The sequence below is a fragment of the Ochlerotatus camptorhynchus genome, unplaced genomic scaffold (genome assembly GCF_037179485.1).
Source record: "Ochlerotatus camptorhynchus isolate MF236.1 unplaced genomic scaffold, CSIRO-AGI_Acam_v1.1 ptg000229l, whole genome shotgun sequence".
NCBI lineage: Eukaryota > Metazoa > Arthropoda > Insecta > Diptera > Culicidae > Ochlerotatus > Ochlerotatus camptorhynchus.
Window position 1 is genome coordinate 7,031 of NW_027040719.1, and position 72,089 is coordinate 79,119.

At 36.5% G+C, this 72,089-nt stretch overlaps 6 protein-coding genes and 1 pseudogene across 6 annotated transcripts; 2 read left to right on the forward strand and 5 right to left on the reverse strand.

Moving 5' to 3' along the window:
* The first annotated feature begins 30,557 nt into the window (after positions 1-30,557).
* Positions 30,558-32,231, forward strand: LOC135704031 (NADH-ubiquinone oxidoreductase chain 5-like; annotated as a pseudogene).
* Positions 32,232-33,863: 1,632 nt separating this feature from the next.
* LOC135704028 (ATP synthase subunit a-like) lies at positions 33,864-34,686 on the reverse strand. The gene is given in 1 exon segment (XM_065225391.1): positions 33,864-34,686. A coding segment is annotated over 1 exon segment (681 nt). The 5' UTR covers positions 34,549-34,686; the 3' UTR covers positions 33,864-33,867.
* A 170-nt stretch (positions 34,687-34,856) lies between these two features.
* On the reverse strand, positions 34,857-35,541 carry LOC135704029 (cytochrome c oxidase subunit 2-like). Its single transcript, XM_065225392.1, is given in 1 exon segment — positions 34,857-35,541. A coding segment is annotated over 1 exon segment (666 nt). The 3' UTR covers positions 34,857-34,875.
* LOC135704047 (cytochrome c oxidase subunit 1-like) lies at positions 34,857-37,143 on the reverse strand (the record flags this gene model as incomplete). Its single annotated transcript, XM_065225466.1, is given in 1 exon segment — positions 34,857-37,143. A coding segment is annotated over 1 exon segment (1,539 nt), but the record flags the coding sequence as incomplete, so codon positions are not given.
* On the reverse strand, positions 35,610-37,972 carry LOC135704030 (NADH-ubiquinone oxidoreductase chain 2-like; the record flags this gene model as incomplete). Its single annotated transcript, XM_065225393.1, is given in 2 exon segments — positions 35,610-37,792; positions 37,795-37,972. Coding segments are annotated over 2 exon segments (624 nt in total), but the record flags the coding sequence as incomplete, so codon positions are not given.
* Positions 37,973-43,988: 6,016 nt separating this feature from the next.
* Positions 43,989-45,682, reverse strand: LOC135704048 (NADH-ubiquinone oxidoreductase chain 6-like; the record flags this gene model as incomplete). The annotated part of the gene is given in 1 exon segment (XM_065225467.1): positions 43,989-45,682. A coding segment is annotated over 1 exon segment (558 nt), but the record flags the coding sequence as incomplete, so codon positions are not given.
* Positions 45,683-46,281: 599 nt separating this feature from the next.
* On the forward strand, positions 46,282-47,116 carry LOC135704049 (NADH-ubiquinone oxidoreductase chain 4-like; the record flags this gene model as incomplete). The annotated part of the gene is given in 2 exon segments (XM_065225468.1): positions 46,282-46,537; positions 46,540-47,116. Coding segments are annotated over 2 exon segments (828 nt in total), but the record flags the coding sequence as incomplete, so codon positions are not given.
* Between the last annotated feature and the right edge of the window lie 24,973 nt (positions 47,117-72,089).

The window sequence follows — 72,089 nt, forward strand, 5'->3', positions numbered from 1 at the left end:
GAAAGAGCGATCCATCCCTGGAAAAAGCAGAAGAAGAAAATCTTGAATCATCCATATCCCAACTTCTTCACATATCCGAGCAAGCACCTGTGAATCGATTTTGCTCCTATTGAAATCATCATTCCTTTGACTTTCTCACTTGCATACCTTATAGCAGCAAGAAGAAGTTCCAAGGAACAAATTTTGTATGAACACCCTCGAGAGTCCTCAATTGCCATGTGGCACCTTCATGTGCAGTGTTCACTTAGCGAAACCTATCCTACATTTCCCTCCTCTCCAACAAGGCAAAGGGCAGCACCAAAGCCGTAGATACGAGGCACAGTCGGTGTGAGAATGTACGGGATGAACGGTTTTGATATTAAATTGCATTTTCCCGGTGGTGACAGAACATAAAAAGGATCAAAATAAGAAGAATTGCTACCGATGATTGCACTCCTGCTGCTCCCGCTGCTACCAACCAAGATACTGGTCCTCTGGCTTCTTCTGGCGACGACAACCACATCATCATATTGCGCAGCTTCCTACAACACACTAACAGCCTCCGACCGGAAGGAGCAATCGGTGGTGTCACGCTCCGTTTGCGGGGCAGTTTAATTTCGATCTTGGGGTGACAGTTTGCACCACGACGACGACGACGGCTGTACACACAATATTCGTGGGAAATGATTAATGACCGAGTTGCTGCTGGCAGAGGCTGGCTTGTAGGCACACTTTTTGTGTCGAAGATTTCTATAAATATGACTTATGGCAAAGATGTGTCAATATTACATTGCTTTCCTATAAATTTGCTAAGTTTTAACGATGTTACCGTTAAAGCCTCTTGAGAGAATTCATAACTCTTTTTGAATCTTTAAATTGAGTAGTTCGTTTCTTTAAAAAGGCTCAATCACATTAGCTTTACGGAGCCGATAATTCATTGTTCATTGTTTGTAGAAAAATTCACTTAATTCTATGTTTACTATGAGTTGGAGTTGGAGGAGTTGGTACATTGTCGAAGTATGGAGAGCTGGAAAATCTAGTCAAAGAAAGGAAATTCCCCTGTTTTTCCTCATTTATGATATTCGAATACCCGTGAATACCGAAAATAAATATTTACCTTCCATTATTCTCCAACGGCCGTGTGATGTTCCATTTTTGTTCTGTACAACAAAAACCATTTTACAAGATCATTCTCACGACGAACCCGTTTCTATTTGGTTACTGTTTTCAATTCCACTCGTTTCCCTTGGCAAACGTCAGTGCATTCAAAATGTGCGAAAATGCATTTTCATTAAAATTTATGTGCCCACCACAACCAGAAACAACATTGTTTTCCCGGAGCAAAAAAATAACTATCCCCAATGGTGAGTACGGTACTGCTAGAGCTGTAGACTTACTCTTTGTTCAAGTTGGCACGTTGTTTTCGAGCAGTTGCTGAAGTGGAATGGGTCCAGGCAGGGTCCCTGAAGCGAACAGAACTAGTGGGCTGTTAAATTGTATCTCAGAAAACGGACGGTAGTGTGGAAGAATTTGTACCAGTTTGTTGTGCTGAATTAAGCAGAATATCTATTACCGGATTTTCCAAACTCCAGTGTCGCTTTGGACCGCATCGTCCAAATAACTATGCTTTGAACACGGTCAAAACTGCCGAGCTGTACACACCTTCCACCTTCTCCATCTCCATATCCCCCGGAGTAAATGAGCTGTGAGAGTTTTCGAATGTAGAACGAAATTTTTCCAACCGAGTGCTGTGCATTTTAGCGAAAATAGAAAGCAGCAGATGAACCACCAGGCGGCGGGCGTCTCGTCCCACACCGTGCAGTGTTCGTTGGCTTAAAATAAAAAATCGTTGACTTTTGGGAAATAGGGCGAGAAATAAGAAAAGTTGAAAACAGCTGGGAGCCCCCGGATTCGTTTTTTTTTCTTCCCTCCACCGAGTCGGATTTAAATCATTCGCAGCATTAAAAGTTGACGGCCAGAGCCATTTTACTAGCAGTATTCGGTGGCAATGGTGTGACTGTATAGAGTATGGAAAACTTTCCTCTCGTCTTCCATTATTATGTGGGCGTGCTTCGGTTGAGTGCAATTTCAGCCAGCTGTGGTAAAATGTGGAGATTTACTATGTAAATGCCTGCCGTCACCCGTGCTGAAGTGCACCAATTTTCGAAATGGGCTCGATTGGATAGCACTATTGTATTTCGATCGTCACAGATGTCGCTTCGAGCGCAGTCTGGGTATAGAAGTGAATGTCACTCACTCCGAGCGTTTTGCACGTACAAACTTACTTCAACGGCCATAAAATGTCTTAGCATTAGTCATGAAAACAAATGGCACCGACCGGAGTAGGAAGGTACGTGCTAAAGAAAACAGAAATACGTCTTTCTCTAAACTCGTTCATCTTCATAAAATAAATCTTTATTCGGGTCGGTTCCTTCTTGCCCGGGTTTCACTCCGCTGCTTTCCTTCCTGTTTTATGTACCTACAGCAAATGTTTGCCGGCATCTTTTTAATTCGCCTTTTCACTCATTGTGCCGCCAGACAGCACCATTTTCCTAAGGTCGAAAGCTTACCTTGTTTGATCCGGACATAGGTGTCAGCAGCACCTTCTTGGCTCATTTATAAATTAATTTTAACAGACCGAAATAAAATCATCAAAATTACCTTAAAAGCGCTGGAATTAATCAATAAAATGGTCAAAAATAGGGAAGTAGTCTGAAAACTACACATTCATAACAAAAATACTAAGCGTTAATTTCCAGAACGGCCTTAAATTTCCAAAATTATCTATCAATGTGAAAATCTTTGAAAACCTCTGATTTCTCGCGTCACTTTGCAAATGGACCAATCTACATTGATCGATTCTCTTCGTGGACTCTCTGTTTCGTTAATAACTTGGCTGCATTTATATTTCGGGCTAATTTTTTACGCAGTCTATTAACCCTCCGTGGTACCGGCCGGGAACTGTGAGCAACCTTAGGGAAGATCGCGTAACCAACCCCGGTGGGAACTTTGGTCATAGGCTGAAAGGGAAGGGGGGGGGGGGTTTGTTTCGGCAAGCCTGAGCGTCTGTTCTCCAGGAGGAGCGGCTCACAACAGCGTCTGTTCCCCATGCTAGGGGCGGCTGATCTACGTCCGAGTGTCAGTGAAGGACTCTAAGCACAACTGTGCACCTTGGTCCTCCGGAAAGTTAGGGGGTTAGTGTCAGGCCCTGCGAGCCAGCGGTAAAAAAGAATTGCAACGGAAAATCAGCAACAGAGGAATACGAACCGAGACCAACGGCAACGACCCCAGCAACGAAATAGGACTTGCGATCGGAAACTCGGCACGTGGAACTGTCGATCTCTCAATTTCATTGGGAGCACCCGAATACTCGCCAATCTACTGAAGGACCGCGAATTAGGCATCGTAGCGCTGCAGGAGGTGTGTTGGACAGGGTCCATGGTACGAACGTTTAGAGGTAATCATTACATCTACCAGAGTTGCGGCAACACACGCGAGCATGGATCGGTTGGTTGCAGGTTGAGGATCAAGGGCCCATTCTTCAACTTTATCATAATCAACGTGCACAGCCCTCACTCCGGAAGCACTGATGACGACAAGGGCGCATTTTACGCGCAGCTCGACCGCGAGTACGATCGTTGCCCAAGCCACGACGTCAAGATCATCATAGGAGACCAAAATGCTCAGGTAGGCCAGGAGGAGGAATTCAGACCGACGAATGGAAAGTTCAGCGCCCACCAGCTGACGAACGGGAACGGCCTACGACTCATCGATTTCGCCACCTCCAAGAACATGGCCATACTAAGCATCTTTTTCCAACACAGCCTCCCTTATCGTTACACCTGGAGATCACCACAGCAGATGGAATCGCAAATCGACCACGTTCTGGTTAATGGACGGCACTTCTCCGACATTATCGACGTCAGGACCTACCGTGGAGCTAACATCGACTCTGACCACTACCTGGTGATGGTTAAACTGCGTCCAAAACTTTCCGTCAACAACAATGTGCGGTACCGACGTCCGCCACGGTACAACCTAGAGCGACTGAAGCAACCAGATGTCGCCTTAGCATACGCGCAGAATTTCGAGGCAGCGTTGCCAGAGGAGGGCGAGCTCGATGTGCCCCCTCTAGAGGACTGCAGGAGTACAGTAAAAGCAGCCATCACCGACGCAGCCGAGAGCACCATCGGGTACGTGGAAAGAAGTCGACGGAATGAATGGTTCGACGAGGAGTGCAGAGCGATTTTGGAGGAGAAGAACGCAGCGCGGACGGTAATGCTGCAGCATGGAACCCGACAGAACGTGGAAACAGCAGACCCGCATCTTTCGGGAGAAAAAACGCCGCCTGGAAGAAACGGAGTGCGAGGAAACGGAACTGCTGTGCCGTTCCCAAGAAACACGGAAGTTCTACCAGAAGCTCAACGCATCCCGCAACGGATTCGTGCCGCGAGCCGAAATGTGCAAGGATAAGGACGGGAGCCTTTTGACGGACGGACGTGAATGGCGAGGAGAACGTAGGCACGGGAGACCAGCGCAATGGAGGAAGTGACTACGTCAGTGTAGCAGAGGACGGAACTGACCCAACTCCCACGCTGAGAGAAGTTAAGGATGCCATTCAGCAGCTCAAAAACAACAAAGCAGCTGATAAGGATGGTATCGCAGCCGAACTCATCAAGATGGGCCCAGAAAAGTTCGCCACTAGAACAGCTACCGGAGGAGTGGAAGGAGGGGGTAATCTGCCCCATTCACAAGAAAGGCGACCATTTGGAATGTGAGAACTTCAGAGCGATCACCATTTTGAATGCCGCTTACAAAGTGCTATCCCAGATCATCTTTCTTCGTCTATCACCTAAAATGACCGAGTTCGTGGGAAGTTATCAAACCGGCTTCATCGACGGCCGATCGACAACGGACCAGATCTTTACCGTACGGCAAATCTTCCAGAAATGCCGTGAACACCAGGTCCCAACGCATCATTTGTTCATCGACTTTAAGGCGGCATACGACAGTATCGACCGCACAGAGCTATGGAAAATCATGGACGAGAACGGCTTTCCTGGGAAGCTGATCAGACTGATCAAAGCAACGATGGACGGTGTGCAAAACTGCGTAAGGGTTTCGGGTGAACTATCCAGTTCATTTGAATCCCGCCGGGGACTGTGACAAGGTGACGGACTCTCATGCCTACTCTTCAACATCGCTCTAGAAGGTGTAATGCGACGAGCCGGGCGCAACAGCCGGGGTACGATTTTCACGAAATCCGGTCAACGTGTGTGCTTTGCGGACGACATGGACATTATCGCAAGAACATTTGGAACGGTGGCAGAACTATACACCCGCCTGAAACACGAATCAACAAATGTCAGACTGGTGTTGAGTGCGTCAAAAACAAAGTAATTAATTAATTTAACTTTATTAGGGAGGCTTTCAGCCTTGGGCTGGTTCGCCTCCAATAAAAAACAAAGTACATGCTAGTAGGCGGAACCGAACAAGACAGGATTCGTCTAGGAAGTAATGTCACGATAGACAGGGATACTTTCGAGGTAGTGGATGAATTCGTTGTGAGTCGGCTGACAACAATGTGAGTCGTGAAATACGATGGCGCATCATCAGTGGAAGTCGTGCCTACTACGGGCTCCAGAAGAATCTACGGTCAAAAAAGATTCACCCCCGCACCAAATGTACCATGTACAGAACGCTAATAAGACCGACCCAGACAACCAGAAGTCGTATAACAATGTACACACAGTATCGTAAATTGCTACAGTTTAAGTCAAAATCGCATAAAAGAATGGCATACATCGCATTATGTTTAAGTAAAATCGTATAGAATGCAAATTTCCGACCTATATGCGATGACTCATTTTTCTGTCGTACTGTATCACAAAATTAATCGGATTACATCGTAAGACTTTTCAAAATGAATTTGTTATTACAGATAAAATCGTATATGATGTTAAATCAAATCGTTTAAAATTAAATTAAAATATGCACGTATATGGCCTCCATTTTTGTACGTATAAGCCACTTATTTGCATTTTATACGAATTGTTTGTTTGTATATATGTTTGTATATCATGAAATCAACATTGAATAAACGTGTTTTCTGGTTGTCTGGGGATGGTCCTCTATGGACACGAGACATGGATTATGATCGAGGAGGACCTGCAAGCACTCGGAGTTTTCAAGTGACGTGTGCTAAGGACGATCTTCGGCGGTGTGCAGGAGAACGGTGAGTGGCGGCGAAGAATGAACCACGAGCTCGCTGCACTCTACGGCGAACCCAGCATCCAGAAGGTGGCCAAAGCTGGAAGGATGCGGTGGGCAGGGCATGTTGCAAGAATGCCGGACAACAACCCTGCAAAGTTGGTGTTCGCTACTGATCCGGTTGGCACAAGAAGGCGTGGAGCGCAGAGTACCATGTAGATCGTGATCTAGGGAGCATTGGGCATGATCGAGGATGAAGAGCGGCAGCCGCAAACCGAGTATTGCGGCGTACTATCTTGGATTATGTCTTATCTTAAATGTGATGTTGTACAAATAAATGTATGTATGTATGTAACTCTGTCAATAGCGGATGGATTTTAATTCTAAAACAAGCCAATCGATTAGAAATTTTGCTACGAATCTGCTAAATTGAACACTTTATTAATTCTTAATAGGTCACTACCAAAAATTACACAAATGTCCAATTATTGCAATGGGGATCAAAATTGTCACCAATTGCCTGCAAACAGCGCTTTCCCTAACACAGATTTCAAAATCGAATTCGATCCTGTTTCCCTGAACGGTGCTTATTGAATCACCGTGTGTGGTGTCCGGTCGGCCATCAGCAGCAGCAGCAGCAGCAACATAAGTGCTTCCGGCGCGTGGCGTTGAACATAGTACACAACGAAAAGCTGCCCGCAAACAGCGAGCTGCACCCAGCGTTGCCAGGTAATTTTCAGAAAAATCTGTACCAGTTAAAATATAAAATCTGGAAAAATCTGGAATGCTCCTAAAAATCCTGTTTTTAACATAATGCTATTGAAATCAAAGTGATGTGCCAATCTCATTACATGAGATTGTTATATTGTTAAATTACATGGTTAAATAAATTATATAAAGCAAATATTTAAACAGTGTGTACCAGAATATAAAGATTTTATTAGTTCTAAATATTTCTAATATTACCCTGAAATTCATCAGATTTACAACACCCAATAGACCAGTAGGCAATTTTATTTTGAAGCAAAATTCACCTGGCCGAATTGGGAATCAAAGCCTAATATCGAGGTACCCCCACAAAGTTTACCTAAACTACGAGTAACTCCACTATTCGCATGACCATTACGAATAATTTTATGCCAAAGAATTACTAGCGTCATTTTTGAAGTCTCAGGATCTTGAAATGATTATAAATTCCGGAATTTCGATTTATCCTGGGTCCCAGATCATGAAATTTTTTGTTTGTCTGAATTTTCTTGGAACTCTTCACAGGATATCTTCGCCTTTTTTTCGAGTTCCATTGGAATGCTCCTAGAATTTCGTCATACTTATTTTCTGGATTCCCCTAAACTAATCTTGATAATATCCAAACTTTTACATAACATTCTAAGAGTTCATAGCATTACCTCTAGTCATCTCTTATAAATTACTCTCCAATCCCACAATTCTCTCAATCTGGTAATAATTTCCAAGAATTGGCATACATTTGTGCCCATTTTTCCCTATGAAATTCTTAAAATATTCTTAATAATTTCCTTGCTGCACTCTTCAGAATGACCGTCTACTCTTCTCATACATATCCGATAATTACCTTTAAACTGCCTTGTAGGTAAGTTCAGAATTATTTCGAAATCTTCTTCAGAATTTCCTAAGTAGCCTAAATGGCCTTGAAAGTCTCCCAGAAATTTCGCATAATTCCGTTAAAATATCTTAAAATTTTATTACAATGAATTTCCATAGAAACATTGGACAGGATTCCATTGAAATTATTCTCACAATTCGCATACTACTTAAGTTTCATCATAAATTTTTTTTCTATGATTTCTCTTTCGGATTGTATTTCCTACATTTACAAAATCTCCAAGCAATTGTCATCAGAGTTGACAAGACAATTGGCGTCGTCTTCAACCAGAGGTTGCACAGACTGAATATTTAACACTAGACAACGGACAACACACCACACCTATTAGAACAGTAGGGAAATTTTTAGATTGCCAATATTTGCACCGGCTGGAGTGGGAATCGAACCCTCACTTCGTGGCACTCACAGTACGCCTGAACAACGGATGACGCCCACAAAGATGGATGGAGCTCTACTCAGAATTGGCTTGAAGTTCTCCTTTGATTTCCCAAGGAATTCACCTCACACTTCACTGTGAACTATTTTCAGAAATATCTTAAAATTCCAATAATGTCAAACGTTGATGGCCTTTAATAATAAGAGTAGCAAGTTTGGATTTTTATTTTTTTTTTACTTGAGGGTAAATCATTTGCAGTGATATTTTTAAACAACATGTTTAAAAAATCTGGGAAAATCTGGAACATATTTAAAAAATCTGGAAACATACGTGGTATAATCCTTTAAATTTGTCGAACCTCTTAACGGAATCCCTTTATGAAGAGCTTTGAGTGGGTTGGTTTATTTCATTTTAATTCCGTTATAATTGCTTATCTTTTGACAGCAATTTGCTGTCGCGTATTTCGTCTACTACTTGCAGACTTCATCAGTGCCAAGTACTCAACACCACTGAAGAATCCATCTTTAATCTACGAGTTATATACTAATCAATAGGTACTAAAAATCAGCAGGTTTCAGCACTGCCATGTCAAAATTTACCTAAGCAGGTACCTAAATTCAGTCTCCAACAGGTAGAGGCATGCTACGATGTGTTGTTTTAGGTAGCATGCTAAAGAGTCTCGAGTATCCGTTTCCTTGATCTCTATTAAGCAATGTTGATGGATTATGTTTAAATATTTCTAGACTTTCGGCTACGTCTAGTTTCCAAGGTGAAGATACAGTCCGCAGGATATTAATGTTTTCCTTAGTCAAATTGTGCCCCTTTTTAACGATATGTTCTGCAACCTTGGATTTAAATTCATAATGAAGCCCTTTATCCATCTCTTTGTTAGCCTTTTTTACCTCTGCGATGTGTTCCTTAAACCTTGTTTCCTAAGTCAATAAATGTCTTAGGGAAAGCCGGAGTCTACAAAATCTCTTGTCCAGATTGCAATAAAATCTACATTGGTCAGATATAATAGCTCAGCATTACTGTACCACCACGACAAAACGATCCTTTTCAGGATCACTATGAATTTGAAAAAAGAGTATTTTTGGACATTTGTCAAGGTCATCAATCGGATGTCAGTTCCCATATGTTTAAATCTATCATACCATATTTAAGGCAACTTTGGGGGTGCAATTTCAAAAAACCAAAATCGGTCGTGGCATGAATGTGGTCTGATTTTGATCTAGAGATGATGGATTTTAATTCTGAATACGTAAATCGATAGGAAGTTTTTCGACGAATCTGTTAAAATGGAGGATTTATCATTTTTCAAAATGTCACTACTGAAAATTGCACGGATATGCAAGTGTTGCTATGATCATAAAATGGTCAGCCTGCGAAAAGCGCTTTCCCTAACACAGATTTCAAAATTGAATTCCACCCGGTATCAACGAGCGCTGTTCATTTAATCACCACGTGTGGTGAGTGGTGGTGTTCTCCAGTACACAACGAAAGGCTCTCCGCAAGCAGCTAGCTATCAAGGCTGCCCTCAACCGCTGATCGGATTCAGTTGCTTGTCGTGATCTACTGTGGGCCATGTATGCCGAGCGCGTCATCCTCGTTCCAAATAACATGCAGCTCGTTAGGCTCATCCGTGTTGAAACCCGTAATAGCTCAGCATTACTCAACCATAACGACAAAACGGTTCTTTTCAGTAGGACCACCATAAATTTTTGCTTATCAAGAGTTAATTTTCATTGAACGTTCACTTGCCTTGCAGCCAGCCACATCACCCCCAAAGGTCTTTGATAATGTACCCAGCAACCAAACGTTTTTGGTCAAATGCGTCAAATATTGAAGTGGTACATAAAAATTCTCGCATTCTCTTGACATCTGAAAACGAGGCGTTTCCGTGATGGGAAAAGTGGTTTCCCTAACACAGTAGCCGAATATTGATTCCAAGCACTGAGCATGCCAGACCGTACCTATGTGTATGCCTTTTGTGGCAAATTTTAAGCCCCTCCTATTAAGAGAATTGCCGAATTCTAAGAGGCTAATCGACTTTTTCAAGTTGTTGACCCTGTTCTTCGTCCAGGATCCATTTTTTTAATACAGATGTTTTAAGATTGAACAATCAAGTGGGAGCAGGAGTAACTGGCCCAGGGATAGAAATATCGATTCCTATGGGCAGATGGCCAACTGTGTTCCAAGCTGAAATCCAAGCAATTTCAGAATGTTCCAATATATGTTTGCGTAGAAACTATAAGAGTTCAAATATATGCGTCATGTCCGACAGTCAAGCTGCTCTAAATGCTTTAAAGTCGGCAACATGTACATCAAAACTTGTCTGGGAGTGTGTTCAATCACTTAAAAAATTGTCTTGTCATAATCAAGTCAACTTATATTGGGTTCCTGGTCATTGCGGAATTGAGGGAAATGAAAGAGCTGATGCACCTAGCAAGACTCGGATCTTCTCATAAGTTCGTCGGGCTAGAGCCTTTTTGTGGCTTATCGGCTGCATCTCTTAGAATGGAGCTAAAAGCGTGGAAATCTTCAAAAGTGGAGGAAAACTGGAAGAACACTTCCATTTCTAGGCAGTCGAAGCGATTCATTAATCCAAACATTTCTGTGACCCACAAAATCCTGGAACTTTCTAAGAAAGATCTTAGTACAGCAATTCCATAGAAAAAAGTTATAGTGGGTCTCAGAATTTCATGAAAATTGGTATAGTTCTTCCTTATCAAAAAATATTAGACTCGTATTTTTTTTATTGCGCCATTAGGGTGACCATTTCCGTGTTAGGGTGGTCCAAAAAATAATTTTTTTTCAAAAACCTTTTTTTTTCAAAAATTTATATCTTCTGAACCTCTTGACCGATGTTTACGATTGACCCTTCAAATGAAAGATGTTTTAATGTAATTTTAAGAAAAAATACGAAACACGAGATATTTGATTTTGTAGGAAAAAAATATGTTACAAATGCTTTTTCTTGATTTTCACTGCGAGGGTCTTCAACAACTTCTTATTTTAGTATTTTTAATTCCATAGGGCCTTTTCCATGACAAGTTGCGAAAAAATGCCACACGGCAGCAATGCCAAATTTTTTTTGCATGTTGCATCAGTACCTAAGAGTCCAAGCTGTACCTCATAGGTATATCACTCGTTCGTAGGCAATGACTTTTACATAAGCTCCAGCCCAATAGGCTTCGCGGTGTTAGTGACATTTGGAAATTTTTGGTGGTGTTTGTATTTATTCGCAATATTCATCTATTTACCTGAAACAGCTGTTTGAAGTGACGTCATTGCTTACGAACAGGTGATATACCTATGAGTTACAGCTTAGACTCGTAGGTATATCACTCACTCGTAGGTACGATATAATGCTTCACATAAAACAACGAATGTTATGAAAGAAATGATCAGTTAGAAATCAAAGTTTCCTACTAGAACAGTTGAATTGAAGAATATCTAAAAATGAAACGTAATTGTTCAATGTGTGATGTTTGGATGTTGAGTTCATGTGCCAGAAAAATCACCAATAAATTGTACGATTATGCAGTGGAAAAAAAGATTAAAATAGATGAGAGTAGCTCCTTCATTTGTCAACGATGCTACCACAAACTATATGAACCCAATGATGCCGTGACCGAAGAAGTCGTTGCAAGACCATCCAGAATCGCTGCTGCAGGTACGTTATTTGAAAATTCATGTGATTCTTCTTTAAATTTCAATTCTTTTCTTCTAACTACTAACTTAAACTCTTCTTTTTTGCAATCATTTTTCAGAGTCCATCGAAGCAACCAGCATTGAATCAATTTCCGTTGCGAGACCGTCAAGAATGGTTCCTTTTCCCTGCCAAGGTAAATAATAAAAAATAAATCATTTGTATGTTTTTTTTCTAATAATCAATCATTTTTTATATTTATTTTCAGAATCAGTGGAAACAACCAGTTCTGAATCGATCGTTACAACTTAAGGATAAATATAAAGAAACAAGAGACAGCAATGAGCGATACAGGATTTTAACCACACTTCCCAAAAGTTGGTCTACATATAGGCCAACCAAGCAAAAGCACTGCAGCAAGAGAAAGGAATAATGTCGGTGCCTGTTAAGAGGTTAAGCAGAGCTTCATTAGGAGAACCAACGATAATGCTTGTTCGTGATTTTTACAATAGTGACGATATAAGTCGTGTTTGTCCGGGGAAAAGAGATTATTTAATATCTAAAAATGATGAAGGCGAAATCTACGTACAAAGAAGATTAGTTTTGTGTAACTTGCAGGAGGCGTACTCCATCTTTAAAAATACATATCCTGATATTAAAATAGGATTTTCCATGTTCGCCAGTAACCGTCCGAAACACTACAAAGCAGACAATCACTCCCAGATGGTGTTGATTCCTATCACGATTTGTTTAAAAAAATAATTTGTCAAAATCCAAGTGAATAATGCTGGCGGCAGTGTTGCAAAAATTGTTCAGGAACGCAAATTTTGGCCACAGAACTAATGACTATTTTTAGTAACGGACATGTTGAATCAATACAATTCAAACAATGGCGTCAAGTAGAGAGATGCATTATGGACTTAGTTGAAATGGACACACAGGAATTTATTGATACTTTTTTAGAAAAAATATTCAATTTATTGCCGCATAACTTTATAGCTGAGCAACAGGCAAATTACATGAAACACGTCAAAAGCAATTTGAAAGCTACAGAATGCATCATAATCTGTGATTTTTCGGAGAATTATTCTTTCGTTGTGCAGGATGCAGTTCAAGGCTTTCATTGGGCGAACGCCCAATGTACTATTCACCCTTGTGCTATTTATTTTAAAGACGAAGAATCTAACGATTTGAAATTTACTAGTTTTATTGCAATTGCTGATTTCACTAAACATAATCATGTCGCAGTTCGTTTATTTCTTACGCATTGTCTAGCGTTCATAAAAAGTAAATTGCCAAGCTTACAACAGATTTACTTTTTCTCAGATGGATCAGGAAGCCAATATAAAAATAAGATGACCGCTTTTAATTTATGCAACATGCAAAAAGATTTTGGCATTGCTGCCGAGTGGAATTTTTTGGCAACTTGTCATGGAAAGGGCCCTTGTGATGCTTAGGGAGGAGTATTAAAACGAAACGCTGCGAAAGCGAGTTTGCAAGGCCACCATATAACAACGGCCCAAGAACTTTACTCATGGGCTATTTCTAAGCCAGATTCAAAAATACACTATCAGTTTTTTTTCGGAATCCGATTACAAGAAAATGGAAAGAAAATTGAAAAACCGTTATATACATGTGAACCAAATTTCGGGGACACAGTCATTCCATAGTTTTAAGCCTCAAAACGAAAAGTATATTATTGTCAAACGGTATTCATTTTCAACGGAAGAAAAATGTGTGAAATTGTAATTAAAGAAAATAAATGCTTCATGTTTTACTTATTTTTCTTCGACCTCGTCATTATTTGTAGCAATAATGCCAAACTGGGGCCTGTTTTAAAGCCACGAAGACTTCAATGGGGGAGGGGAGTCCAGCCACAGTATACGCTCGGTAAAAATATTTTAAAATTTTAGTAAAGTATACGAGGGGGGAGGTAGGATCTGCAATGTTTAAAAATTGGTCTACGTGGTTTATGGACAGCCTCCAGGCTGAACTGAATGTTGCACCCAGCTTGTAAGTTACTCATAGATTTCATTAGTCACAGCTGCTGTGACTCGATGGAGATGGAGACGCATTGTGAACTACCTTGAGTCTCCATCGTTTCCATGCACGTGTGGTGCATATATTGCGGAACAATAATTTTTTATTAAAAAAAAACTGTATCTCCAAAACTGCTTCTCCGACATCGCTAATTTTTTGTTAGGTAATGTAAAATTAAATGATCTTTCAATTAAAAATACTAAAAAAAGAAGTTGTTGAAGACCCTCGCAGTGAAAATCAAGAAAAAGCATTTGTAACATATTTTTTTCCTACAAAATCAAATATCTCTGAGTGTTTCATAATTTTTCTTAACACTAAATTAAAACATCTTTCGTTTGAAGGGTCAATCGTAAAAATCGGTCAAGAGGTTCAGAAGTTATAAATTTTTGAAAAAAGACATTTTTGAAAAAAAAATGATTTTTTGGACCACCCTAACACGGAAATGGTCACCCTAATGGCGCAATAAAAAAATACCAGTCAAATATTTTTTGATAAGGAAGAACTATACCAATTTTCATGAAATTCTGAGACCCACTATAACTTTTTTCTATGGAGTTGAGTAAACGCTCTCCAAAACTATTTTGCTAGCTTTTGCTTGAAGCTGTATCTGCAGCTTCTTTTCAGCTACTTTACAGCACAACGCTGGAAAAGTTGGCTTACAAAGCTAAAAATGTTAGTTGGGTATCTCACGATGTATGCAATCTTTCTCGAAAGAAAAGAGAACAAAGAATAATGGAGGTTGTTTAAATGGGGTTTAATCCATTCTATTGGGTATTTTATATGCTTCAATGAAACAATCAAGTTGACATTCCATTTATTCAATTACAACGTTTGCTATTTTATATGTTTATTCCACGGGTAAAGATAAACTGAATTTAAGTTAACTTAAATAAGTTTTAGTTGAAAGCCACTTGTCTGTCATAGTTTTGCAACATAAAGATTTGTGATGTCAGGTGCACCTTGTTTTCTAAAGTTGTTTTGAAATGACTAACATTAGTAAGTTTCCGAAACTTGAGGGAACATGTCTAGAACCAAATTATGAATAATAAAGGAACTGATTTTCTAATTTTAAAAATTGAATCTCAAGTTTAGGATTCGTTCAACAACCGTCAAATTTCAGAAAAATATATTAATGAATTGTTAATTTTGGAGTTAAATACAGTTTATCTCAGCTGTCCGTACATTTCAGTAAAAAAAAACAGCTGTACGAACACAACTTAAAGCATAGATTTCTAAATTTTTTGCTGCTTGCTCATGAACCATTTATTGGTTATCGGTATAGTATTGGGCTTATCTGGATGAGTGTGTAAGAAGTTAGAGCTATTTAAGTAAATCTAGATTTCCTAAAAAAACACATTTTCATGAAATACAATTAGCCAAACATATTGAAATTTTGCTCATCTGTAGTCATAATAAAGATCTTTAAAATGTCGCTAATTTTACTAGAATCCACCTACTAAGATAAAAGTTAAAATCGACCGTTTTACTGAAATTACTAAAACTTCATACATACTCTGCCAATAAAGTCCAAAGCTAAAAGCAATAAACAGTTATTCAACCATTAGCCAAGATTTCAAAAATCTATCTACTTACAGTCTTTCAAAAAATTGTTTAGATACATTGTATATAAACCATTTATTTTGTTAATAATTAATAATATATTTATATTATTGAATGGAGCAGCAAAAATAATCTCGTAGATACACGTCAAAAATGCGGTCGTGCTATGGACACAACCCTTAACTTTTTTTTACAACACTCGCTTCGTTTGTCGTGCGCGACAGTCTGTTTGTATTCGTACTTTCATGCTCTACTGTCGTATCTCTTACACAACACAAACGTTAGAACAACATTCGAGCAAAAAGAAAATTTTCAAATAACTATCATATGACATGTGCACACTTAATCTAGCTTTGTAAAATCTCCAACAGCCGATTACCTCGGCATTTATTTTTGCTGACATCTCTGTAAAATATCTGTTTGTTGCCTGATATTTCAGCAAAAAGTTATTTGTTTGCTGAGTCCCGGCAATTATTTGACTGAATCTCAGCAAAGTAAATTGCAGAACTACTCGGCTGATGGAATCTCGGCGAAGTGTGTGTGATTCCGTTCTAATTCTTCAATATGGTGTACTGCCTATAAACGCATATCAGTCCCATATGGATTTTCGTTAATTTTGAGATAACAACGCTATCCACTATCAATTGGCATCTACTTTCATATAATGTGATAAAACTATGGACTTTGATAATGAAAAATGTGAAAACCAACATCAAGTCAGTTTGTCCCATCAAGCAAAATAATCACATATCAGTCCCATCCTGAAATTCAATCGCCCATAGTTCAAGTTAAAGGTCTGCTTTTTGAATTGCCATATTTTTCGCTGATATAACAAATAATGCAAGCTTAATTGCAATAGATTTTAACTTAAAAATACTATCAATTAATTTACTATTATTTATCAAATATTTACATTTTCCATATGGGACTGATATGGGATTACAGGCAGTGTAGATTAGTCCATTTCTGATCAGAAATGTTATTACTAAGACATCGTTGCATGCCATTTTCAGAATTCACACAAGCAAGACATCAGCAGCTCTTTTTATGAGAAAAACTAAAATACATACATTCGCGACGGTCTTCGGCAACAGTGTTGTATGACAGAAAATGTGTCAACTACGGTGACCGCTTACAAGACTGATTGTAGCATATCCCGTGTCCTTAGTTTAGTGCATGTCGCATTACTCCATCACTATTGAGAAATGATGAAGTATTCGGTTTTGATACAGTTGTCATTCTTGCCTTCATCGCAAGCAATCGATTCTAATAGAAAGGTCCCGCTATTTATACCCTTCGAAGAGTGACAGTACCCTCCAAAGGCGCTTCCCTTTGTCAGTCAAAAGTGGATTCCGTAACAACAAAATTAAGTGGTCACATACTGCTACCTCCCTCGCTACGCCAATGGTTGCAGATTCAGTTTCCGAGCGGGTCTAAATGCTATCTACCTATACACATGATACTCAAAAGAGCAAAACCTCTTTTTTGCGAGATAGGGTTGCACGATGGAATTTGGTTCTATGCTTCATTGTTGGTCCTACCACTCAATGCGAGGATTGAAGCACATTGTTTTTAATTTATCATAAAATTAATACAGCCCCGTTTGTGTCGAAAAATCTAACTGAGCTTCAGAGATAGGCCCAAAATAGGAGCATAGAAATAAATAACGTCTCGTTACCGTTCCTTCCGAAAGACCATGAAGTGGCTAAATATATGTACCAACAACCGTATACACTAATAAGAAACGCTGTTATTGTTGATGTTGATGTTGTTGTTGTTGTTGAGCGAGACACAGGAAAAATCGAAACAGATGAAGAAGGATTACGAGTTCCTAAGACGTTTCGCTTGTCGTATTTTGCAGCCTTATCGGAGCATTTTGTTTTTCTTGGTTTCGTTTTGTTTTCCCTAGCCAGCAGAGTGAGTGTTTTGCTACTTAGAGGAATTATCATCATTTTCCTGTGCATACTTTTGCTCGAGGGGGCATCTTGATGACAGTTGTGGGGGTTGGATTTCGTTTTTCTTGCTTCGAATTTATTTTTTGTGACAATCCTATTTCCATCAACAAGGCCTGGATATTATGTTACAGTTGCTGAGTACGAGTTCGAGAAAAATCATAATATTTGCTATCGAAACACAAACCGAAGGCTCGTTTGCTTTCCATTTAAAGGAGAAAGTAATGTTTCCCAAATTTGCTATCGAATGGTGATCATTTTTCGATCCTATGCTTGTTAAGAACGATACGTCCAATCTTATCAGTAGCCTGCCAGTTGGTCAGAAAATTGTTTTCGCATCTATTGGATCGATCAATCTCTCCTCTGGGTGATTTATAGTAAAGGAAAAAAACATCGCAATATTTTTTGACAAAGAAAGTGATTAACATAATCGCATCGAGGGCCGGAAGGAAAAGAGGGAAAATTTCTCAAGCGAAATAATGATCACCGATCCCGAGAAAATGAAAATCCGTGAGCTAAAATATCTCAGTGATGATTGCATCCTTGTGGATAGAGAAAACAGAAAAAGGAACTCGGCAAGAGTGTGGTCGCTTGGATGAAAGAGAACTGCAAATGATGCCATTTGTTCAGCTTACGGTTTTAAATTGTATACATTTTTCTTCTGGTGTGGTTATCAGTCTTCTCGGCACTCGTCCTTTTAACTTTGATATTTAAACTATTTGGTTGAAGAGGAAGCATCCAGTTGCTTAATTTTTCATTGGAGAAGCGGGTCACGTTTGCCGTCTGATTCGGCTGCTTTTCAAGCAATATTTCAATTTTGTTTTTTTCTCCATTCAATCGAAAACACAAGCTCGTCTGACAGCGTATTGAAATTTAATTAAAATTATATAAAGTAGAAAATCTCCTTCTGGTGGTAATGATGCCGCTGTGGCTGCTGTTGCCACTGAAAAACAAAAAAAGATGAGACACCCCAGGAGGGAAAGTTCCCATCGAAACGACCCAGAGCTTGGCTTGATGGCCATGCAGCACACATATAACTATATTCGCCCTCACCATATCCAGCCTGAAGTCCTTCTGTATGATAACGAGAAAAACGCCAGACCCAGAACGAACCACATCAGGATAATCAATTTATGTTTAAAGTTGGAAAAACAATTTCCAACATGGTAAAGTTAAAAGTTTTCCTTGCTAGTAGCTGACTTTGTCGGCTGGTTTGCCTCCGTTACTTCTTTGCCGGGAGTTCCTTGATGTGTCGATGAGCGTAAGCGGTGGACCAGAGAAAACTTTTTCTTCTTCACGATGAAGCACAAGGCCGATTCAATACCCCTGTACACGCTATTTTGAGGCTACTCATGTTTGAATCAAAAATCTTTCAGTCCAGCCAAAAGGGAAGTTACCCAAAAATGAGTAAACATGCTTTTACTCAAATCTGAGTTAACGTGCTAATGGAGGAAACTGGGTAACGGTTACTCAGATGATGAGTAATCCTTACCCCTTTTGATAGAAATGAATGCATGCCCCATGAATGCTTGGTATATAAATTATTTCGTCCAGGAAAAATATTAAAAAAAAATCTGAAAATGATAATTCTGTATTTATTGATACCAACCTGCAGCCATCCTTTTTCAATGCTGGAGCTCTCACTCGCGCTCTTTTCGTGTGGCAATTCGGCTCCGGGGGCTGATAGAATCAAGTTAAACTCGTTGAAGAACCTCCCAGACGTCGCTAAGAGGCGCATGTTGAACTTGTTTTGTCAGTTCCTAGAGCTCAATATTGTTCCGGATGATTGGAGGCAAGTGAGAGTTATAGCCATTAAAAAGCCTGGAAAACCGGCTTCAGATCATAACTCGTATCGTCCCATCGCGATGTTATCGTGCATTCGAAAATTGTTGGAGAAAATGATCCTTTTTCGCTTGGAAAATGGGTTGAGACGAACCACCTACTCTCAGATACTCAATTTGGTTTCCGTTGGGGCAAGGGAACGAACGACTGTCTCGCGTTGCTTACCACAGGAATTCAGTTGGCTTTTGCTAAAAAAGAGCAAATGGCTTCTGTGTTCTTGGATATTAAGGGGGCTTTTGATTCAGTATCGGTTGAAGTGCTTTCAGACAAACTTCACGCTTGTGGCCTTTCCCCATTAATTAATAACTTTTTGTACAATTTGCTGTCAGAGAAACATATGAGCTTTTCTCATGGAAACTCTACAGCTTCTCGATTTAGTTACATGGGTCTCCCCCAGGGCTCATGTTTAAGCCCCCTTTTGTATAATTTCTACATCAGAGAAATTGACAATTGTCTAAGTGACAACTGCACGTTGAGACAACTTGCATATGACGGCGTAGTGTCTATGACAGGGCCCAAAGGGGTCAACCTGCAAGGACCCTTACAGGATACCTTAGACAATTTGTCTACTTGGGCTATTCAGCTAGGTATCGAATTCTCCACGGAGAAAACTGAGTTGGTCGTTTTTTCTAGGAAGCATAGCCCAGCACAACCAAAGCTTCAACTTTTGGGTAAACTGATCACTCATTCTATGTCCTTCAAATATCTTGGGATCTGGTTCGATTCAAAATGCACCTGGAGATCCCACATTGAGTATCTGAGACGAAAATGCCAACAAAGGATCAATTTTCTCCGAACAAATACCGGAACGTGGTGAGGAGCTCATCCGCAAGATCTTCTAACGTTGTACCGGACAACGATTTTATCGGTTTTAGAATACGGTAGTTTTTGTTTCCAGTCGGCGGCTAAAACGCACATCATCAAACTGGAACGGATCCAGTATCGCTGTCTTCGTATCGCGTTAGGATGCATGCACTCGACTCATACGATGAGTCTCGAAGTGTTAGCGGGCATGTTGTCACTATCGGATCGGTTTTCGGAATTGTCCCTCAGGCTCCTCACCCGTTGCGAAGTTATGAGCCCACTGGTAATCGAAAACTTTGAAAAACTTCTTGAGCTGTTTAGTTAGTTTAAATGATCTTTATTTTAGTTTAACTTGGGCGATTACCATATAAATTTTTACTAAGTGATTTAATTGCTTTCTTCATCTTTAGGTATGGGCAAAATTCAAAATTTGTTTTACAGAATTAGTCCTAGACTTAGTACACGGTCGACCATCTTGGTGGGATTGGTTTGTTTTGTTTTTAGAATTTGAAGAGAAACTACTTAATACTACTATTTACAGCTTAAAACTAACCTACTCTACTATATACACTTAACCTACTATGTACAAATTGCTTATTAAAGCATGTTCAGAAAGATTGCATTTTTGAATAAATTTAGTTGTCATATCATCAATTTTGGAATCTACTTTGGAAATTTCTGCCTCTTGATGGAGGTCTGCTATTCTTGTGTCGAATGGACGATCTAGGATCATCCTCAACACTCTATTCTGTGCAACCTGGATTTTGTTCCTGTGGGTCTGAGCGCACGATTCCCACACCGGGGTGGCATATAAGATCGCGGGGGCTATGATCTGTTTGTAAACAGCCAGTTTGTTTTGCCTTGAGAGGCGGGATCTGCGGCAAATGAGCGGATACAAACACCTAACCAAGGCGGAGCACTTAACTAGGGTTTTCTCTATGTGCGAGCGGAACAGGAGCTTCTCATCGAACAACATCCCGAGATAAGTAACATCAGTGGACCACTCGACCCTTGTACCATCCATTATTACGGTACAGGAGGGAGACGGTTTAAGTTTTAATGATTGTCTGTGAAGGAACATGATCGCTTGGGTTTTCGAGGCGTTGATTTTGATTTTCCACGTGGTGGCATAATCAGTAAAGGTGTCAAGGCATCGTTGGAGCTTGTTCGTAATTTCACGAGGCATCCTACCCTTGACGGCTATCGCGGTGTCATCTGCAAACAGAAAGAACACGCAACCGTCTCCTAGAGGAGGGATGTCCGACGTGTAGATGCTGTAAAGCAGTGGTCCCAGCAGACTCCCTTGCGGAACACCTGCTGGGATCGGAAATTGCCCCGAAAGGGAACTATTCAACGACACCCTGAACGACCTTTGCTGGAGATAGTTACGGGTGATTTTCACAAGGTATGGTGGAAAGTTGGAGTTACAAAGCTTGTATATAAGTCCGTCGTGCCAGACATTGTCAAACGCCTTTTCGACGTCTAACAAGGCCATGGCTGTGGACTTGGATACAGCTTTGTTACTCCGGATGTTATTCATCACCCGCACTAGCTGATGATTGGTGGAATGCCCCTTACGGAACCCGAACTGTTCCGGAAGAAGAATGTCATGTTCCTCCACAAACTTGTTTAGTCGGCTGAGGATCAATTTTTCGAACAGCTTGCTCAGCGCTGAGAGCAGGCTAATCGGTCTGTAGCTTGACGGTAGTGAAGGGTCTTTCCCAGGTTTGCGGATCGGGATGATTTTTGCCACCTTCCAGATGCTTGGAAAGTAGTGCAGCTCCAAGCATCTGTTGAAGGTGGCAGCTAGCAGCGAGTGCACCCTCGGGCTGAGATTTTTCAACGCTAGGTTGAATATTCCGTCAAACCCGGGAGCCTTCATGTTCTTACTGTATTTCAGCGCTGAGCAAATTTGTTCCTCTGTAATCCGTTCTTCTGGAGGGACGGCACAAGGGGAGGCATCTAACGTCAGGACGCACTGCGCAACCTGGTTCTCGAGTGGACTTGGGATTTTAGAGCCAAGCAAATGCGACTGGGCAATGTGCTCCCCAATCGCATTGGCCTTCTCTTCGTTGGTGATAAGCCGTTCGTCATTGACTCTAAGTGGTGGAATGGGCTTGGGGTGAGACTTCAGCACCTTGGCAACCTTCCAGAATGGTCTGGAACGGTCGTCCAGGTTCTGAACGAGCCGCCCGAAACTCTCGTTCCGGATTGAGACCATTCTGGAAGCGATCTGCCGATTCAGATCGACCATTTCGTATTTACGCTGCAGATCCCCAGTCCGCTGAAACTGGCGTCTACGAACATTTCTGAGCCGAATCAAGAGTTTGGTGTGGGAATCAATTGCTTGAAACTTACCCCTCACAGGAACTCGTCGAACGCACTCTTCGTCAGCCACGGATATGGCTTGATGGAGACCCTCCAGGGCCCGGTCGATGTCATCCACTGTGTCGAGCGGTGGGTTGTCGTCGATGTGGCGGTCGACCACGCGTCGAAACTGGACCCAGTTGACTCGATGGTAGTCCTTCCGCTGGCACGGTGCAGGGGCCACGTTGTAGCCCAGCTCGGTCAGCACCGGTTGGTGGTCCGAACTCAGGTCGTTGACGGCAACCGGCTTGGCTAATCTGGTGTTTGCCAAGAACAGGTCCAGCGTCGATGGGTTGCCCGTCGGTGATGTGAAGGTTGGTTCGTCCGGAAACCAGACGGAATAGAGACCATGCTGGGAATGGTCGAATAGCAGGCGGCCGTTCTGGTTCTGCTGGTAGTTCCGCCAGGCCTCGTGCCGGGCGTTCAGGTCCCCTCCGATTACAAAGCGGGCATTGGTGTGGGTTATGATGGCAAGGTCGTTCTTGAACTGCTGTGCTGTACCATTGCTAACGGTACATTGCCGGGGGCAGTAGACGGCGATGAACCGGACGTTTCCGGTCGATGTTTCCACCTCAACGCCGACGGCCTCGATGATGGAAGTGCGGTAGTGGGGTAGGGTGCAGTACTTGATGCCTTTCTTGATGATGACCGCGACACCGCCCCCCCTGGAGCTGGTGCGATCAAGCCGGACAATGCTGTGGTCGGGCAGCCAGAAGCTGTCACCGGTCTTGAGGTGAGTCTTGGTGAGAAGGCCCACGTCGATGTCGTGCTTGCGGAGGAAGTCTGCAAGCTCAATGTTTTTCGCCCCTACGGAGCGAGCGTTCCAGTTGGCGATCTTTATGGGTTCACGGTCCATAATTAGCGACAAAGGAGATGATAGCTTGGAGCTGTTGTGTTCTTGTTGCGCAGGTGCGCTTGATGATGATGGCCTGGGCCAACAGTGTGACGATCTCATCCGTTGACAGCGGAGAATCGTCTGTAGCTTCACCGGTTGTACCGGCCAATCCCGGAGCAGGGGGATCCGTCGATGGCCCGGAGGCTTGACCGGGAACTGCAGCGGCAGCCAACTGTTGGTTGAGCGGGAGCGGCGGCAACACTGGAATTGGCCGTGATTGGACCGGTGATAACGGAGGAAAGTTCTGCGCGTTGTTTTCTGGAACCTTCTTGCGACCGGGCTGGCTGTTGGACGAGGCCTTCTTCCGGATCTCGGCGTATTCGGCCCGCTTCGGACAGGCCTTACTTGTGGCCTTGTGGGCGGCACCGCAGTTGGCGCATGTGGGAGTGGCTTCCTCGATGCTGTCGCAGTTGTCGATCTTGTGGTTTTTGCCGCATTTGATGCAGCGGCTGGCCATGCGGCAATTCCTGGTGCCGTGCCCGAACAATAGGCAGTTCGAGCACTGAGTGACGCCACGGTGGGTGGGTTTATACCGCTCCCACTTCACTACGATGTGGAACAGTGTGCGTGTCGTCTGGAGATCCTTCACGGTTGTGGAGTTCTTCTCCAGATGGACCAGGTAGAGCTGGTCACGATACTTGATGGCCTTGCTGCGGGTCATCTTGTGGACTTCGACCGGCTTGAGGCCGTTTGCCTTAATCTCGTCCATTAAGGTGGTGGTGTCCATGTCGTGGAGCCCGCGCAGCACCACTTTCAGCGGCTTGGTGGCCTCGATGTCGTGGGAGAAGTACTCCAGCTTCATCCTGTCCAAGAGGGCCTGGACTGCGTTGTAGTGATTTTCGGCCGAGACCATCAGTTTGTAGCCTTCCGTGCACCGTTGAATGGTGCAGCGAAGGCCCTGCTTAATGTAGAAATCCAGCTGCTCCCATAGCCCGGGAGGGAAGCCCTTCACATAGAAGGGTGGCAACTTAACTTTTTTCGGCACCGTCTCAGGGTCCGACTGCGGCTGGGCTCCGTTCTGCAGGGCGGAGAACGGATTGTTGCTCAGCAGCTTTTTTGCTGCTGATACGGTGGCGCTGCTGTCTTCAGGTCTGGGTCGTTTAGTTCCGGGAGGCCCCGGCTGCGGGTCCGCAACGCCTGTCGGGATGGGCAATGGGGTTTTCTTCTGCTTCTTCTGGGCTGGCTCGGTGGTCGCGCCGTCTCCTGGGAGAGTCTGTTTTCCCGGTAAACCGGCACTCGCGTTACCGCGCGATTTCTTACCCATGGCTGGGTCAGCGAGAGCGTCACTACACAACGCGGAGCTAATTCGACTTGCGAACGAACGAACGAAACTAGAGAGAATTCAAATCGACTGAACTGCTCAACAGTCTGGCAGCGAAATGACTTCTTGAGCTGAACCCTCAAACTCGTTTTATGTCATTGTACTACGTGTACATAACACTGCATGTCAGCCCTTCACAGCATAATCCTCATCGTGTATGCTTCTCCGACTTCGGCAATTCAGTTAGTTTTGATGTATCTATGACGCGGGAGATTCGTGGGATCCCGTTCCATGATTGTTCCGTCAATTTATGCTGCAAAGTTTGGCCAAGTTGATTCCGCAAGATCGTTCTTCACAGATGGATCATTAATAGAGGCGTCCGCTGGTTTTGGTATTTATAACGAATTTCATAGCGCCTCTCGAATGCTTCATGCTCCCTGTTCCGTATATATTGCTGAGCTGGCGGCTATATACTATACGCTAGAAACGATTGCCTCACTTCCACCAGATCACTATTTTATTTTTACGGATAGTCTCAGTTCTGTCGAGGCTATTCGATCCATGAGGCCGGTAAAGCACTCCTCGTATTTTCTCATGAAAATACGAGGGCTTTTAAGTGCTTTATCTTTAAGATCTTTTGTCACCACCTTTGCATGGGTCCCATCTTATTGCTCGATTCCGGGCAATGAGATGGCGGACTCCCTTGCTAAGGTGGGCGCTATGCAAGGCGATATTTACGATCGACAAATCGCCTACGATGATTTTTTCTTCATTTATCGTCAACAGTCACTCGTCAGCTGGCAGAATAAATGGAGCGAAGGAAGTTTGGGACGATGGATATATTCGATCATCCCTAAGGTGTCGAAGAGTCCTTGGTTCAAGGGGTTGGATGTGGGTCGAGACTTCATTCGTATGATGTCTCGCCTCATGTCCAATCACTACTCGTTAAACGCTCACTTGTTCCGTGTTGGGCTGGGGGACAGCAATCTCTGTGAATGTGGACAAGGTTACCAAGACGCCGATCATATTATTTGATCTTGTGCTGAGCATCGCGGAGTCAGATCTGAACTGTACGATTCCCTTCGGGCGCGAGGTAGACAACCTAATGTTCCAGTTCGAAATATTTTGGATAGACGCGATCTGGAGTTTTTGAAACTTATATATGTTTTCTTTAAAAAATTTAACCTTAGATTGTAAGTTTGACTAACCTTGTGTTAAGTTTTTGTTTTGTTCGTGTGGGTTTTTTTAATGTTTGTTTCTGTAATAATTGTATAATTACACTGTGGATACCAAATTGAATAGGAATAAGTTCATGTTTTAGGAATAATGAAATATTTGTATCGTAAATCATAGCTCAAACCTCCTCCTCCCTCTTCCCATCCATAAAACTGTAAATCTCTACTAACCTCGAGATGACCGCGAGTAATCGGTTCAGTTCCTTTAACTCTAGATTTAAATCATCAATTATGTATAACGCAAAAGATAACTTGGCTCTGTAAAGTTTATTCGATTGAGCCTGTACAAATAAATAAATTAATTAATAAAAAAAAAAAGATCTGAGTGGATGAGAGATTAAAGCGAGATGGAACATGAGCAAAACCTAAGAGAAGAGGTGACAATACGGGAGCGAAAATGAACCACCACTGTGCTGTCTTCATCGACGACGACTCCCTCGTCGATATTTGCGCCACCAGCAATCGGCGCGACTTCAGTACCAACTCGAAGATCGATTGGGAATTTCTGCAGCACACCAGTCCGGGGTGCAATGCGCAACAACACCAATGCTGAATAGGGTGCATCTTTGCCTACCTCACTTCGACAAAGGGATGCTACTTTGCCAACGCAGGTAAAGCAGCGACGACATCGATGGTACCGTGAGTAAACAAACGCATGCAAATCTCCTCCCACACAAACACATGAGCTCGAAGACAAGACCAGGATAGGCTAGCAATCGCTAGAACTAGTTTAGGCAACCGCACACACAATTAGGGAGAGCTATCAAGCAAAACAATAAATGGGAAAGGAACAAGTACTGTGAATAAACCTAGGTTAGAAACACTAGGGTAACTGATGATGGTTGGACCTATATAAGCCGGTTTCACACGACGTCAACGTTCAACATTCTCTGCTTGTTCGTCAAGCAATTAAGTTCGGTTTAAGCTCGCTCTCGTGAGTTGTTCGGAAAATATTTTTTTAGAATTAGTGTTCGCGCTCTTTCTTTCGTGGTTTGTCGTGCGTGTGTGTGTGCCCCGAAATGGGGAAGCATCGCTCGCGAAGCCCGGTGAAGGACCAGGACGCCGGTGAAGGAAGCTCCGGTGTGCCCACATCGAACAGATTTGCTGTTCTTCCCATTGATGGGCATACCCAGCCAGCTGCAAAAGGAAAGCGCAGCAAGAAGAGGAAGAAGAATCGGAGCCAGTCCGGTTGCACGATTTCTCGCGACGATGCCACTGCGACAAACGGCAGTGATGTCGGAGATTTCGGTGACGTTGCCGACACAAGCACGGCAAAAGTAAAACTACCTCCGTTGGTAGTAAAAAATGCCCATCTTAACGATCTCATCGCAGATCTGGCGTCACTGGGCGTTAAAGCCGAATTCAAGTTGGGCAGAGTCGGCACCAAGGTTATGCTCCGTACGAAAGCGGAGTATGACTTGGTCGTTGCCCACCTGAGGACTACCAAGGTGGAATTTTTCACCCACGACATTCCCGGCGAGAAACCATTCAAGGTCGTCATCAGGGGTCTACCGAATTTTGACCCGAAGCTGATTGAAGCGGAAATCAAGCACCGCTACAAGCTGGCTCCAACTGCCGTCTTCCGGATGACAAGGAGGGACGAGAACGTCAAGAGGTATCCGGATTGCCTTTTCCTGGTGCATTTCCAGAAGGGAACGGTGACGCTTAATGCGTTGAAGGCTATCCGCTCCATCAATTCCAACATTGTCCGATGGGAGCCATACCGTGGCGGCCGTCACGACGTCACCCAGTGTCAGCGTTGCCTGAATTTCGGGCACGGCACCCGAAACTGCTACATCAAGCCGCGCTGTGGCAAATGCGCCCAAAATCATGTCTCCTCCGAGTGCGTTGTCGACGAGTCGGACACATGCAAATGCGCCAACTGTGGTGGAGCTCATCAAGGGTCCGACAAACAGTGCCCCAAACGCGAGGATTTCAAGCGGATCCGAAAGCAGGCGTCCACAAGAAGCCAACCAGGACGGAAGAAGGAAAACATTCCGGCATTCAGGGTGGAGGACTTTCCGCCTCTTCGTGATACGCAACACGGTCAAGCAAATCCACGGATGCAATCCGGCCCCCGTCAAGAAACGTCTGGTGCCTCAGCTGGACAAAGCTCTCCATCCCCCCCTGGATTCTGGAGACAACCACCAGCACAAAACGCCAATCCCGATCTCTTCTCTGCGGATGAGCTGATGAAGATTTTCGTCGACATGACCAGCGCTCTTCGCCAGTGCCGCAGCAAGCCCGAACAGATCCAAGTGCTCGGTAAGTTTATTATTCAGTATGGTGTCTAAACCGATAACTGTCGTCACATGGAACGCATGCTCTGTAAGAGCAAAAAGACTCGAGCTTGCTGACTTCCTCCGCAAGCATAGTATCGACGTGGGCCTCCTAACAGAGACCCATCTTAAATCCGGTGACAGCTTTTGGTTGCCTGATCACCACATTATCCGGCTTGATCGTATTGACTCCAGGGGGGGTGGTGTTGCGATCATCATCAAGAAAGGAATAAAGTTCTACACGCTGCCGCATATCCGCACTTCTATCATCGAGGCCCTTAGTGTGGAGGTGGAATCATCAACCGGAAACGTCCGATTCATCGCCGTATACTGCCCTCGTCAGTGTGCTGCCAGCAACGGACTAAGGATGGAATTCAAGAACGACCTCACCGCTATCACTCGCACGAGCTCACGATTCGTCATTGGGGGCGATCTAAATGCCCGCCACGAAGCATGGCGGAACTATCAGCGGAATCAGAATGGACGTCTGCTCTTCGACCACTCGCAGCATGGGCTGTATACAGTGCAATTTCCGGATGAACCGACATTCATCTCTCCGGCGGGAAACCCTTCCACGCTGGACTTCTTCCTGACGAACTTCGGGCTATCCAAGCCGGTGACAATCAACGACTTAAGCTCCGATCACCAACCGGTGGTGGCTGAGATCGGCATCAACATAGCTCCTGCTCCAATCCTACGAAAAGACTACCACCACGTAAACTGGGTCCAGTTTGGACATGTGGTTGACCGGAACATCAACGAAAATCCGCCGCTTGACACCGTAGAGGACATCGACCGGGCTCTGGAAGGACTCCACCAGGCCATATCAATGGCAGACGCGACGTGTGTTTGACAAGTTGCTGTGAGGGGTAAGTTTGTTGACATTGATTCCCACACCCAGTTACTGATTCGCTTGAGAAATGTGCGTAGACGCCAGTTTCAGAGGACTGGAGATCTGGGCAAAAAACATGAAATGGCCGATCTGAACAGGCAGATTGCTTCCAGAATGGACTCACTCCGAAATGAAAGTTTCGGGCGTGTTGTCCAGAATCTGGATGACCGCTCCCGTCCATTCTGGAAGGTAGCCAAGGTGCTGAAAACTCATCCCAATCCCATTCCTCCTCTCAGAGTCGGAAATGATGACAATCGGCTCATTACCCCACAAGAGAAAGCAAATGCGATTGGTAATCATATTGCTACATCGCATTTGCTTGGCTCAACTATCCAAAGTCCGCTCGAAAATCAGGTGACGCAATCAGTGCTGTAAATTCTCAAAATCATTTGAACATTTTTGATGAAAATGAGAAAAGTAGCTATTCGCTATCAAAGGGGACCTCCTCCGAATGGATGATATCAGTTGCTTAGTCATTCGACGAAGGCATGGATCATTCTCATTTGAGAACGCTATATATCATTCGATTGAGTGTAACCTACACACATACGGAGCTCTGGTCGACATTCCGGCGAAAAAGCTAAGCCAACCCGACACCAACCTGACTTCTATCAAACCCCAACCCGATGTTGACCCGACATTGACCCGACATAAACCCAAAATTGACCCGACATTAACACGACATTGGGTCGACATCGACCTTAAATTAGCCTTACATTGATCCGACATCGGGTCGACTTGTCTGTTCGGGACCATTTTCCTGGATTTCTTCCATACTCCACTGTCGTATATCAAATGATACTGAGTGACTCAATTGACAGTGACAATGAGCTTCGAATGAGAAAGGGGCTCTTCAAATTATGGTCATGTGAGAATTCGTTTACACAGAATTGATTGAATGGTTGTAGTGGTTCATCTTCAATCGAATGATATGAAAATTTACAGCACTGGACGCAATGCGTACAAAACTTGGATGCCTCCGCTTGTGTCGTCCCTCCGGCAGAAAATATTACAGTGGAGCAGATTTGCTCAGCGCTGAAAAACACCAAGAACATGAAGGCTCCCCCATTCCGTCTCGCACGCTGAGCCGATCAAGTCGCATCGGTCTCGTTGTACGACACTATCATTTAGTTTTGAGTTTTTCCCCACGCGAGGGTTTTTTCTCGCCAAAGTTATCATATTATTCTTTATTAAATAGAATTGTAAGTTGATCTTGATTAACAATAATTAGTTTAGCTTTTTTATCTTTTTTTAGTGCTGCTTATACTTTATTTTTATTTGCTTATAGTCAGCATGGAAAAATTTATTCAGGAGTTTATTTTTTTTCTTCAGGTAGAGTTCGCGAATTTTTATTATTAATATTACATTGATTACCTTTAAATTTATTAATTATAAAAAGTAATTTTTGTATATTATGAATTTAATTATTATATTTAAATAGTTTAATAAAAATATTGATTTGTGGTGTCAATGATATGAAATTTTTCATTTTAGATCGTGAATTATTTAATTAATTATTGTAAAAATAGATTTTATATTTTAATTTCTATTAGACTTATTTTATTTATTTTAAGATTAAAATTTTTATTAAAAGATTTAGTATATTTTATTGAATGAGAAATTGTGTCTCTTCATTCTATATCAATTGTAATAACTTTTTTATTTGATTGAATAAGTTTAATATTTATATCTTTTGTTTTATTAATTTCTTCTTTAGTAATTTTTTATAGAAATCAATATATAGGAGAAGATTTTAATGTAAATCTTTTTATTTTATTAGTATTGATATTTGTTTTTTCAATAATAATATTAATTATTAGACCTAATTTAATTAGAATTTTATTAGGATGAGATGGATTAGGTTTAGTTTCATATTGTTTAGTTATTTATTTTCAAAATGTAAAATCTTATAATGCTGGAATATTAACAGCTTTATCAAATCGAATTGGAGATGTTGCTTTATTATTGGCTATTGCTTGAATATTAAATTATGGTAGTTGAAATTATATTTTTTATTTAGACATAATAAAATCAAATTTTGAAATAATAATTATTGGAGGGTTAGTTATATTAGCTGCTATAACTAAAAGAGCTCAAATTCCATTTTCTTCTTGATTACCTGCAGCAATAGCTGCTCCGGCCCCTGTTTCAGCTTTAGTTCATTCTTCAACTTTAGTAACAGCAGGAGTTTATTTATTAATTCGATTTAATATTTTATTAGAAAATACTTTTTTAGGCCAATTTTTATTATTAGTTTCTGGATTAACTATATTTATAGCAGGATTAGGGGCTAATTTTGAATTTGATTTAAAAAAAATTATTGCTTTATCTACATTAAGTCAATTAGGTCTTATAATAAGAATTTTATCAATTGGTTTTTATAAATTAGCTTTTTTTCATTTATTAACTCATGCTTTATTTAAGGCTTTATTATTTATATGTGCTGGTGTAATTATTCATAATACTAAAAATGCTCAAGATATTCGTTTTATAGGTGGTTTAAGAATAAGAATACCTTTAACTTGTAGTTGTTTTAATATTGCTAATTTAGCATTATGTGGTATGCCATTTTTAGCAGGATTCTATTCAAAGGATTTAATTTTAGAAATAGTTATATTATCTTATATAAATTTTTTTTCTTTTTTTCTTTTTTTTTTTTCTACTGGTTTAACAGTGTGTTATTCTTTTCGATTAGTTTATTATTCAATAACAGGAGATTTTAATAGAACTTCTTTAAATATATTAAATGATAGGGGGTGAACTATATCTTTTAGAATTTTTTTTTAATAGTAATAGCAATTATTGGAGGGAGAATATTAAATTGATTAATATTTTTTAATCCAGAAATAATTTGTTTACCTTTTTATATAAAAATATTAACTTTATTAGTATGTATTTTAGGTGGAGTAAAAGGTTATTTAATTAGAAATGTAAAGTTATTTTTTTTTAATAAGTCATTAGTATTTTATAATTTTAGTTTTTTTTCTGGGAGTATATGATTTATACCTGTTATTTCTACAATTGGTGTAATTAAATTACCATTAATTTTAGGAATACATTCTTATAAAAGTTTTGATCAAGGATGAAGTGAATATTTTGGAGGTCAAATATTATATATACAATTAAAAAATTATTCATTATATATTCAGGAATTTCAAAATAATAATTTAAAAATTTATTTATTAAGTTATATATTATGAGTAATTATTTTGGTAATAATAATGTTATTTTTAAAATAATAAAAATTTAAATAGCTTATATTTAGAGCATGACATTGAAGATGTTAGGGAAATTATAATAATTTTTAAATATTATATAAAATATTTATAAAAAATAAATTTTTATTTTCACAGTGAAAATGTAATGTTTAAATTTAAACTATATAAATAATTTTATAAGAAATATGATGATCAAGAAAAAGCTGCTAACTTTTATCTTTAATGGTTTAATTCCATTTATATTTCTTAATTGGAATATTAAATTATTCAATGATATCATTAACAGTGATATACCTCTTTTTGGTTTCAATTAATTAAGATAAATTGAATAAATTCAATACTTTTTAAATGCAAATTAAATGTTATAATTAACTATTATCCTAAATAAAAAATATGGGTGAATTTCACCTAAGATTAGGCCGAAACTAATTGCAATAAATCGCTTCATATTTAATTATTTCATTCTAAAGCTCCTTGGTTTCATTCATGATATAATCCTGCTAATAAAATGAAAATAAAAAATAAACTAGTAATTGATCAATTAATTATATTTGATGTTTTTATAATTAAAATTATTGGTAAAATTAATGCAATTTCTACATCAAAAATAAAAAAATAATAGCAATTAAAAAAAATCGTAATGAAAAAGGTAATCGAGAATAATTTATTGGATCAAATCCACATTCAAAAGGAGATGATTTTTCTCGATCAGTAATAGTTTTTTTTTGATAAAATTGTAGCTAGTATTATTACAATAATTGTAATAGTAAAAATGATGCATCTTATAATTAATAATATAATAATTATTTATACTAAAATTATTTAGTCCTTGTGATTGGAAGTCACATATACAAATATATACTTTATAAATTAACTACCTCATCAGTAAATTGAAATATATAAGAATAATCAAACTACATCAACAAAATGTCAATATCAAGCTGCAGCTTCGAAACCGAAATGATGACTACTTGAAAAATGGTAGTTTATATGTCGAATTAAGCAAATTAATAAAAATGAAGTTCCAATTAATACATGAAGTCCATGGAATCCAGTTGCTACAAAAAATGTTGATCCATAAACATTATCGGCAATTGTAAATGGGGCTTCAATATATTCATATGCTTGTAGAATAGAAAAATAAATACCTAATAGAACAGTAAAAAATAGACTTTGTATAGTTTGCGTATGATTATTTTCTATTAAACTATGATGAGCTCAAGTAACTGTTACTCCTGAAGCTAATAAAATAGCTGTATTTAATAAAGGAATTTGAAAAGGATTAAAAGCAATAATTCCGACTGGGGGTCAAATTATTCCTAATTCAATTGTTGGAGATAAGCTTCTATGAAAAAAAAGCTCAAAAAAAAGAAATAAAAAAAAATACTTCTGAAATAATAAATAAAATTATTCCTCATCGTAATCCTAGTGTTACAGGAATAGTATGAAGTCCTTGAAAAGTTCCTTCTCGAGAAATATCTCGTCATCATTGATATATTGTTAATATAGTAATTGTATTTCCTAATAAAAATAAAGAAATGTCATATTGGTGGAACCATTGAACAAGACCTGTAACTGTTGTTATTGCTCCAATAGCTCCTGTTAAAGGTCATGGGCTATAATCTACTAAGTGAAAAGGATGGTTTGCATGTGTTGACATAAATTAATTTACTTCACTAGAATAAAGAGTACTCAATACAGCAAATACATAAGATTGAATAATTGCAACTGCAGATTCTAATACTAATAAAGCAATTTGAGTAATTAAAATTAATGATAAAATAATATATGAAGTTGATATAGGTCCTGTATTTCCTAATAAAGTTATTAATAGATGTCCTGCAATTATATTGGCAGTTAATCGAACAGCTAGTGTTCCAGGTCGAATTACATTACTAATTGTTTCAATACATACTATAAAAGGTATTAATACAGCTGGAGTTCCTTGAGGAACTAAATGAGCAAATATATGTTGTGTATGACAAATTCATCCATAAAGTATAAAACTTAATCATAAAGGAAAGGCTAAGGTTAAAGTTAGAGTTAAATGACTTGTACTAGTAAAAATATAAGGAAATAATCCTAAAAAATTATTAAATATAATTAACGAAAATAAGGATACAAATATTAATGTTCTTCCATTATGTCCATTAGGTCCTAATAAAGTTTTAAATTCTTTATGAAGAGTTAATAAAATATTATTTCAAATAATTTGGAATCGATTTGGTATTAATCAGTATGTTGAAGGAATAATTAAAAGACCTAAAAAAGTACTTAATCAATTTAAAGAAAGATTTAAAATAGTAGTTGAAGGGTCAAATACTGAGAATAGATTTGTTATCATTTTCAATTTATTTTATGTTGTTTAATATTTAGATTTTGGGAAGATTCATTTGAGTTATAAGAAAAACAAAAATAATTTTTAATATTAAAAATTACTAATGTAAGTGAAAAAACTAAAAATAAAGTTAATCATCTAATAGGTGCTATTTGAGGAATTAAAAAATATTAGATTAATACTAATTTTTTTAGTTTGACATACTAAGGTTTTTATAAAACTAATTTTTTTAATAATATTTAATCATTAGAAGTAATTGCTAATTTACTATAATATGATTTAAGAGATCATTACTTGCTTTCAGTCATCTAATGAATTTATTTGAGAAGAAATTCATTTAATAAAATAATTTATAGGAATTCTTTCAATTACAATTGGTATAAAACTATGATTTGCTCCACAAATTTCTGAACATTGACCGAAAAATAATCCTGGTTGATTAATTAAGAAATTTGTTTGATTTAATCGTCCAGGTGTTGCATCAATTTTTACACCTAAGGAAGGAATAGTTCATGAATGTAGTACGTCAGTTGCAGTTACTAAAATTCGAATTTGATTATTTATAGGTAAAATAATTCGGTTATCAACATCTAGTAATCGAAATCCATTAATATCTAATTCATTTGTAGGAATTATATATGAATCAAATTCTAAGTTTAAAAAATTAGAATATTCATAACTTCAGTATCATTGATGACCAATAGCTTTTAAAGTAATTAAAGGTGAATTAATTTCATCTATTAAATATAATAAACGTAATGAAGGGAAAGCAATAAATATTAAAATTACTGCGGGTAAAATTGTTCAGATAATTTCAATTGTTTGTCCATGTAGTAAATATCGATTAGTAAATTTATTAAAAAATAATATAAATATAATATAAGCAATTAATACAGTAATTATAATTAAAATTAAAAGAGTATGATCATGAAAAAAGTTTAATTGTTCTATTAAAGGAGATGAACTATCTTGAAGTCCTAAATTTGCTCATGTTGCCATTTTCTAATAAAAGATAATAATCTTTATATATGAAGCTTAAATTCATTGCACTAATCTGCCATATTAGAAATTAGAAGAAAGTAATGGTAATTCTGAATAAGTATGTTCAGCAGGAGGAAGAGTATGATATCATTCAATTGATGAAGATAATTGTATTGGGAAAGCAATACTACGTTGTGAAATTATACTTTCTCAAATAATAAATATAAAAAAAATAATTCCAAATAAAGAAATAGTTCTTCCTAATGAAGATACAATATTTCAAGCTAAATAACTATCTGGAAAATCAGAATATCGTCGTGGTATTCCGGCCAATCCTAAGAAATGTTGTGGGAAAAATGTTAAATTTACTCCAATAAATATTATAACAAATTGTGCCTTTAATCATGAAGGATTTATAACTAATCCTGTTAATAAAGGATATCAGTGAATAAATCCTGCTATAATAGCAAATACAGCTCCTATTGATAATACATAATGAAAATGGGCAACTACATAATATGTATCATGTAATACAATATCAATTGAAGAATTAGCTAGGACTACTCCTGTTAATCCTCCAACTGTAAATAAAAATACAAATCCTAGTGATCAAAGTAAAGCAGGACTATAAGTTAATTGAGTTCCATGAAGAGTAGCTAATCATCTAAAAATTTTAATTCCTGTAGGAACTGCAATAATTATTGTAGCAGATGTAAAATATGCTCGAGTATCTACATCTATTCCTACTGTAAATATATGATGAGCTCAAACAATAAATCCTAATAATCCAATTGTTAGTATAGCATAAATTATTCCTAAAGTTCCAAAAGTTTCCTTTTTTCCTCTTTCTTGAGTAATAATATGAGAAATTATACCAAATCCGGGTAAAATTAAAATATAAACTTCTGGGTGTCCAAAAAATCAAAATAAATGTTGATATAAAATAGGATCTCCTCCTCCAATTGGATCAAAAAATGAAGTATTTAAATTTCGATCTGTTAATAATATTGTAATAGCTCCAGCTAAAACTGGTAATGATAAAAGTAATAATACAGCTGTAATTACAACAGATCATACAAATAAAGGTAATCGATCTAATGTAATTCCTGAAGATCGTATATTAATAACAGTAGTAATGAAATTTACTGCTCCTAAAATTGAAGTTACCCCTGCTAAATGAAGAGAAAAAATAGTTAAATCAACTGAAGCTCCAGCATGAGCAGTTCCTGATGAAAGAGGGGGATAAACTGTTCATCCTGTTCCTGATCCATTTTCTACTATACTACTTGAAAGGAGGAGTGTTAATGAAGGAGGTAATATTCAAAAACTTATATTATTTATTCGAGGAAATGCTATATCTGGTGCTCCTAATATTAAAGGAACTAATCAATTTCCAAATCCTCCAATTATAATTGGTATTACTATAAAAAAAATTATAATGAAAGCATGAGCTGTAACAATTACATTATAAATTTGGTCATTTCCAATAAATATTCCTGGTTGGCTTAATTCAGCACGAATTAAGATTCTTAATGATGTTCCAACTATTCCTGATCAAACTCCGAAAATAAAGTATAATGTACCAATATCTTTATGATTTGTTGAAAATAATCACTGTCGCGATTAAATGGCTGAAGTTTAGGCGATAAATTGTAAATTTATATATAAGAATAATTCTTTTTAATCAAACTTTATATTCAATAATGATATTAGACTGCAATTCTGAAGGAATAATTTTTTAATTATTAAAGTTTAAGAATTAAAGGATTAGTACAAATATTTTCAGCTTTGAAGGCTATTAGTTTTTTTAACTTAAATTCTTATTATAGAATTATATAAATTAAAGTAATGATAACTAATCCTATAATTGAAATAAAATTTATAGTTAAAATTAAATTTATTTTTTTATTATTATAAGAATTTATTAGTATTCATGAATTTTTGTTATAATTTAATATATAAATACTATATGATATTCGTAAATAATAATATAAAGTGATTAAAGTTAAACAGACTGCAATAAATAATAAAAAAATTTGATTTAATTCAACTAAATTTTGAATTACTAATCATTTAGGTAAAAATCCTAAAAATGGAGGTAATCCTCCTAAAGATAATAAATTTAAAAATATAAAAAATTTAATTATAGGATTTATTATTGAAAAATTAAAAATTTGATTAAAATGGAATAATTTAAAATTATTAAATATCAAAATAATTGATATTGATAAAATTGAATAAAAAAAAAATAAGTAAATCATAATAATTCATTATTTATTATAGCTATAAGTATTCATCCTAAATGATTAATTGAAGAAAATGCTATTAATTTACGTAAAGAAGTTTGATTTAATCCTCCTAAAGCTCCGATAATTATTGATAAAATAATAGAAATTAAAAAAAAATTATAATTTATATTATATGAAATTAATATTAAAGGAGCAATTTTTTGTCAAGTTATTAAGATTAAACTATTGATTCAATTTAATCCTTCTATTACTCCTGGGAATCAAAAATGAAAAGGAGCTGCTCCTCTTTTTAATAATAAAGTTGATAAAATTAATAAATCATTAAAATTGTTATTTATTATTCAATTATTATTAAAAAATAATATTATTAAAATAATTGCAAATAATAAAATTGATGAAGCAAAAGCTTGAGTTAAAAAATATTTTAATCTACTTTCTGAAGTTATTTAATTTTTTTTACCTTCATTTATTAAGGGAATAAATGATAGTAAATTAATTTCTAACCCTATTCATGCTCCTAATCAAGAATTAGAAGAAATAGTAATTAAAGATCCTGAAATTAATATAATAAGAAAAATATTATTAGAAATTTTTTTAATTAAAAAGCAAAGGATTATAACCTTTATAAGTGGGGTATGAACCCAATAGCTTAATTAGCTTATCTTTTTATATTTTAGTGTATGATGCACAAAAGTTTTTGAAGCTTTTGGAAATAGTTTAATTCTATTAGATATAATAATGAATAAAGCATTAAATCTTTATGATTTACCCTATCAAGGTAATCCTTTTTATCAGGCAATTCATTAAATTTTATTTTATTATTATAATAAAAAAAGAAAAAAATGGTTCAGATTTAATGTAAATTTATAAAATTACCATTATTATTTAAATATTTGTGTGTTAATTAATTATATATATATATAAATGTTTATATATTAATTAAATATTTATTTTTAATATCATATAAATATTTATATATTAATTAAATATTTATATAAATTAAATAATATATAGAGATATATATATATATAATAAATAATTTATTTTAAATAAATATATATATAGTAATGATAAAATAAATTATGGATCTTATATAAATAACAGTGAAGTATTTATAAGCCTATGGGTCCTAAATGAAGAAAAAAAATAAGCAAATTAATATATAAAAAATTTATATTAATATAAAATAGATTTATATAAATTATTAATTAATTATAAGCATAATTAATTATATATATAAATATAATAATAATAAATAATTTAATATATATATATAATATATTATAATAAATAATTTATATTTAATTATTTATTTATATAAATAATATATTTATTAATAAATTATTTATTTTAATATATATATATATATAAATAAATTAATATAAATTATTTATTATAATAGATATATATATATATAATAAATAATTTATATTAAATAAATATATATATAGTAATGATAAGATAAATTATGGATCTTATATAAATAACAGTGAAGTATTTATAAGCCTATGGGTCCTAAATGAAGAAAAAAAATAAGCAAATTAATATATAAAAAATTTATATTAATATAAAATAGATTTATATAAATTATTAATTAATTATAAGCATAATTAATTATATATATAAATATAATAATTATAAATAATTTAATATATATATATATAATATATTATAATAAATAATTTATATTTAATTATTTATTTATATAAATAATATATTTATTAATAAATTATTTATTATAATATATATATATATATATATAAATAAATAAATTAATATAAATTATTTATTATAATAGATATATATATATATAATAAATAATTTATATTAAATAAATATATATATAGTAATGATAAGATAAATTATGGATCTTATATAAATAACAGTGAAGTATTTATAAGCCTATGGGTCCTAAATGAAGGAAAAAAATAAGCAAATTAATATATAAAAAAATTATATTAATATAAAATAGATTTATATAAATTATTAATTAATTATAAGCATAATTAATTATATATATAAATATAATAATTATAAATAATTTAATATATATATATATAATATATTATAATAAATAATTTATATTTAATTATTTATTTATATAAATAATATATTTATTAATAAATTATTTATTATAATATATATATAAATATAAATAAATTATATTTAATATAAAATTTTATATAATAAAAAAAAAAAAAATTAATTTAATACTTAAATTGTTTATTTATTTATAAATTTTATAAAATAATATTTAAAAGGTTACTTAAATAATTTATTTATTCATAAATTTATTTAAATTAATTTAAAGATAATTATTATTTTTAATTGTATATATTATTATAATTTATTTTATTATTTATTTATAATTTTTTTAATATTTAAAAATAAAAATTAAATTAAGGGGTTAATTTTTATTGATTGATTTTTGCTAGGAATATACTATTTTATATTATTTAATAATATATAAATTAATCTTTTTATAATATATAATTTTAAATATTTAAATAATAATTTATGTTTTTAGTTTATTATTTATTTATAATTTTTTTAATATTTAAAAATAAAAATTAAATTAAGGGGTTAATTTTTATTGATTGATTTTTGCTAGGAATATACTATTTTATATTATTTAATAATATATAAATTAATCTTTTTATAATATATAATTTTAAATATTTAAATAATAATTTATGTTTTTAGTTTTATTATTTATTTATAATTTTTTTAATATTTAAAAATAAAAATTAAATTAAGGGGTTAATTTTTATTGATTGATTTTTGCTAGGAATATACTATTTTATATTATTTAATAATATATAAATTAATCTTTTTATAATATATAATTTTAAATATTTAAATAATAATTTATGTTTTTAGTTTTATTATTTATTTATAATTTTTTATTTTAATAATAAATATTATTTTATTTTGGTTAATATTTTTATTATTATTTTATTTTACATGTAAATTTTTGTATGAAATGATTTAATTTTTAAAAAATTAAATTAATTAATTTATTCGCAGTAATTAATATTAATTAAAAAAGAAATTTTGTATTAGTAATAATATATAGTATTGGTAAAATTTGTGCCAGCTACCGCGGTTATACAAATAATACAAGTAAAAATTTTTAGTATTAGTTAAATTATAAAATTTAATAATATAAATATAAATTTATTAGGTGAAATTTTTAAATTTATTTATTTATTATTAAAAAGATTGATTTAAGCTATAAACTTTTTATAATAAACTAGGATTAGATACCCTATTATTGAAAATAAATATTTAAATACTAAAGTAGTATTAGTTATATTCTTAAAATTTAAAAAATTTGGCGGTGTTTTAGTCTATTTAGAGGAATCTGTCCTGTAATTGATAATCCACATTGAACCTTACTTAAATTTGTTTAATTTGTATATCGCCGTCATCAGAATATGTTATAAGATAAAAATTTTCTTAATATTAGATTAAATAAAATGTCAGGTCAAGGTGCAGTTTATATTTAAGTAGAGATGGATTACAATAAATTTATTTAAATGGATAATTTTTTGAAATATAAATTTGAAGGTGGATTTAATAGTAATATAAAATAGATTATTTATATGATTTTAGCTCTAAAACATGCACATATCGCCCATCGTTCTTATTTTTAAAATAAGATAAGTTGTAACATAGTAGATGTACTGGAAAGTGTATCTAGAAAGACAATTTAAAGCTTAATTAGTAAAGTATTTCATTTACATTGAAAAGAAATTTGTGCAAATCAATTTAAATTGATTAAATTTTATTTATTAATTTTATGTATTTTTATATTTATTTAATAAAAATAATTTTATATTTATTTGTTTTAGTATTTTTTAAAGAAAAAATAATTTTAATAATAGTTTATTAGTATTGTAAAAGAAAATTGAAATAATTTGAAAAATTTTTATTTTAAAAGAAAATTTAATTTATTGTACCTTGTGTATCAGGGTTTATTAATTAATTAATTATTATATTAATTTTTCTCGAATTTTAAAGATTTAATTATATATAAAAGTTACTGTAGCATAATTATTTTAAATATATAATTAGAAATGAAATGTTAATCGTTTTAAAATATATCTAGTTTTTTAAGAAATAAATTTAATTTAGATTTATAAATTAAAAATTTTATTTTTTTTAATATTTTTATTTTATAAAATTAATATTTTAAGGGATTAGCTTTAAAATAAATTTTTAAATTTTAAATAAAATATTTTAATAAATGTAAGCTTAAAAATAGTTATCATTAATAAATTTGTTATAATTTATTTTAAATTTTTTATTATTTATTGTTAAATTAAATTATTTATTAAAATATAAATTTTAATTATTAAAATTTATTAATTATGATAAAATTAGTATATTTAATTTATATAAATTATTTAAAATGAAAGGTTTAAATAAGGAATTCGGCAAATTATATATTCACCTGTTTATCAAAAACATGTCTTTTTGAATTTAATTTAAAGTCTAACCTGCCCACTGATAATATTAAAGGGCCGCAGTATTCTGACTGTGCGAAGGTAGCATAATCAATAGTCTTTTAATTGGAGGCTTGTATGAATGGTTGAATGAGATATATACTGTCTTTTTTAAATTTTTATAGAATTTTATTTTTTAATTAAAAAGTTAAAATGTAATTAAAGGACGAGAAGACCCTATAGATCTTTATTTTTGTTGATTATAAATTAAAAAGAATAATTAAATTTATATTTTAATAAAAAATTTTAATACCATAAAATTTAAATAACTTTTATTATTTATTTACATTAATATATGAATAATTGATCCAGTTATATTGATTAAAAAATTAAGTTACCTTAGGGATAACAGCGTAATTTTTTTTTAGAGTTCATATCGACAAAAAAGATTGCGACCTCGATGTTGGATTAAGAGTTATTTTTAGGTGTAGAAGTTTAAAGTTTAGGTCTGTTCGACCTTTGAATTCTTACATGATCTGAGTTCAAACCGGTGTAAGCCAGGTTGGTTTCTATCCTTAATTAAATTATTATATTATAGTACGAAAGGACCTAATATAAAAAATATAGATTTTAAAATTATGAATAATATTAATATTTAATAAACTATTTTGGCAGATTAGTGCAATAAATTTAGAATTTATTTATATAATTTAATTAATTATAAATAGTATTGTTTTTAATAGATTATTTATTATCATTAATTGGAAGTTTATTATTAGTTATTTGTGTTATAGTTGGAGTTGCTTTTTTAACTTTATTAGAACGTAAAGTTTTAGGTTATATTCAAATTCGTAAAGGACCAAATAAAGTAGGATTTATAGGGTTATTACAACCTTTTAGAGATGCTGTAAAGTTATTTACTAAGGAACAAACTTATCCTTTATTATCAAATTATATTTTTTATTATTTTTCTCCCATTTTTTCTTTATTTTTATCTCTTTTAATTTGAATATGTATACCTTATTTAATTAAATTATATTCATTTAACTTAGGGGTTTTATTTTTTTTATGTATTACAAGATTGGGTGTTTATACTGTTATAGTAGCTGGTTGATCTTCTAATTCAAATTATGCTTTATTAGGAGGTTTACGGGCAGTTGCTCAAACTATTTCATATGAAGTAAGTTTAGCTTTAATTTTATTAAGTTTTATTTTTTTAATTGGTAATTATAATTTTTTAAATTTTTATTTATATCAAAAATATATTTGATTTATTGTATTTTGTTTTCCTTTAGCTTTAGTTTGATTTGCTTCATGTTTAGCTGAAACTAATCGTACTCCTTTTGATTTTGCTGAAGGAGAGTCTGAGTTAGTTTCTGGATTTAATGTTGAATATAGAAGAGGAGGTTTTGCATTAATTTTTTTAGCTGAATATTCAAGTATTTTATTTATAAGAATGTTATTTAGAGTAATGTTTTTAGGTAGAGATATTTATAGAATTATATTTTTTTTTAAATTAACTATAATTTCTTTTTTATTTATTTGAGTACGTGGTACTTTACCTCGATTTCGTTATGATAAATTGATATATTTAGCTTGAAAAAGATTTTTACCTATATCTTTAAATTATTTATTTTTTTTTATTGGTTTAAAAATTTTTATTTTATCTTTATTATTTTAATGAATATTTTTTAGTATAAAAAAAAATTAATAGAAGGATTTACTTCTTTCTTATGTTTTCAAGACATATGCTATAAAAGCTTATTAATTAATTTAATAATTTATCTCAATATTTAGTTAATAAAGGATTAATTAAAAAATAAGAAAAATATAAAACTGTTAAAATTTGTCCTGTTAAAACATAAGGATCTTCTACAGGTCGTGCTCCAATTCATGTTAATAAAGAAGCTACAATTACTATATTTCAAAATAAAATTTGATTTAATGGATAAAATTGAAGTCCTCGGAATTTACTAATATGAGTAAAAGGTAAAATTATTAAAATAGCAATAGATAATACTAATGCAATTACTCCTCCTAATTTATTAGGAATTGATCGTAAAATTGCATAAGCAAATAAAAAATATCATTCTGGTTGAATATGAACAGGAGTAACTAAAGGGTTAGCAGGAATAAAATTTTCTGGGTCTATTAATAAATAATTAAATTTTCAAATAAATCCAATTAAAATTCAAATAAAAATTACAAATCCAAATACGTCCTTATAAATAAAATAAGGATGAAATGGAATTTTATCTACATTTCTATTTAATCCTAATGGATTATTTGAACCTGTTTGATGTAAAAATAATAAATGAATTATTGTTAAAGCTAGTACAATAAAAGGTAAAATAAAATGGAATGTAAAAAATCGTGTTAAAGTAGCATTATCAACTGCAAATCCTCCTCAAATTCATTGAACAAGATCTGTTCCTAAATAAGGAACTGCTGATAAAAGATTTGTAATTACTGTGGCACCTCAAAAGGATATTTGTCCTCATGGTAAAACATATCCTAAAAATCCGGTTGCTATTACTATAAATAAAATAATTACTCCAATTATTCATGTTGGAGTAAATAAATAAGAATTATAATAAACTCCTCGTCCTACATGGATAAATAAGCAAGCAAAAAAAAAGGAAGCTCCATTAGCATGACAAATTCGTAAAAATCATCCATTATTAACATCTCGATAAATATGATTTACTCTATTAAAAGCTGTTTCAATATCAGCAGTGTAATGTATAGCTAAAAATAATCCAGTTAAAATTTGAATAATAAGACATAATCCTAATAATGAACCAAAATTTCATCAAGCAGAAATATTAGAAGGGGCAGGTAAATCTACTAATGCATTATTAGCAATTTTAAATAAAGGGTGAGTTTTTCGTAATGATTTAGTCATTAATTTATTGGACGTAAAGGTCCATAATTTTTTTTTGTAATTTTTACTGTTACTAATAGTGTTAAAAATAAATAATTAATTAATATTAAAGTAATTAAATTTGTAGGAAAGTTATATATTTTATTTAGTTCAATTAAATTTTCTGGTATTAAAGAGTTATAAAAAAATAAATTTATTTCATTATTATTAATAAAATTTTCAATAATTGATTTACCAATAAAGAAAGAAAAAATTATGAAAATTATTATTATTATAATTACTATAAATGATAATTTAAATGATATTGAAAATATTTCATTTGATGAAAGAGATGTTACATAAATAAATAAAACTAATATTCCTCCTATAAAAATTAAAAATAATACATAAGAAAATCAAAATGTTTTTACATATAATCCAGTTAATAAAGAAGTTAAAAAAGTTTGAATTAGTAGTATTAATCCTATTGCTAAAGGGTGTTTTATTTGTATAAAAATAAATCTAGTAATAAAAGAGGTTAATATAATAAATATTATAATATCAAGAAATAGTTTATAATAAAATATTAACTTTGGGAGTTAATGAAAAGGAAGTATCTTTTTTCTTGAAGTTTTAAAAATTTTTTTTTTTTATTTTTAGTTTACAAGACTAATGTTTTTTTTAAACTATTAAAACTAATGGTAAATTTATTTATGTGTTATTTAATAATTATTATATTTATTTTTGGATGTATTGTATTTATTTCTAGTCGAAAACATTTATTATGTACTTTATTAAGATTAGAATTTATAGTATTAATATTATTTATATTATTATTTTTATATTTAAATTTTATAAATTATGAAAGATACTTTAGTATATTTTTTTTAACTTTTTGTGTTTGTGAAGGAGTTTTAGGTTTATCTATTTTAGTTTCTATAATTCGGACTCATGGTAATGATTATTTTCAAAGTTTTTCTATTTTACAATGTTAAAATTTATTTTTATAATTTTATTTATATTTTTTTTGTTTTTTAAAAAAAATATTTACTGAATGGTTCAGAATTTGATTTTTTTATCTACTAGTTTATTTATACTTAAAATTAGATCAAATTATTATTTTTGTGATATTTCTTATTATTTTGGAATGGATATGATTTCATATGGATTAATTTTATTTAGTTTTTGAATTTGTGGTTTAATATTAATAGCAAGAGAAAGGGTAGTTCGTTACAATAATTATATTAACTTATTTTTATTTATAATTATTTTTTTATTATTAATATTAATTTTTACTTTTAGTTCTATAAGAATATTTATATTTTATTTATTTTTTGAAAGTAGATTAATTCCCACTTTATTTTTAATTTTAGGTTGAGGATACCAACCTGAACGATTACAGGCAGGAATTTATTTATTATTTTATACTTTATTAGCTTCTTTACCTTTATTAATTGGTATTTTTTTATTAAAAATGATAATTATACAATAAATTTTATTATATTAAGTTATAAAAATTTATACAATTTAGATTTTTTATATTTATGTATAGTATTTGCTTTTTTAGTAAAAATACCAATGTTTTTAGTTCATTTATGACTTCCTAAGGCTCATGTAGAAGCTCCAGTTTCTGGTTCAATAATTTTAGCTGGAGTTTTATTAAAATTAGGAGGATATGGATTACTTCGAGTTTTTTCTATTTTACAGAGTTTAGGTATAAAATTTAATTTTATTTGAATTAGAATTAGATTAATTGGGGGAGTTTTAGTAAGATTAATTTGTTTATGACAAATAGATTTAAAGGCTTTAATTGCTTATTCTTCTGTTGCTCATATAGGAATTGTTTTAAGAGGTTTAATAACTATAACTTATTGAGGATTAAATGGTTCTTATACTTTAATAATTGCTCATGGATTATGTTCTTCTGGTTTATTTTGTTTAGCAAATATTTCTTATGAACGTATAGGAAGACGAAGTTTATTAATTAATAAGGGAATATTAAATTTTATACCAAGATTATCTTTATGATTTTTTTTTTTTATTATTATTTTTGTATTACTTAGGGTGATCCAAAACTCTGTAAATAATATATAATCATTATTTTTTTTTATTTTTTTTTTATTTTTTTTTTCTTTGCATGTATTACTCGTTAGTGGAGTGAAACTATATATATATATATATTTTTTTTTTGATATTATTTGAAATTACTGCAATTATTTGTAAATTTTTTTACAAAAAACACCATTGTGGCGATATTTAACCGCAATGGATGAAAATGATAAAGGCGGGGGATGGTCGCTTTCCATCTCAGACGACGAAACTCTTAATTCCTCACACGAAAGTCTCGAGGAAGTTGTGGAAATGGAAACCCTTGACGTCCCAGTTGACTCGCTCTCCAGCAAAAATACTGGAGCATATCCCAAGAAAAGGTATCCCCCACATCCCTCTCCCCCACCATCACCTCCTCGTCCTGCACCCCCCACACCATTGCCCCCAAAAATCTCTGCGCTCCCCCGCCTAAAGGCTTACCCAGAAGCCTCGAAAGGCCCATGGGTTGTTTTTTTCCGGCCCAAACAAAAACCTTTGAACATTCCGAGGATCTCTAAGGATCTAACAACACATTTTTCGGCCGTTACCGATATTTTCAAGGTAACACCAATAAAACTGCGCGTTACCGTTGATGACCGGAAGCAGGCTAACCAAATTGTTGCGTGCGAGCTTTTTTCATTGGAATACCGAGTCTACATACCCAGTAGTGAGGTAGAAATTGAAGGAGTGGTCACCGAAGCGAGTTTGACTAGTGATGATTTCTTGGGTCCCGATTCCTTCGGAATCTTTAAAAACCGTGCTCTGCCGAAGGTGAAGATATTGGACTGCCTTCAAATGCAGTCAGTATCCGTAGTAGGCTCCAAAAAAACTTATTCCTTGTCAAACTCGTTTCGTGTGACGTTTTCGGGTTCAGCGTTACCTCACTACGTCGCTATTGGCAAGGTTCGGCTGCCTGTACGCCTGTTTGTACCTCGGGTAATGAACTGCTCGAAATGTAAACAACTTGGTCATACATCGGACTACTGCTCGAACAAACCACGCTGCGATCAGTGTGGCGAGCAACATCAAGAGGGCCCTTGCGGTGCTCCACCAAAATGCGTGTACTGCAAGGAGAGCCTGCATACCCTGACTAACTGCCCGAGGTATAAACAGCAGGGAGAAAAACTTAAGCGGTCTCTGCAAGCTCGCTCCAAGAGAACACTAGCAGAACTCTTGAAGAATACCGCTTCATCTTCTCAGACCACACCAAAAAACAGTAACACGTTCTCCATTTTGCCAGTTGATGATCTAGACTCTGACTCAGAGGGCGGTGAGGGTAGTCCGTTTGTCTTTAAAGGCAATACGAGAAAACGAGCAAAACAACACACCACCGAAAAGCCTCGTAAGGCCACTCGTACGGACCACCCTTCCACCTTGGAAAATTCAAGAGGTAACGGAAATACACCGAAACCCATTCCACCGGGTTATAAACCTTGTAATTATGACAAGAACTTTCCGTCACTTCCAGGATCATCTAAAACCCCAGATGTCCCAGTTTTTCGGCCAGAAAAGCAGCTGAATAATCAGCAAGAACATGCCCCCATGTTCACGTTTTCTGGTATTGTGGATAGCTTCTTCAGTATATTCAATGTCTCTGACTCAACGAGGAGCATTATTAATTTAGTGCTGCCAATGGTGAAAACTCTTTTGAAGCAACTAGCTTCTAGGTGGTCCTTCCTTGCATCGATCATATCTTTCGATGGATAATTCTCCGAATGAGGTCGGGGATATGATCTCTGTTCTTCAGTGGAACTGTAGAAGTCTTATGCCAAAACTTGACACATTTAAATTTTTAGTTAACAACTCACTTTCTGATGCATTTGCCCTTTGTGAAACATGGCTCTCTTCAGACAACGATCTTGCTTTCCACGATTTCAACATTATTCGCCTTGACCGCGCAGATTCGTATGGAGGGGTGCTTCTGGGGATCAACAAGCTCCATTCCTTCTACAGAATCGATCTGCCTTCGGTGACAGGCATTGAAGTTGTTGCATGTCAGGTTAATATTCGAGGTAAATGCCTCAGTATTGCCTCAGTATATCTTCCACCGCGAACTGCGATTTCTCGTCAAAGTTTCTCGGATATCTGCACGGCTATGCCGGAGCCACGGTTGATCTTGGGAGATTTTAACTCTCACGGTACAGGCTGGGGGGAACTGTACGACGACAACCGCTCAACCTTGATATACGACATGTGCGACTTCTTCAAAATGACAATTCTGAACACCGGGGAAGCAACACGAGTAGCTAAACCTCCAGCAAAAATAAGCAGATTAGACCTCTCACTTTGTTCGAGTTCACTATCGTTGGATTGCTCGTGGAAAGTAATTCAAGATCCCTACGGTAGTGACCATTTGCCAATCAAAATTTCTATTACCAATGGTTCATCTTCTACTCGTTCGGTCGACATCGCGTACGATCTTACAAAAAACATTGACTGGCGAAAATTCGCGACCGCGGTTCTTGATGCCAGCCAATCGGTTGACGTACTTCCTTCGCTGGACGAGTACTCCTTTCTCGCGCGTCTTATCATCGATTCTGCGCTGCGAGCACAGACGAAACGTGTTCCGGGTATTTCCGTCCGCAAGCGACCTCCCACCCCGTGGTGGGATAAGGATTGCACCGACGCGAACAGCGAGAAGTCCGCCGCGTTTAAACGGTTCCGCAAACACGGCAAGGTCGGGGATTTCGAGCGGTACACCGACCTCGAGAAAACTTTTAAGGACTTAATTAAAGCAAAAAAACGCGGTTACTGGCGTCGGTTCGTCGATGGTTTGTCGCGAGAGACTTCCATGAGAACACTCTGGAATGTCGGCAGGAGAATGCGAAACGCGTCATCACCGATTAACGAAGACAAGGAGTACTCGGACAGTTGGATATTCAGCTTCGCGCGGAAAGTTTGCCCGGATTCGGTGTCGGTTCAAACCAACGTTCGTGATCGTCCGTCGGGTAATAACGAAATAGATTCCCCGTTTTCGATGGTGGAATTCTCACTTGCTCTCCTTTCATGTAACAATTCAGCTCCAGGAATGGATAGAATCAAGTTCAACTTGCTTAAAAATCTCCCAGATGTCGCGAAGAGACGCTTGTTGAACTTATTCAATCAATTTCTGGAGCACAACATTGTTCCGGATGACTGGAGGGAAGTAAGAGTTATCGCCATTCGAAAACCCGGTAAACCCGCGTCGGATTATAACTCGTACCGTCCCATCGCGATGCTGTCCTGTATACGGAAATTGTTGGAGAAAATGATTCTTTTTCGTCTAGACAAATGGGTCGAGTCGAATGGTTTACTTTCAGATACGCAATTTGGATTTCGGAGAGGCAAAGGAACGAGCGACTGTCTTGCGTTGCTTTCAACTGAAATTCAACTGGCCTATGCGCAAAAACAGCAAATGGGTTCAGTTTTCTTGGACATTAAGGGGGCTTTTGATTCTGTTTGTATCGATGTCCTTTCGGATAAACTCCACGATAGTGGGCTTTCACCAATTATGAACAACTATTTGTGCAACTTGTTATCTGAGAAATATATGAGCTTTTCTCATGGAAACTCGACAACTTCACGATTTAGTTACATGGGTCTCCCCCAGGGTTCATGTTTAAGCCCCCTTCTTTATAATTTTTATGTAAAAGACATTGATGGTTGTCTTGATGAAAATTGCTCGCTAAGGCAGCTTGCAGATGACGGCGTTGTATCCGTTATAGGGCCAAGTGCACCGGACCTGCAAGGACCATTGCAAGATACCTTAGACAATTTGTCTACTTGGGCTATGAAGCTGGGTATCGAATTCTCTCCGGAGAAAACTGAGTTGGTTGTTTTTTCTAGGAAGCATCATCCTGCACAGTTACAGCTTCAACTAAAGGGTAGAACAATCACTCAAAGTATATCTTTCAAGTATTTAGGTGTCTGGTTCGATTCCAAAAGCACATGGGGAAAACATATTGCGTATGTGAAACAAAAATGCCAACAAAGAATCAATTTTCTTCGTACAATCACTGGAACTTGGTGGGGAGCACACCCGGAAGATCTGATCAGGTTGTACCGAACAACCATCTTGTCGGTTCTAGAGTACGGAAGCTTCTGCTTTCAATCCGCGGCGAAAACACATATCCTGAAGCTGCAACGGGTTCAATACCGTTGCCTCCGAATCGCGCTTGGCTGTATGCACTCGACGCATACGATGAGCCTTGAAGTACTCGCGGGTGTTCTCCCACTGACAGATCGTTTCGCGGAACTGTCCTTCCGGTTTCTTATCCGTTGTGAAGTAATGAACCCATTAGTAATAGAAAACTTTGAGAAGCTGCTCGACAGAAATCCTCAAACAAGATTCATGAGTCTCTATTACGAGTACATGACGCTGGAGATTGGCCCTTCTTCATTCAATTCCTCTCGTGTTTGCCTCCAAGACTTTTATAGTTCCTCTGTAAATTTTGATCTGACCATGTTGCAAGAAATCCGTGGAATACCAGATCACCATCGATCGATGGTTGTTCCCTTAATTTTTGCAAACAAGTACCACCATGTTAGTAACAATAAGAGTTTTTTCACAGATGGGTCAACTATAAACGCTTCCACTGGATTTGGAGTATTCAACGAATTTCATAGCGCCTCATATCAACTGCAAAAACCCTGTTCCGTATACGTTGCGGAACTAGCAGCCATATTTTACGCAGTAGAGCAAATTGCCTCACTACCATCTGATCACTATTTTATTTTTTTTTTTTTTTTTTTTTTTTTCCTTTATTTACAAGGCTTTCAGCCATTGGCTGGTTCGCCTTGGGCTCTACTATTTTATTTTTACTGATAGCCTTAGCTCGTTGGAGGCTATTCGATCAATGAGGCCGATGAAGCACTCCTCGTATTTCCTGACCGAAATCCGAGCAAAATTGAGTACTTTATCTAACTGCTCCTATACTATCACCTTAGCTTGGGTCCCATCTCATTGCTCAATTCCGGGTAATGAGAAAGCGGACTCGCTAGCTAAGGTGGGCGCTATGGAAGGCGATATTTTTGATCGACAAATCGCCTTTGCGGAATTTTTCTCAATTACCCGTCAGCACGTCCTCACCAACTGGCAACAAAAATGGAATGAGAGTGATCTGGGAAGATGGTTACATTCTATTCTCCCACAGGTGTCGAACAAGCCATGGTTCAAAGGATTGGACATGAGCCGTGACTTTATACGTGTCATATCAAGGCTCATGTCCAATCACTACTCGTTAGACTCGCATTTCTTCCGAATCGGGCTCGCAGGCAGCAATTTGTGCGCTTGTGGTAGTGGCTATCACGATATCGACCACGTGCTTTGGTCATGCACCCTACATTGTGTTGCTAGATCCGAGTTATCCGCATCCCTCAGGGCCCGAGGAAAACAACCTATGCGGCCCGTTAGAGACATCTTGGCGAGCCGAGATCTCGAATATTTTAATTTAATTTATGTGTTTTTAAAACGGATCGATCTGAGGATTTAGTAGTTAGTGTCATCTTGTGTTCCCCCAAGTTGTTAGCTGCCCATCGGTGTACCCCCATGTTTGTCTTTTTCGTCAGTTGGTCGCTTAGTTCGAGATAAAAAGCACATTGCTCTCCAAACCTTGTGTTCTCAATCCCTACCCTGCCATCCATTTGTTACAATTTGTTACCCCTAACCTCGAGATAGCCGCGAGTAATCGGCCCCCGCTTTACTAACGTTAGTTTTAAGAAATTTTGTCATCCAAACAATGAATATCGGCTCCGCAAAGCTACGGCAAATGAGCCTGGAAAAATAAACGCATTTAAAAAAAAAAAAAAAAAAATGAAGGCTCCCGGGTTTGACGGTATATTCAACTTGGTATTGAAGAAGCTGAGCACGAAAGTGTACTCGCTTTTGACTGCTATCTTCAACAGATGCTTGAAACTGCACTACTTTCCAAGTATCTGGAAGATAGCAAAAATCATACCAATCCGCAAACCCGGTAAAGATCCATCACTACCTTCCAGCTATAGACCAATCAGCCTCCTTTCAGCGCTGAGCAAATTGTTCGAGAAACTAATTCTCAATCGTTTGCTCAAGTTTGTCGAGGAGAACAACATTCTCCTACCTGAACAGTTTGGGTTTAGGAAAGGGCATTCCACAAATCACCAGCTAGTTCGGGTGATGAATAACATTCGAAGTAACAAAGCTGTATCCAAATCCACAGCCATGGCATTGCTAGACGTTGAAAAAGCGTTTGACAATGTTTGGCATGACGGACTTGTGTACAAGCTTTGTAACTTCAACTTTCCACCACATCTTGTAAAAATCACCCGTAACTACCTCCAGCAAAGGTCGTTTAAGGTATCGTTGAATGGTTGCAATTCAAACACCTTTTCCATCCCAGCAGGTGTTCCGCAAGGTAGCCTGTTGGGCCCTTTGCTATACAGCATCTACACTTCCGACATTCCTCCCTTGGGCAACGGTTGCGTGTTCTTCCTGTTCGCAGATGATACCGCTATAACCGTCAAGGGAAGGAGGCCTCGTGAAATAACAAACAAACTTCAACGATGCCTTAACGCCTTTGCTGATTATGCCAACACGTGGAAAATCAAAATCAATGCCTCCAAAACCCAATCAATAATGTTCCTCCATCGACAATCTCCCAAACTAAAACCGGCTCCCTCTTGTACTGTAATAATGGATGGCACAAGCGTTGAGTGGTCCACCGAAGTAACATATCTTGGTATGTTATTTGACGAAAAGCTCCTTTTCCGCTCGCACATAGATAGGGCAGTAGTTAAGTGTTCCAATCTAGTTAGGTGCTTGTATCCACTTATTTGCCGCAGATCTCGTCTCTCTAGGGTGAACAAACTGGCTGTCTACAAACAAATCATTGCGCCTGTGATCTTCTACGCAGTTCCGGTGTGGGAATCATGTGCACAAACTCACAGGAACAAAATACAGGTAGCGCAGAACAGGGTATTGAGGATGATCCTAGATCGTCCTTTCGATACCCGCATTTCCGACCTCCATCAAGAGGCTAACATCCCGAAAGTAGATTTTCAAATTAACGAAACTAGGAACAAATTTGTACAGAAATGCAATACATCAGAACATGCTTTGATAAGCAATTTGTATATAGTAGGTTAGGTGTATATAGTAGTTGTAGATTAGTTGTAGCTGTAAATAGTAGTTTTAAGTAGTCTCCTTTTTCCAATTCAAAACAAACCAATCCCACTAAGGTGGTCATACTTTAATAGGCCTGATAGGACTAGGAACAGTAAATAATAATTAAAAATTTCAAAATAACTAAAGTTGAAAAGACGCATCTGTGTCACTTGAAAATTCATACATGTAAACCAAACAAATACAAGAAATATAGATCATTCAAAGTCAAACGTCAACGTTCATGTCGTATTTTTTATGAATTCAACATATAATTATGAAAACTGCATGATTAGAGGAAAGATCTATTTTTCTTGTTTCTAATAATAACATAAAATGTTAAATATTATGAACAAATGATTTTACAAAGCGTTTTTATTCAGCAAAGAATTATGATTTTGGTTGGACCTAAAAAGTTATGATGGTTGGACCTATTTTTGCAAATGCTAGTTTAGCCCACATTTTTTCAAAAACCTTTGTTTAGAGCTTATTGGTATCATGCAAAAAACCCTTTTTATACAGTTTTTATGAATTTGCTATTTAAAAAAATCAAGAAATTTGAGTTTAACTTCGTTTTTAAAAAAATGTTTACATTAGCTATTCATCATGGCTCATTTTCTCGGAAATCATTGACCCGATTTGGAAAATTTTTAACGTCAAACTATAGGTATTGTAGTCCCACTGAAAGCTATCGAATATTTTTGGAATCGGTCAACTGGTTCCGGAGATATGGCCGGAACAAGTTCCAGGGTATATGGAACATGGTCCTAATTTTGACATGGAAGGAATAAAACCTATCATGCGAAACTTCACATTACTTCCAAATTCGATAGCAAGATCAATAACAAAATTGAGTGCCTTGGACCACATTGGCCACTTCCGAGCATGTTCTGGGTGCCCCCGGGGAATTTAGGGGCTTAAAATGACAAAATATCAAAACTTAATTCTGGTTTTATAGTTTTGTTTTTCTCCTAGGAGTTTTTTTTCGGAAATAAGATTCAGTTAGCAATTTTTAGTTTGTTAACATTTTATTTCAAGTTAATTCACACACAGAAGGTGTATGAGAAGTGCTTAATGTAAATTCATATTAACAGATTCTTTCGGCGCTTTCGTGGTAGTTCAGAAATCGGTGGTTACCCTTTCAGCCAACCTGACGATGGAATTCCTCCTTTAAATTTACGCCCAACTAGTGACGCAAGGTCTTTAGCAGCTTCCAAGATCTTTTTGGTCGTGTTGGGACTGCCAGAAGCAGCGCACATACAAACCCAATCTCCTAGCTGGTTCTCCAAATCAACACCCAACACTATTTCCGTTCCATGCCGGCGCCGGTGGTGTAGTGGTAAGCGTGACTGCTTTCTAACACCCCGATGGGTCTGGGTTCAATCCCAGCCGAGGTCGGTGGGATTTTTCTGAGGCATAAAAATCTCTGGTCATGTCTTCCTTCGGAAGGGAAGTAAAGCCGTTGGTCCCGGCCCATGTGTGTTGAATGGGTGCGATATCCTACGCAGGTGTGGAAGCTGCCTTCCTGCACATTCGATTGCCGTCAATGGATGGCAATCGATGTCCGTCGGTGATTGGCACTAGATTGCGGAACAGAGACCGACGTTAAACTATTTAACAAACTATTTCCCTTCCATATTTCTTGCCATGGCTTCCCTTAATTTTTGCGTGAAGTGTCGTTTTCGGAATATTGTACCTTTTCTGTGCCTGATACGCGGTAAGTGATTTATTTCTTACTTATAAGCACAGCCTCTTGAAGATTTTCGACCGTATAACTCTTCTTTAGCCATTTTTCAATCGAAGAAACTGATCACTCGGCCAAAACGAAATCGAATTTCAAATCAGATGCGCATGAAGGATGTAGACAAACCGAAGCGCACCTAGCGGCCGTCTTAGGAAACACATAGGTCCAACCATCACCATGCGTAGGTCCAACCATGATCATATTTATCTATTCGAATTTCGTCAATTATTCAAACATTTTAGTGAAACCAATGGATAAATGGCGTACTAACGTGTTGTTTACACCTTAAAGCAGTATTTTACTGCATGAAAATATAAATAAATGTAAAAAATATTCCCTTTTTGTATGTTTGAAAGAAAGGCATGATGACGAGCTAATGCATGGAAAGTGAACTGTTTTGAAAACACATTGAAACTCAACTGTTTTGAAGTTTTTTCAATAAAACACCCATGCAAATTGAAGAAAAAGAGTTTTTTATGATAGTAAAGTGATCTTTGAAAATACAAAAAAAAATAGTGAAGATTGACTAAACTAGCGATTGAAAAATATGTCCAACCATCATCAGTTTTTGGATAAGTCCAACCAGAATCAATTACCCTAATAAGAGATGAACTAGCCTCAGGCTAAAAATCTCTAAAATAAAGACAAAAAAAAAAAAAAAAAAAAACAATTACCCTAATAAATTAGAGAATGATTTCCGTTATTGGGCACTGAAATAAATGTTGTTCCGTGAAATTAAAGCTTTCCCCGTAATGTTAATTTTGGTTGTCTAGATTGTTCACATTTGCCGTCGTTCTATTTTTGCGTTTTTTGTTGTAATTTTTATTTTGTAGCTGAATTTACTCCAGGTTGGACTGCCTGGGAAAACAGTCTCCGCACTCACGGGTCAGGATCGGTAGAGGAAATTTGAAAGGGAAGTTCCTCCGGTGATGATAAACGTGAGTGGGGTTGTTGCGTTTCGGTAGAATGACGGTAAGCACCAACTTTCGCTTAAAACCGTTTGACGCGGCCTCTATCTGTGAGGATCTCAATCCCTCCTGGGATTTCAGTCTACTGGATTGCCCTAACCTAAATTTCGGTCTCTTTTATACATAAACCCACCCTGAGGTTAGGTTTCTTACCGGGCAAACTAAACCTAGACGAGTGGTCCTCTTCGGAGGTGGCGATTAAGCCACTCGTTATCGAGACAGGAAGCGCATTCAGTGGTCAAAAATCTCCCAGGTAGTTGGCATGCGTTACATTAGTTATACAAGGAAGGAAATAGTGAACCAGCCTTGCCATCACAACCTGATCCACAATGGTACAGTTTACATGTCCGCTAAGCACAATATGCTCTACAAATTGTTAAGTGTATTGACCCATCGTGTTGCTAACCGATGCGTAGTAATATCTTGAATATCCTCCCTAAACGATTCCTGCCTCCACCATGTCCGTTACGACAAACATCTGATGGCCTAAAAGTTCCTGATTTGAACGAAGTTAAGAAGATGGATCTTTTCTTACCACTATTTCACAATATATCTCTAGATATTCCTCGCCCTATGCCTCCTCAAACGGACATGATGCCTTATGATATGTTTTGTCCATCCGTCACAGCTGAACTACCTGCGTCTAATGGATCTAAGTAAGGATATTCATTAAAAGGCACTCCATGGCAATGTTCGTGAAACGAAAAATACGAAGGAACGATCACCTTGAATTAAGGGCAGACGAGGAAATGAAGTATTGTGCTTGCTTCAGGACAAGAAAACTTGAGCTCAAGGCGTGGAGTGGATTGATGTAACGATATAGATGGGGGAGAGACATCTGAGACAACCGAATTTCCTGAAGGATTAGGCGATGCTGAAATTCATCCAGCACGCGTGTGGGCGAAGAATGCATTTACTGTCGATGACGAATAATAATCATTTTGTTTTTGATTGGTTTTAGCTTGATACTGTTTTGTTTGAACCTGTAGATATGTGAAGTTTTTTTTTGTTTAAATAAAAAAGTGTCATTTTGATCACCAAAAAAGCCGATTCTTTCGAAAAACCGAGTTAAGAAAAAAACAAAGTTGGTAAGATCTTACAGCTTACTATGCCTTACAAGAGGGGGGAGGGGGTCTGAAATATTGGAAATCATGCTTACGTAATTATTTAATGGCCCCTAACAATCATGTACCCATCATTTCAAACTGTACATTGGACAATTTTTGACGTATGATTATCTAAAATACAGTAGAAGCTCCTTATAACGACCATCTGTATAGCGACAAATCTCTCTATAACGACATTTCCACAGGTCCCTTCAAATTCTCATAGAAATCCTCTTCTGTATTGCGACATTTCGCTATAATGACCTTTCTCCATAACGACACACCATCGTTGCTTTTTACCCATACTTGTCACTCTCTATTGCGACATTTTTCAGTATCATGAAGGTACTATTTGCATCTCACAGTGGTTTTATAGCCGTAGACAATATTAAATTTGAAGGTTTAGTAAAAGATTTTTTTTTTGATAGTAGTTTTCTTCGACGTGAATTTTGACCACCTGAACGAGATTTTCGCGTAGTGGTTAAATTACGTGTTTTTGTTAAAATATAGATGGTAAGGTAAGAATATTGATTGAAAGTGCTACAAAGTCTATCTTACCAATTTTTTCATTACAGGCCCGTTTGTATTCACTGCAACACAAAAAAATTTGCTCGGTTCAGTGTGTTCCATTAGAAAAAGCTCTGATGTTACTTTGCCAGCAAGCGATTTCGTACAAAATTCCGATATCTGGCGTGATTATAAAAGAAAAAGCAAATGAACTGGCAAAAAAATTGAACACGATTCTTTTGAAGCGAGCGACGGATGGCTTCAAAAATTTGTTAAGAGGAATGGATTGTCGTTCAAAATTGCAAGCGGAGAAAGTGGAGCTGTAAATGTTGTTGACGCTGGACAATTCATATCCGATACGTTACCACTGTTGATTGCTGACTACAGTCCACAAGATGTGTTTAATATGGATGAGACGGGTCTATTTTTCAAATGCTTACCCAATAAAACATACTGTTTCAAAAGTGATAAATGTCATGGGGGAAAATACTCTAAAGAGCGAATTACGGTTGCTGTTGCCACAAATATGGACGGATCAGAAAAGTTGGAGCTTCTGATCATTGGTGCTTTAAACATATCAAGAGCCTGCCAGTCATCTATAGAAGCAACAAAAAAGCATGGATGGTAAGCTTCATGTTTGAAGAATGGATGATTGAAGGAAGGCGAATAATATTGATTATTGATAACTGTCCCAGCCATCCAAACATTCAGCAAAAGTTGAGCAACATCAAACTGGCATATTTTCTTCCAAATATGACCTCTGTACTCCAACCACTTGATCTTGGCATAATCAAATCTTTGAAAGTGCACTACCACAACAAGCTATTGAAATATCATCTGAATGTTATTGAAAATGTTGAATCACTGAAAATTGGCTTACTACAGTGCATTAACATGATAGCTGATGCAGGGCATAACAACGTTAAACAATCCATAATTGTTAATTGCTTCATTAAAGCTGGTTTTGTCAAACCAAACAATTTAATATGTATTGATGAGAGTAACATTGTAACTGATATTACTGACGAAAATTTATTTCAATCAAAATTTGAAATGATCACTGAGAAAGGTTTTGATTGATTTGGAGGTATAAACATGTATGTAAATAATATTATCTATGAAATTTGTGTATTCCAGACTACGTGAATTTTGACAACGGCCTTTGTGAAGGAGAACTTTTGACTGACGATGACATAGTCCGAATTGTTCATGATCAGTCATCTAGCAGCAGTATCGATGATCAAAACCACTCATTGACTGATGAAACTATTGACAATGAATTAACCAGCGCGCCTTCTAAGAATCAACTTTCAGATGCTTTCCAAACAATATATGCTGGTTTATTAACTACGGAAGATCTGCCAAAGGACAGTTTCAGCAAATTTTTTAAATTAAAAAAAAAACAGGTTCTAGGGGAAGAATGAATTGACATTTGATTTGGTATAATCTTAAACGATATGTATTGTATTGTTAAAAATCGATTGGAATCATCTAAAAATATACTTTGATTGTTTAGCATGGAGAAACGTTTCTCTCTTTATAACGACATTGAAATTCTATATAACGACTATCTTTTATAACGACAGTTCTCTATAACGACAGTCCCCTGCGATGTCGCTATAAAGAGCTTCGGCTGTAAATAAAAGTATATTTGGATGGGTATTTTTGTATCACATACAATGATAGCAGAGCAATAGCATAGAGGTAACTCTAAGACCAGAAGGTCCCGAAGAAACGAGCTCAACTTTTTGGCTCAGCTCTATCGATGCACCCCTCGATACATAGGAAAATCCACGAACTCCTCATTTTATCTGCCAAACTTTCATAGCGAATCAAAACAAACATAGTGTAGTACTGGAATTTTTACTAGAATTGTTCACGTTAATCGATTTGTTTGGGACCAATAGGCTAATCAAGCCAATTTAAAATCGTTAGTTTCGTATTGATTGTTGGCAGTAGTTTGTATCGCTTAGCTCGACTTGTTTACATTTGTTACTTAGGGCCTTTTGAAAAATGACGCAAGAACTGTTTGAGCTACGAACTAGGATTAGGCGATCTTTAGTAAAAGATCGATCTTGGAGGATTGATTTTATTTACTGCGCTAGAATCGATCCAAAATAATCGATCTTTGCAGGATCGATCTTTTCTTCATAATTCTGAATTACGGTAATGTATCGAATACTGGACGGTCAGTTAACCCGGAAATTTAAATTATAATTAAATATTACGTCTACTTTGCAAGATAACTAATATGTAGGATGAACGACACTCATTCAGATGCATTTTATTTTACCACGCTTGCCTGTAAAAATAATGTAATTGAAGAGAGTTTTTTGAGTTTGTCGTCTTGACGAATATAGAGAAAGGACAAAAAAAAATATACGGGATTCCTGATGGGATTGCATTGGATGCGAAGGTGCTTTAAATTGTCATGGGGATGCGTGCAACTGAAATGAAACAGTACGAAAGAAAAACATCGAAGTAGCCATATTAGGCAATGCTCAGTGAAAAAATAATCTCGTTTGTTTTCTATCGGATTCAAATCCATAAAATTTAATGTTATTAGTGTAAATTGGTTCAAATAAGTGCAATAATTTGTTTGTTCTCAAGCGATAATGGTAAGTAAAAAGTTAACTTAGAATCTTATTATGCGGTGAAGAGGTCTGAAAAAAAAAAAATCGTTCCCATATTCGTGAACGGCAGCCGTGAACCATAGATCACGGCTCTCGTTCACGAATATGGGAACGGATTTTTTTGCGGGAAGGAATTGGATCAAAAACCCAAAATGGCTCCCATGCGCTATCAAGACTAGCTCAAAGTAATTAATTACAATGATGTTAAGAGAATCATATTTTTGGTCGGTCGAAATAGCTTGAAGAAGGGTTAAGTAATTGACCACTTTGCCAAGCAGTTTTGGTGTGACTTTCTACCTGCAATTTAACAAAACTGGACTAACTAATTTCTATTTTTTTATGAAACGCACCAATGTTGGCTACTTTTCTCGTGGTTCTTGAAAAACAGTCTCAAAATAATATTTTATTTTAAAGTTCGAGTGGTAGTAAACGTCATTTTAAATGCTCGAATGAAGTGGTTAATTTCAACGACTTCGCGATGTTTGAACCTGACCACGTCGGATTTTCCTAGTGGGTGTCCAAAATTAGTTTTTGGTTCGCGGCTTCCATCAAGTATAACTTCTTTTAAACAAAATGAATCATGACGAACTTTTCAGCACTGAAAGAGGAAACATTTCAAAACAAAATTCTGTCAAATCTTTCCAGATCCGACCGCTAGGAGCACTGCAGTAAAATAAACAGTGCGTCCAGACATTAAATGACTTAAGCTTTAAGCTTTAAAATGTTGTGAAAGTAAGAAACTTATCAATATCAAGCACTGGCGTGCACAGGGTGGGGCAAGGTGGGGGCAATAAATAAGATTTTTATTTCCACATTTACAAAATTATGATATAAAATAACTTGATTCCTTGATAACTTGATTTGAAGGAAAAATAACTTCATTTCATAATATAAGGGCACTGAAAACACTGCGTCAATTCCTTTGAGATGGTGCCTGAAAATTGTTTTACAAAGGTGCATGAAGGGACAAACTTCAATGTAATTTTTTGGTCAAAAAATTGCACCACAGTGTAATTCTTTTTTTTTTCAATGTGGTTCATGGAGGGCTAAAAGAAGAGGGTAAATTTAAGATTCACAAAATTTACCTTCGTGGTGGTAAATCAAAGAAAAAGCTTTTTATTGAATATTTTTGGTGTAAATATATCATCAAGGTGGTGCATGGAGGGACTAATCAAAATGAATAACTCTGACTAAGTTTAACTAAAAATTTCTGTGGGAAAATTCGCAACACTGTGGTGAATGTAGAAGCAAGGTTTATTAATTTTACTGGTGCATAATTTGCATCGTTCTGATGAATGCAAGCTTCATTGAAAATTTGTGGTGGAAAATTTGCACCATTCTGCATGAAGAGGCAAAGCCTGAAAATTGCACACAAAGGTGCATGGTGAAACAAACTTCACTGACAATTTTTGGTGCACCGTTCTGGTGAATGGAGGAGCATGTTTTATTGAAAATTTCTGGTGCAAAATTTGCATCGCCGTGATACATGAAATGAGCAGAAGACTTATGGTGGAAAACTTGCACTGGTAAATGAAGGCACAAGCTTTATTAAAAATGTAGCTCTAATGAAAATTTCTGGTGGAAAATCTGCACCGTTCTGATGAACGGATGGGCAAGCTTTTTGGAAAAATGTTGGTCTTAAATTTGCATCCTTCTGCTGAGTAGAGACACAAACTTTAATAATAATTTCTGGTGTAAAATTTGCACCATTCTGATGATTGGAGGGAAGCTGATTTACTGAACTTTTTCAAAATATGAAAATAGGGGCAAGCCTAGGGGAAGGACAGCTCCAAGTATCAGTATCAATACCGATGGTGGAAATATTAAATATTTTAATATGTGTGATATTTGCGAATCTTATGCTTAGTCTGACAGTTGTTTTTTGTTTGTTTTTGGCTATTTTTGTTTTAAGTGTACATTTGACATTCGTTTAATCAAAAATGTATATCACACGAGAGGCAAGTCATTTCTTTGTGATCTTGCTGGCCACCGCCACCAAAATACGCTCCTTGTTCTCATAAATTCGGATTTTTTTGGTAGCTGTTCTCAGTGCACATAATCGGCCGCACTTCCATTCCCAGGAATTAATTTCCACGAATTTTTCATCGTCTGTGAACCACTGTGCTGTTCTTCTATGAAACGGGAATCGATTGACAACGCCGCCCTGCTAACGGAAGCTAACGGTCCCGTGGTCGTATTACGCTCAATTCGCCATGAGAATGCAACTTGGAGAGATTTGTTGCTGGGGGAACGTCCAGTACCGTTTTTATCATGAAAAGCCGAAGTCGAAATCGATCAGAGTTATCGAAAACGAAAATCTAGGCAAAATTATGACAAACAGAAAGCTGCAGTAAACATAAACAACAACGGTGCAACGTCATTGAGTGTATGCGTTAAAGTTACACTGTTATTTTTTTTTTACTTTGAAGCTTTCCGCTTGACAGTTAATATCATAAATATTTATACTAAAAATTATAATATCTACCAATTTGAGCAATTTTTACATCAAATATAACTTCAGATCAAGTTGTACTTCCCCTAGGGGCAAGCTTTATTTGGTGGAAAACTTGCAACATTCTGATGATAGGATAAACAAGCTTTATTGAAAATGTCTGGTGGAAAATGGAAAAAGGAAATCTGCACTAATCAGAAGATTGAAGAAGCAGTTTTCATTGAACATTAACGGTGGAAAATTTGCATCGTTCTGATCAGTTGAAGTTTTATGGGGGCAAGTTTGTATTGAAAATTTCTGGTGTAAGATTTGCAAAAATCTGCTGCATGGAGGGGCAAGCTGAATTGAAAATTCCTGATGTAAAAATTGCACAGTTCTGATGAATGAAGGGGCAAGCTTCATTGAAAATTTCTGGTAGAAAAACTACAACGCTTTGTGGTGAATGGACAGACAACTTAAACTTGACTTCCGAGAAGAACCTCAAGGGTATTGAATTCTGAGGACAGTTCTAAAAGAAAAGATTTCTGGGGATGATTTCATGAAAATTCAGCGAATAATTTCTAGTGAATCCTGCAGATAGTTCTAAGATAATTTCAAAAAGAATACCGATAGAATCAAATTTTGAATGAAATTCCAAAGGGATGTAGGGGAAAATTTCAAGGAAATTCCAAGGATAACTTCAAGCTCATTTTGGGAAAAATTTCTTGAGAATACAGAGGAAATTCTTCTGAAAAAAAAAGTTCTAAAATATTCCGAAAAGAACCTCAAGGATATTGTATTCCTAGGACAGTTCCAAAATTTTTCTGGGAAGAATTCAAAGCAAATTCTGCGGATAATTTCTAGTGCATCCTGCAGATAGTTTCAAGATAATTTCGAGAAGAACTTTGAGAAAATCAAATTTTGAGTGAAATTCCAAAGGGATTTTAAGCAAAATTTCAAGCGGATTCCGAGGAAACGTAAAAGTATTTCTGAAGTAATTTCAGCTATAAAATGTTCTGAGAAAAAATCATGAGGAGTTCTAAATATAATAGCAGTGGACTTTGGAGAAGAATTTCAAAAGCGGGTTATTTCTAGTGAATCCTGTAGATAGTTCCAATATAATTCCGAAAAGAATACCGAGAAAATTAAATTTTGAGTGAAATTCCATAGGAATTTTGAATAAAATGACAAAGGAGTACCGATAATGTCTAGCTCATTCCGGGAATAGTTTCTGGATAATACTGAGGAAATTCTTCTGAAATTGAAACAGTTCCAAGGTGGGCTGAGTAAAAGTCAAGAAGAGTTCTAAAAATAATTCCAGAGGACTACTGAGAATAATTTTAAAAGAGTATAGAGTTCTAAAAACTTCGACGAATTCTGAGGATGGAATTTTTCGCAACTGTACAAAGTTTAAAGACAGCTTTTGGATTCCCTATTTGAAAAGAAGGTATTAGTTTGCCATTGAACCCTGGTCGATTGTTGTCTCACTGAAAATTCGTGTAAGAATCCATTCCGTTAACAATCCTGTACTCGCTTGTTAAAAATTGTTTTATGGAACGAAAGCGCACAACACTATTTTGACAAGCGAATCGTTACATATTTTTTAAACCTTTTTAATGATCCTATTAGCCTTGGCATTTAGGTCAAAATTTGAAAAAATTAAAACTCCAATTTTCGCTGAAAATGGCCAAGATTAACGTACTCGTTACGGTAATAGTAAACTGTAACTACAAAAGCATATAAGGGCTTAAAAAAGTGGATGGATCTGTGCCTAGGGGCACTAATGGAATCTTGACGTAGGACCGCTAGTGGACGGAACAAATGTGAAAAGCATTTAGTTCTTTTAATTGATTATTTTAGATGGTCCAGTTTTCAACCCACCACAGCATGCTTTTGGCGCTACTGTATATGGACGATCAAATGTAAAATACTGTGGTAGCCACAGCATAGTTCTGCCAAAGCCTCAGCATTTTCATTGATCCATTGATCGATCATCTATTATCTTAACTCTTTCCGTTTTGATTTTTAGGCGTACAACATTTGTAGTATTTTTTTCTAAGAGATAGTTGATGAAGAGAATTGATCAAAATCACTTGCATACCTGCTTCCAAGTTTGGTTACAAGATTACAACTTTGTGTGGTCGTTGAGGGCGTATGGTTCTGAATGTGGACTAACAGGCACAGATAAAATCCAACTCTTTACTATAATAAGCTTGTTGGCCCTGAAAAGGGCCGTTTCGTTGCCAAATTTGGTGATGATTTAACCTCCGAAACCGTACAGAGTGCGTCTGTCGCATCAAAACGTAGACAACATCCATGGCCGCTTACGCTTGACGTGCTTAGAGTAGGTGACAGCATCACGGATCTCATTTTCCAGGAAAACCTTCAGCACACCTCGTGTTTTCTCGTAGATCAAACCGGAGGTACGTTTGACATCGCCATGACGAGCCAGACGACGGATGGCGCTTATCAACAAAAACATTATGCTGCCGATCTTTTCGGGCGATCCTAGCTGTCCGATTCCTACAGGGTTCAGAAATTGGAAGAAAGCGACCGAGTTGCTGGACAAACACAATGGCAGTGATACCCATGTTGGTAGTATGGAAGCGTGGAAGAATTTCAAAACCAGGAAGGGTATCGACGAAGCACTGGACCACCAAAAAACATCTATGATTGCTGCTAGAGAGGCAAGGCTGCTACAGAATCGGTCTATAATGGAACGTTTCATCGATATTGTGCGCATACTTTGCAAAGGTGGCCGACCACTTCGTGGACATTCGGAAGGAGCGGAAAGTGTGTCACCCAGTTGGTGGCTAACTACGATCCTGTGCTGGAAAAACACTTGGCGGAAGGTGCCTAAAATAGCCAGTACACAAGTACCGTATTCAAAATGACATGATTACGTCGTTGCACAATGTAATGACGAACCGATCTTCATCGATATCGTCGATTGGATTAAATTGCCAATTTCCATTGGCTGTCTGAAGGTAGTTTGCATTGAAGAAGATGAACCACCACCGGAGCAAAAAATAAATAAAATTAGCTAGATTTAACAGTAGGGAAATAGTGGGAGGTGGACACTATACACCACGCACTTTGGAGTACTCCCCATCCCCAGATTAAATGCAACATAGAAAAAAAATTGCCCCTCCTTAACAAGATTCCTGTGCACGCTAGTGATATCAAGTCAAACGGTCGAATGTGCATTTGCTGCTTTCACTCAGACCCGTTTATTATTATTTCTAAATTTTCTTTGTTGAGGATGTTTACAAAATACTTTTCATAGGTATAAACAAAAGTGGACAGCGTGTACTTGTAAAATGTTGATGGTTGATTCTTATTCTTTATCTTTCGAACAAATATATTGAAGGGACGCAAGCTTTGGTGTTAGTCCTCATCGTAAGATTTTTTTGACAGCATCAATTGGATTTTTTGACAACCATTGCGAGTGACTCCGCATTACTAAGAACCTGGCATGTGATCAGATAAACATAATTGCTGTTTGTATTTAAACAGGAAAGGAAAATATATACCCGCATCATAACTTTTACCTTTTCTGGGAATAATGTTCTTTGACCCTGCATCATGATGAAGACCATGCAGAATGACCATTTTCACACGGAAGCATTTCCAGCAACCCACCGATCGTGTAGCCCACACGGACACCTGTCACCCATTTTAAAGTGTCTTATAATTGCTTGCAAACCCACATCACAGACAACCCGAACCGACAGGACATGCCACCTTTTCCTCCCTCAACATGCCCATTGTATCCGAACGAGAAATGTACCTACCGAGATCCTTTAGATTGTGCAGAGGAAAATCCATGGAAACGTCATTTGAAAAGAGCAATAATTCATTTCCTTCCTCGACCTACGCCCGGGACTATCGGCTCACAGTTGTCTTTAGACAAAAGCATAAAATAATATGCCCACCTACCAATACAAGCGCCACCGTTCGGTTGGCTTGGCGACCCCCAGAAAAGCGGAACCACTGGTAGAGTTTGAACATTTTGAATAATCTCCGCATGTCTCGTGCTAAACTTCCCCTGTCAGCTCGAACAATAGACACGGGCAATGTAATTTTCGCCAGCTGCAGTTCCTTCCTGTGGTGAATTCCAACATTCCACTACTTATAGGAAGTGGGAAAATGCTCCTCCTACCACAATTGCTGGATACCGGGTAGAAACGGAAACGAACGGTGCCACAAGCCACAAACTTAAAACAACTACGAATTTCCTTCTGCAAATAGATCCACCCGGTCGGTGGCCCGGGCCGCTGTCTCTTCTGCTTCTTCTGGTTTCCAAACTACGCCACCACCGCGCTGTTTAAGATGTTACGCCATAGTTTTAATGGATCTACTCCCGAGTGGCCCTTTTGCAACCCACCCACCCCATAGTGCTAAGGAACAAGTTCTGCCTTTCTTCCGGATAAGTTCTCTGCAAACGAGCAACGACGACGACCAGGACGAGTCTTTTGTGTGGTTTTAATCGCTCTACTCGCTTGTGATGTAATCTCGGTTCTTACCTAGGATGCCACACTGCTTCCTGGCTGGCGGTTTACTCTATGTAGTACGTTTACATGTAGATCCCGTGTCTTCTTGTAAGCTGGCGAAGGTTGCTCGTTCCCCCTTAAAACACAAAGTGCACAAAACAACAGCAAACGGTCGCTTACTCGGAGCTTTTATCTCGGGGAAAACTTTACCTTGGTGCAGCTCAGGTACTTACACTTGAACACGATGATGAGGTTCGTTCTCCCACGAGGTTCCCCTCTTCCGCCGGGGTCTCGTGCACAACCAGCACATCGGATGGTGGTCGGTGCACGACCTCATTGGGAAACACGTGCCGAAAGTACCACTCACTTCCAGCTGGAGTCCAGGGCCTCCGGGTTTTACCTGCTGTCATTAGGGAAACTTCTGTCATTATTTTTCCTTCGACAGATGGGTAAAAAATTACGCTTGGCGCAAACAAAACTGTAAAGGTCTGTTGAAGGTGGGGGAACTTTTGCCTGTCATCTGTGAATTACTTGTTCCGCGTTGTTGGGCAATGAGGAGCTTGCACGAGGAAGGAAATCTGGTGAAGGTTGGTATATAGAAACAATTCTTTTACAAAAAAAAAAAAACAAACGAGTTCATCAATCTCTTTGCATTGTAATTTTTACTACACTCAGTTTACATCATTAAAATAAATTTTGCTGGAAAAGATCCATAAGTGCTGTGTAAGTTCATAGCTACCTTCTGAAATATTCAACAAATTCAAATAATTGATGCCGATGGTAAACATCATCCGAAGTCTCAATCACATCCACACAGCCTGCCAGAGATAATAATGGAAACCGCTTCCCGGAACTCCCGATTTTCTCTCGGGTCGTTCTCATCCGCACTGTCGTCGCTTCCTTCGGGGGGTGATTCAGCAGAATCGATCACAGAAGATAATTAAATTTAGCCGGAACAAAGCATTGTCTGTGCGTGGAGTGGCGCAAGCATCCTTCCGACCTCGATTCAGGTGAGCACCGGCATTTTATCTGGCTCTAACAGTCGTACGGCTGACAGTCGACGGCGTGGTGTATTAAACCAAACAACATACATACAAGCACATATCTGAACTGCCATGGGGGGAAAATTTCATTAAAAGGCAATTTTCCACCTCAACACTCACGGATGGAAATTTTTGGCGCTCGGCAGCTTCCCCACGTGCTTTCTTTATGTGAGATGTGAATACAACTGGGACGAGGATATTGAGACGCATTGTTTCTCGGTTTTCTGCGTGCCTAGATGAATGCATGATAAGCTTCCCAGCTCACTTTCTGATAAAGAAGCGAGAGTTGTGGAAAAATCTACTCAGATGAATGTGTGAAACGGAAGCTCTTTGATGTTTTTTTTTCCACGATCGACTGTCAAATCATCATCATAGACATCTCATCAACAGTGACGACGTGAGAATACGGTGACAGCAGCGGTAACATGTGAACACGTGCCTGTACACCTTGATTTACGACGATGAGAATATTATATCTAAATCTCGATAACTTTTTCAAAGGGACTTATCAGCTTTTGTAAACAATGCATTTGATCGTCGATTTGGCGTAACTGGTAGCTCGCCTACGCATGCTAATGCTACCATTAGATAGGGAAAATTTTCTCCTACCTGCTAGTGGTCTTAGTAAGCGTGTGCGAGCTACCAGTTACGCAAAATCGGCAATCAAATGCATTGTTTACAAAAGCTGATACGTCCCTTTGAAAAAGTAATCGAGAAATATTGATTTTCGTTGTGCTTTGTAACGCACCTATATATGAAACAGACGTCCCCTTGACACGAGCACGATAGGACGATAGCACTTCAAACCCACCAAATAAATTCGACGAAGCGTTCCCATGGAATGCTTTTCAATATGTGTACAATTCAAGCATCATCTGTCAAATCAAGTAAAATTCATCCAACAGTTTTCTCCTTAAAAAATCACCTTCATTCGTTTCGGTTGACGTGGCTGCTTTCCTAAAATTGACATGACCGACATTGATGCCACCGTATAAGAAAAAGCACGCATACACATACAGGCCTTCCCACTCCTGTCGTAGAAAGAGCTTAACAAACATACTTCACTTATCGGGGAGAATCGGTTGCCAACGCCACCGACTGACATCCAATCGAGTGAGGCTTATTTCGTCTGTAGACAGCAAACCACCCTCGCCCACCCACATGAAGCATTTTTTTTTCATCGCTATTCCTCTTCTTCTTCTAATTCATGGCCCTATACGTTCCAGTTGAAATTTTAGGCCTGCCCTTGACTTGGTGTTCCGTGAGCAGTTTGACAAGTCAAGAAAATTATGCAGTCAAAAATACGAGACATTGATTTTTCTTATATCTCATTTTAACCTGCTCCAACTACACTAACTTACCAGCGGAAGATCAATAGCTTGTTATTACAGTCAAAGTATAAAACCGACATTCACCGCTATTTTGGAATCCAAGATGGCGGACCAAAATCCAATATGGTGGCCCCTGGACTAAGAATATCCATGCAACATGGGTATCTGCGGAATGGGCTCGATGAGGGGAAGTGGAAAATTGACATCCGCCGCCATTTTGGAATCCAAGATGGCGGACCAAAACTGAAACGTTTCGGCCAGGTTTACCATAAGGTAAAAAAGGGACGCAAACTATTTCATTTATAGAAATGATCGTCTTGATGGGCCCTGTGGTGGCGTTGTCATAATTGTTCATGAACGAATCAAACATAAAATTGTTTCTTCATTTGAAACCAAAAGTTTTTGAAACTTTGAGAAATCTGGACAGCTTACGTTTATAGCTGCCTATTTTGCATTGGCCAGCAAAAGAATTTTCTCAAGGGTGACCTTCAGAAACTTACGCGTCATAGGTCTAAATTCTTCATTATTGGTTATTTTAATGCAAAACACAGCTCATGAAATAATGCTCAAAGCAATTGTAATGGTAATGGTAATGGTAATATTCTGTTTGATGATTGTTCTGCAGGTTATTACACTATTCAATATCCAAACATCTCAACATGCTTTTATTCAGCAAGAAATCCCTCAACTATTGATTTGATCTTAACTGATTCATGTCAACTTTGTAGCCAATTGGTTACACATGCTGACTTCGGTTCTGATCACCTTCCAGTAACTTTTGAAATATCCCAAGAAAAATTGTCTACTCTCAACAGCTCTACTTTCAATTACCATAGAGCTGATTGAGAGCAATATCGAACATTTATGGAATATAATTTCGATCCAAACATACACACCAAAAAATTATGAATTTAAATGGTGATGTAAATATCCATGCATGCTAAAATTGAAGCATGTAAACTTCCTTTTTACGTAAACTAGCAACTTACAAGAAATGTTGCTTACAAAAATGGATGGTTGCATACAATATATAGAATATTTCATGAAATGACTCATAAATTTACACGATCTGTAATGTGAATTTGTATGGTATGTGACGCTCAATTTGTGTGCATCATAGTGACAGAAATTTACACTACTTTTTCAAACCAAAGATGAAATTAATTGTGCTCTTGAATCTCTGACTAACTTCTATAGTTGAAGCAAGAGCTGCCTCAGTACCAAAATGCGAGGTTAAATTTGATTCAATTATAATAGACGACGATCTTCAACTCTTGATCCGTCTTAAAAATGTCCGTAGGAGACAGAATCAAAGAACACGCGATAATGCCATGAAAGTTATCTGGCGTGATTTGCAAAAACAAATTAAAAAGCTATTCTCTGCCCTGAGGAACAAAACTTTTGAAAATAATGTTTCTAAATTAGACCCGAGTTCCAAACCCCTTTGGAAGCACACGCACACAGCTAATGCTTAAATAAGGTGGTAAAATTTTGATCACAAATTCGGAAAAAAAATGCTCAGAAACATGCTAAGCAATTCAAGAG